This window comes from Coregonus clupeaformis, unplaced genomic scaffold (assembly GCF_020615455.1).
Source record: "Coregonus clupeaformis isolate EN_2021a unplaced genomic scaffold, ASM2061545v1 scaf0528, whole genome shotgun sequence".
Taxonomy (NCBI): domain Eukaryota; kingdom Metazoa; phylum Chordata; class Actinopteri; order Salmoniformes; family Salmonidae; genus Coregonus; species Coregonus clupeaformis.
Genome location: NW_025533983.1, coordinates 78,059 through 150,147, shown reverse-complemented (window position 1 = coordinate 150,147; position 72,089 = coordinate 78,059). Strand labels below are relative to the sequence as shown.

Here is a 72,089-nt window from a genome sequence, read left to right as displayed (position 1 = left end):
GCATTCTTTGTCCTCCAAACACGATGAGTTGAGTTTTTACCAAAAAGTTATATTTTGGTTTCATCTGACCATATGACATTCTCCCAATGATCTTCTGGATCATCCAAATGCACTCTAGCAAACTTCAGACGGGCCTGGACATGTACTGGCTTAAGCAGGGGGAAATGTCTTGCACTGCAGGATTTGAGTCCCTAGCGGCGTAGTGTGTTACTGATTGTAGGCTTTGTTACTTTGGTCCCAGCTCTATGCAGGTCATTCACTACGTCCCCCCGTGTGGTTCTGGGATATTTGCTCACCGTTCTTGTGATCATTTTGACCCCACGGGGTGAGATCTTGCGTGGAGCCCCAGATCGAGGGAGATTATCAGTGGTCTTGTATGTCTTCCATTTCCTAATAATTGCTCCCACAGTTGATTTCTTCAAACCAAGCTGCTTACCTATTGCAGATTCAGTCTTCCCAGCCTGGTGCAGGTCTACAATTTTGTTTCTGGTGCCCTTTGACAGCTCTTTGGTCTTGGCCATAGTGGAGTTTGGAGTGTGACTGTTTGAGGTTGTGGACAGGTGTCTTTTATACTGATAACAAGCTCAAACAGGTGCCATTAATACCGGTAACGAGTGGAGGACAGAGGAGCCTCTTAAAGAAGAAGTTACAGGTCTGTGAGAGCCAGAAATCTTGCTTGTTTGTAGGTGACCAAATACTTATTTTCCACCATAATTTGCAAATAAATTCATAAAAAATCCTACAATGTGATTTTTTGGATTTTCTTTTCTCAATTTGTCTGTCATAGTTGACGTGTACCTATGATGAAAATTACAGGCCTCTCTCATCTTTTTAAGTGGGAGAACTTGCACAATTGGTGGCTGACTAAATACTTTTTTTCCCCACTGTACCTGATGCCATCTGCAGAAAACCTGTATCTTTCATATAGATGGTCATCAGGGAAGGCCAGTGGGTCCAACCGGTCCCTGAAGACCCTTTCTCGCCTGAAGGCTCTCCTCAGCACAAGTGCTTCTTCATCCACCACATCTCGCACGAATGGGCATGCCATTGTCAGAGCAGAAAGGAACACACAATTTTGGGCCTTCATATAGGCTAGTGGCCACACCTGGTGCTGGGGGGTGGGCAAAGAGGGCGATGCCTTATAACGATGACTTGGTTGTACTGATTGCTGGGAAAATAAAAAAAAACTTAGAAAGATGCCACCGTCCTGTGTGCTCACAATAAGAGCTCATATGTCATGGCTCACTTGACTTTACGAGAATATACCTAATTTTTATTTTGAGCTGTGTCATCTTCTTGGAGCTGGGGGAGGAAAGAAAAATAATGATTAATACATTTGTGTTACAGTTAGCATACAGTGTACATTGAAGGCATATCTCACCTCCCTCTCAAGTTTTTTTATTTCAAGGTCCAGTTTCCTAATTGTCCTCTTTTTTATTTCGGACTCCAGTGCAAGATTTTCCATCTTTTTCTTCTTGTACTGAATGTCTATGTCTGCCAGTTCTATTTGGCGCCGGAGGTGGTTGCCATACAACTTTCTGATAGCTTGTGAGCTCTGTGAACACAATACAATTAGCGCAGCTGGAATTTGGCAGGATGTGGTGTCCTTTTATTAATACGCACTATGTTGCCAGGCTGGTTTTCCCACTGTATAGCATCTGGGTCCTGTAAAAGAAATTAGATTTTTTGATTTTGATGAGGACTCCTCACCATTGTAGAGTAAATAGTACTTTCACAGTCTTAACATGATACCTCATGCCTTCTGGAATCCAGAGAGATGGTCTCCTCCTCATCATCGTCTCCATCATGTGCTGTTGCTGCTGCACTGGGGCCTTCACCCTATCACATTTAATCGGATTCATATTGAAGCTAGTAGACAAGACATGCCAGGCCTACAGTATGCCTTTGATGGAGTACTCACTGGATCAGCATCGTCTGGTGCTTGTGCTGGTGGCTCTAACAGGAACACAGTGCTGCCAGACACTGCAAGGCAATAGGTAAACCAAAGTCAGACAGTCCAAATTGATTCAATATGAATGTGGTTGTATCCCATGTAGAGATGGAAGGACATACCTTGAATGAAGCGGGTGGCATCTTGGGAGGAACCTATGCTCGTCTCTTTCCCCCCAGGGATCCCCTCTAAGACGGGCCTGCCTTTATTTAGCTCCAAGGCCATGTCCTCTGCTGGGGTAAGGTCAGCCTTTGGTGACCCACCACCCGTGCCTTGTCTGTGGGTATTCTTTTTTCACTGCTAAAACAGTACAGACAATGTGTGAGCAGGCACCTTCTGGGTACAATATATGCTTGTGCTTTGTTAAATATTAGTCAGGGGACCATACCATTCTGCAGAATGTTCTTGTATTTGATTTTGACCTGCTGCCATGTCCGTTTTGGCCCGTTCATGTTTAATCTACACACACACACACACACACACACACACACACACATTTAATGGAGTCACACTGCAAAAATTACTTGGTATTTTTGTCTTGTTTTCAGTAAAAATATCAAAAAATTTATCATAGCTTTATACAGTGTTATGGAGTTACTTTACACAATTTCACTCATATCTGCAGTGCATTTCAATTAAAAATTTTACCGTTTCATAATTACAGTACAACTGCATTTTTGGAGATGTGAATTAAATATTTGAATTGTAATGTTTCAGCGGAGCGGTGAGTGTGTAATTGTGCACTACTTACGCATTCAGGCGGTCTGCAATACTTTGCCACGCTTTTTCTCTTTGCTTTATCACTGTGGCGGTGTTGCCTTTCTTCTTAATTATATCTTTTACCTCCTCGTATGCCTCCATGAGGATTTGTGCTTCCGACGGGGAAAAGTACGCGGCTCTAGTTGCCATGGTAAATCAGTTAATCTGTGATCTGTGGCGGGGTCTATTTGAGTGAGCCGTGAGCGCGCACCTATCCAGGATTGGTTTCACCTGGCTTAATGAATCCGTGTCTGCTCATCCTGGCTTGGTCTTTGTGCAACCAATTAAGCCTGGACGCACATGTTTTGGCTTCATTGAGCTCAGCTGAGTCATTTATCCCGGATGTCTTAATTCTACTTTTGTGCAACAGGCCCCAGCTAGCAGAGGTGAATTTTATTACAGCACCCCCGTTGCATTCTGGGAGAGTGGATAGAGGCTGAGCAGTGGAGCTGATCTTTTTTAGTAGGACGGCAATTTCTGCCACCCGAGATCTCATGTCCAAATAGGCTAGTCTTCCGATATCGGTAGTAATGGCGATGACACGGTTCGAAAAGTTCCTGGCCTCGCTGCTGCGCGGGGCTGTCGGGATGCTGTTCGCCGTCTTCCAGCTACTCGCGCCGCGGCGGGGAGCCGACAGGTCGGCGACGAGGCTCCCACCAATCACCAACCCACTTCTGAGGGTCCCGGCGATGCGGCTCGCCCGCATGATTCGACGGAGAGAGGCAGGTGAACTTTATTAAAGTGTTGTTTGATAGTTAAATGCGACACGGTAGATCATGACATAACGTTTATTCATATAGATAGGCCCTAGATAAATTAAGAACTGCCAGTTACTTGTTTTATTATGCATCGCAGCTCGGAATGTTTAGGGAAGAGAAAGATGCTGCAAGGTGACTCGGTGGTACTGACGAATGCTGGGATATGTAGGCTAGTAATAACTTTACGACAGTAGTTTACTGACATAGTAGTTTACAGTATTTAGTACCTAATAGTACTTGTATTACTCTGGGCCTACTTGAATAAAGTAGGCTATTGAATTAGTGTTTCATATAAAATACATTGAAGTTGGTTGTATTTTCAAACACATCCTGTCACATCACAGAGGATATACTGTAGTTTGCATCCCAAATGGTCCCCTATTCCATACAGGTCTCTGTTCAAAAGCAGTGCACTACTTACGGAATAGGGTGCCATTTGGGACAGACCCATAGTGTGGCTTTTGATGGTTGAGCCGGGCTCCCTGTTGAGAGGGATTTACTTCTAGAACTTAAACAATAGTGGCAGGGGGCCACGTAGAGCCACCGGAGGGGACTTTACTTTACCTGTACAAAGGTCACTGTTGTCAGAGCAGGCTGCATCCCAAATGGCACCCGATTCCCTATATAGTGCACTACTTTTGACCGGGGCCCATAGGGTTCTGGTTGAAAGTCGTGCACTATAAAGGGCATAGGGTACCATTTTGGGATACAGTCAGAATCATTAGGAACTCTTTCCCCTACTCCCATTCTCTCTCTACTATGTACAGTGCTTTGAGCATCTGGAAAATGTCACTATGCATCCTGTCAATTGCACCCTCTCAGAATAGCTTTACAGTGTTTACAGAGTGTGAGAATAGACATCTTCATCCTAAATATTCACATCTGTGCTTCTTGTTTCTTGTTTGGATTGATAATGGTTGTATCCCAAATGGTATCCTATTCCCTATGTAATGCACTACTTTTGGTCAAAGGTAGTGCACTAACAGGGAATAGGGTGTCATTTGGGACACAGGGCATATCTTGATGAATGCTACTGTAATTGATGTAATTGTTCTCTCAGGTAACCAGTGTGGAGGTAGTACAGGCCTACATAGACCGCATCCAACAGATTAACCCTCTCATCAATGCCATGGTCAAGGACAGGTGAGAGAGACTGTGAGTGAGTGAGTGAGTGAGTGAGTGAGACCTCCCGTCCTCCATCTATCTCTTACCTCCTGTTCTCTTTCCGTCCCTTCTACCACCCCTCTCTACTCTCTGCCTCCATCCCCCTCTCCTCCCTCCACCTATCTCTCTCAGGTTTTCCTTGGCCCTGCAGGAGGCAGCCCAGGTGGATAAGCTGATAGAGGAGGAGACAGGAGGAGAGGATGTTCTGGAGGACAGACTTCCTCTACTGGGGGTCCCTTTCACTGTCAAAGAGGCATTCTCCCTCCAGGGTAGGCTGCTAATGCTACTTCTTCTAATGTTGATTAGAATAGATTAGAGTAACTTTATTCCTATATACCCTGTTACTCTGGTAAATAGGGTCACTGCCCTGACCTGCAGCAGTACTGCTATCAGTTGTATTTCAATATTTGATACAACGTTTGGTGCTAAAGTATGGAGTCTTGCATCCAGGGTAGGCTGCTAATGCTACTTATACTGAGGATAATATGATCAACATGGTCAATACCATGACCTATAGTTGTGCCTGTGCTGCAATCAATGTTATTTCCCCACTGGTTGTCCTTGATGCAAAGTTTGTTGCTAAAGTCTATCTGTCTCTCTGCCATTCACTATTGAACTGAACTACTACAGTTGAAATAGAAGCCTTGTTTGTTCTAATACCTTGTTTACTGTCACCATCCCTCTCCCATCTCCCTCTCTCTCTCTGTCTCTCTCTCTCTCTCTCTCTCTCTCATGCTCTCTCTTTCCTCTCTTCCTCTCTCTGTCTCTCTCTCTCTCTCTCATGCTCTCTCTTTCCCCTCTTCCTCTCTCTGTCTGTCTCTCTATCTCATGCTCTCTCTTTCCCCTCTTCCTCTCTCTGTCTGTCTCTCTATCTCTGTCTCTCTATCTCTCTCTCTCTATCTCCTCTTCCTCTCTCTCTTCCTCTCTCTCTCTCTCTCTCTCTCTCTCTCTCTCTCTCTCTCTCTCTCTCTCTCTCTCTCTCTCTCTCTCTCTCTCTCTCTCTCTCTCTCTCTCTCTCTCTCTCTCTCTCTCTCTCTCTCTCTCTCTCTCTCTCTCTCCAGGTATGCCTAACTCCACAGGGCTGGTGTCACGGCGGGGGGTGATTTCGGCAACGGACGCGCCCCCGGTGGCTCTGCTGAAGAGGGCAGGGGCCATTCCTCTGGGGGTGACTAACTGTAGTGAGCTCTGCATGTGGCTTGAATCCCATAACCGCCTGTATGGAATCACCAACAACCCATACGACCTGGAGAGAATACCAGGGGGAAGCTCCGGTTAGTTACATCACTGTCAATCTAGAACGGAATAGAATGGATGGAATCCAATGCAATGGAGTGGCAATAGAATGTTTGGAATACAATGGAATAGAATGGGAATAGAATGTTTGGAATACGATGGAATAGAATGTTTGGAAAACCATGGAATGAAATAGGAGGAGACAATAGAATGATACCTTTACTGTCAACCTTGAATATATTGTTGTATGTCAGTGTGACTCAAAGTGCTACTGCCATCTTGTATGACCTTTATCTCTCTGTTTGTCTCTCTCAGGAGGGGAGGGCAGTATTTTGGGGGGCGGCGGTTCAGTGATAGGGGTTGGCTCAGATGTTGGGGGCAGTATTCGCATCCCAGCATTCTTCAACGGCATCTTCGGCCACAAGCCCACATCAGGTGAGGCCCTCAAGTCTGACACTTGTTGTGTTCGTGGAGGTTTGTATCTATCCCTCTTTTAGAGAGACACATCCTGTGTGTGTGTGTGTGTGTGTGACACTGACACCAGTCTGCTGTCTCTGTGTTGTATGTAACGAGGGCCAGTTCCTTCTAGTCGTGTGTGTGGGGTTGTGTGTGTGTGTGTGTGTGTGGTTGTGTTTGCTTACAGGTGTGTGTGTGTGTGTGTGTGGTTGTGTTTGATTACAGGTGTGTGTGTGTGGTTGTGTTTGATTACAGGTGTGTGTTTGTGTGTGTGTGTGAGGTTGTGTTTGCTTGCAGGTGTGTGTGTGTGTTGTTGTGTTTGCTTACAGGTGTGTGTGTTTGTGTGTGTGTGGTTGTGTTTGCTTACAGGTGTGTGTGTGTGTGTGTGTGGTTGTGTTTGCTTACAGGTGTGTGTGTGTGTGTGGTTGTGTATGCTTACAGGTGTGTGTGTGTGGTTGTGTTTGCTTACAGGTGTGTGTGTGTGTGTGGTTGTGTTTGCTTACGTGTGTGTGTGTGTGTGTGTGTGTGTGTGTGGTTGTGTTTGTTTACAGGTGTGTGTGTGTGTGTGTGGTTGTGTTTGCTTACAGGTGTGTTTGTGTGGTTGTGTTTGATTACAGGTGTGTGTGTGTGGTTGTGTTTGATTACAGGTGTGTGTTTGTGTGTGTGTGTGAGGTTGTGTTTGCTTGCAGGTGTGTGTGTGTGTGTTGTTGTGTTTGCTTACAGGTGTGTGTGTTTGTGTGTGTGTGGTTGTGTTTGCTTACAGGTGTGTGTGTGGTTGTGTTTGCTTACAGGTGTGTGTGTGTGTGTGGTTGTGTATGCTTACAGGTGTGTGTGTGTGGTTGTGTTTGCTTACAGGTGTGTGTGTGTGTGTGGTTGTGTTTGCTTACGTGTGTGTGTGTGTGTGTGTGTGTGTGTGTGTGTGTGGTTGTGTTTGTTTACAGGTGTGTGTGTGGTTGTGTTTGCTTACAGGTGTGTTTGTGTGGTTGTGTTTGCTTACAGGTGTGTGTGTGTGTGTGGTTGTGTTTGCTTACAGGTGTGTTTGTGTGGTTGTGTTTGCTTACAGGTGTGTGTGTGTGTGTGGTTGTGTTTGCTTACAGGTGTGTTTGTGTGGTTGTGTTTGCTTATAGGTGAGTGTGGTTGTGTTTGCTTACAGGTGTATGTGTGTGGTTGTGTGTTGGTTTTGCTGGCAGGTGTGCGTGTATTTTGGTATCTGGTATGTTATAAGGATCCCCATTAGCTGTTGAGAAAGCAGCAGCTACTCTTCCTGGGGTCAACACAAAACATGAAACATGACATAATACAGAACATTAGCAGACAAGAACAGCTCAAGGACAGAACTACATCAATTTTAAAAAGCCTACAAATCAATACATACACACAAACTATCTAGGTCAAATAGGGGAGAGGCGCTGTGCCGTGAGGTGTGGTTTTATTTGTTTTTTTTTAACCAGGTTTGCTGTTCATTTGAGCGATATGAGACAGAAGGGAGTTCCATGCAGTAATGGCTCTATATACATATATATTATGGTAGTAATAATGTATTACAGTGCCTTCAGAAAGTATTCAGACCGCTTTCCTTTTTCAACATTTTGTTACGTTACAGCCTTATTCTAAAATGGATTAAATAAACGTTTTTCCTCATCAATCTACACACAATACCCCATAATGACAAAGGTTTTTAGAACTTTTTGCAAATCTATTTACATAAGTATTCAGACCCTTTGCTATGAGACTCAAAATTGAGCTCCAGTGCATCCTGTTTCAATTGATTATCCTTGATTGGAGTCCACCTGTGGTAAATTCAATTGATTGGACATTATACATGGGTCAGTTCTCCTCTCTCTCTCTGTAGGTGTAGTATCTAACGTGGGCCAGTTCCCCCCGGCCTCAGGGCAGCAGCCTGGTTTCCTGTGTACAGGCCCCATGTGTCGCTATGCCCAGGACCTGCTGCCCATGCTCAGAGTTATGGGAGGAGCCAACGCTGACAGGTATAGAGGGACAACAACAACAAGCACAGATACACAATAAATACATGTTAATAACACCCAGATATGACCACTTCTTCTCTCTTTCTGTTTGACCCTCGTTCTCTCTCGCTCTCTCCCCCTCTCTCTCTGCAGGTTGTCTCTGTCGTCTGAGGTGGATCTGAAGAGGTTACGTTTTTTCTCTGTTCCTCACGATGGAGGCTCTCCTCTTGTGTCTCCTGTCGATCAGCAGCTAGTCGTGGCACAGAGGAGGGTGAGAGAGGGAGGGAGGAGGGGAGGGGGAGACTGGGGGGATGGGAGGGAGAGAGGAGAGTTCCACTGGTGTCTCCTGTAGACAAACAGCTAGTCGTGGCACAGAGGAGGGTGAGAGAGAGAGAGAGAGAGAGAGCAAGGGAGGGAGGGAGAGAAAGAGAGAGCAAACATTAGATCATTCAGTGTCACCATGTCTTCTACAGGTGGTGGAGCGTCTGGAGGCAGACCTGGGGGTCAACGTTCAGCAGCTGAAGATCCCTCAGCTCAAATACTCCTTCCAGATCTGGAGTGCCATGATGGGAGCCCCAGGGAAGGATGGAAAGGTGTGTGTGTGTGTTTTTGCTTGTCTCTGAGTGTATGATGAGTGCTTGAATGTATAATATTGTCTTAATCGTCTGTATGCCTGTTCCTCCAATAGCAGCCCACGTCGTTTGCAGAGCTGATGTCTGACCATGGGAAGAAAGTGTGGCCTCTATGGGAGATGGTTAAGTGGACTGTGGGACTCTCCAAGCACACCATGGCTGCCATAGGTGTGTGTGTTCATGTAATGTTTATGTGATGGTTTAAGTGTATGTAGTAGCTCCCCTACCTCTGTCCCTCACTCCCTCCTCCCCTACCTCTGTCCCTCACTCCCTCCTCCCCTACCTCTGTCTCTCACTCCCTCCTCCCCTACCTCTGTCCCTCACTCCCTCCTCCCCTACCTCTGTCTCTCACTCCCTCCTCCCCTACCTCTGTCTCTCACTCCCTCCTCCCCTACCTCTGTTCCCTCACTCCCTCCTCCCCTACCTCTGTCTCTCACTCCCTCCTCCCCTACCTCTGTCCCTCACTCCCTCCTCCCCTACCTCTGTCCCTCACTCCCTCCTCCCCTACCTCTGTCCCTCACTCCCTCCTCCCCCTACCTCTGTCCCTCACTCCCTCCTCCCCTACCTCTGTCCCTCACTCCCTCCTTTCCTCTTTTCTCTCTCTCCCTTCTCCCCTCTCCCTTTGTCAACTATATCATGTTGTCTGTAACTGTTGATAATGTAGTATTGTCTTTAATTTAACTCTGTGCTCTTGAATGCGGGGCACATTCCTGTAAATTAAATATCCAGAACCCACCCAGTTGTATACTGTATGTCAGACTGGGAGTGTGATGGTACATACAAATGACAACTCTCTTTCTGCTCTCTCTCTCTCTCTGTCTCTGTCTCTCTGTCTCTGTCTCTGTCTCTCTCTCTCTGTCTCTGTCTCTCTCTCTCTCTGCTCTTCTCTCTCTCTCTCTCTCTCTCTCTCTGTCTCTCTCTCTCTCTCTCTCTCTCTCTCTCTCTCTCTCTCTCTCTGTCTCTGTCTCTGTCTCTGTCTCTGTCTCTGTCTCTCTCTCTGTCTCTGTCTCTGTCTCTGTCTCTGTCTCTCTCTCTCTCTGTCTCTCTCTCTCTCTGTCTCTCTCTCTCTCTACCTCCTCCTCCCTCAGGTCTGGTCCTGGTAGAGATGTTCCAGCGGTCCCAGCCCACCCAGTTCATCCTGCAGCAGAAGGAGTCTCTCCAGAAGGACCTGGAGGAACTGTTGGGGACAGATGGGGTGCTGCTCTACCCCTCTCACCCCCACCTCGCCCCCAAACACCACCACCCCCTCTTCACCCCCTTCAACTTCTCCTACACTGGTCAGTGGTGCTTTAGCTAGCTTGGTCTCATGTCACTACACTGGTCAGTGGTACTTTAGCTAGCTTTGTCTCAATGTACTTTGGTTGAGGGTAGGTAGTTTACAGAGCTAGCCTCGTATGAGCTTTTCCTGGTCAGGAAAATATCTATCCCTAAATGATGACAGGCCTTGCCTGAGAATGTAGCGAGATAGGGCCCAATTTTGAATAAAGTACAGATATACTTTTTTGGTGTCCACATTTAAATCAGCTCTGACACTGTACCCTTCCCTCCATCCCTCACAGGTATCTTTAACATTCTTGGTCTTCCGGTGACCCAGTGTCCGTTGGGGCTGAGCACGGAGGGTTTACCCTTGGGGCTGCAGCTGGTGGTGGGGAAGCAGCAGGACCGTCTCTCCCTGGCCACCGCTGTGTTCCTGGAGAAGACCTTCGGAGGCTGGAGGGACCCAGGGAGCATCGCCACTGTCACCACCCAGCTAGATACCTGCCGCGGGACAGCAACGACCACATCGTGAGATGTTTATTCTGAGATGGATGAAAGTCCTAGAAGACAAAAGAATGTATGCACAGACACAGAAAGGCACACACTCACACACTGTCCCTTTGCACATGCTCTCCTGTCAGTCGTCCAGCCTTTTCATTCATTCTTTAAGAACAGACTATCGCTAGGTTACTGAGTCACCCGTCCACTACAGTATGTCTGTTCTGTCTTCGTCACAAAGTGTCCTATTCTTGTCCAAAGAGCCTTTATGTGTCCAATCGTTGTGTGTTCCTGGGTGTGTCCCAAATGACTCCCTACATAGTGCACTACTTTTGACCAGAGCCCTATGGGCCCTGGTCTAAAGTAGTGTACTATATAGGGAATAGGGTGCCATTTGGGACGCAGTTTCTGACTGTCCGATGGCTATATGTTGCGTCAGGGGGTTTTAGCGTAATGTCCAATAAAGGTTTTCTCTCTATACACTGTATTTGTCCACAACTAAAGAGACGTTGGAACCTTATTGGAGAGAGAATGTATTATGAGAATGTAATTATGTCATGTATTATCGTGTAGTCCATGTTAAAATGACGGGCATTGAAGGGTGATGTGATATACAACATCTCTTATATGATTGGCACTTTTTAAACAAGTTAAAAGCTTAACATGTATCTACTGTATAAAGAAAAGTGCATATTGTGATCATTTGAAATATCTTTGTGATAATGTTTCATATTAAATGTCAATGGTTACTGTCCTACTACAATTATGCCAGAACAAATATTATAATAAAATGCACATTATACTGAGGACAACATTGTATTTTGTGTGTTTTTGACATTTTCTATGTGAAACTGACCATTATATTTCCCTGTAGCAGCAATGTTACAGGCTGGTTTCCCGGACACAGATTAAGCCATTGAGCATGCTTGTAAATCCAAGAGTGGCCTTAATCTGTGTCCGGGAAACCGACCCACAATCTCAGAAATGTAGGCTAATCTTTTCTGCTGTCAATGTGTCTTCTCCAATTTCACCACCAGGGGGTGTATTTGCTCCAATTACATTTTATCAATAGCATAATGGCCAGTTGTCATTAAAAAGCTTGTGTGCTGTTCAGATCTATGAATGAGAGAGAAATGGAGAACCTGAGCTAGTCGATTAAGTCACTGTTTTTGTATTCTATTTGGTTCCTGTGACTGAATCATCACAGATCGGAGTGTTGCGCATCAGAATGAAATCACGCAATGATGTCATCATTCACCACGCACACACCAGTCCCATAATAAGATGCCGTCATCACTCAGGGCCGTGGAATTATGCCGCCTTCAGAACTACTGGGAACTCGGAACTGCGAACTCGGAAATCTCCGACTTCCGACCTAAGTGCGTTCAAAACAACTGGGAACTCTGAAAAAACGAGCTCCGACTGGGATAAATCTTTCTAGACCCAGTTGTTTTTTACGCGGCATTAGAATTATATTTCATTCTGAGCTGTCAGACTTTGATGTGCTCATTACAAACTGACGTGGATGGTCGGGGGAATTTGTCATGGTCAGAAGGATAATGTTTTGCATCCTGGTGGAAGCTATGGTGCTTTTGTTTTGTCCTGTCGCCTAAGGTTTTTATGTGCAAAGATAAGCAAAAATGCAGCCTATACAGAAGCGCATTGTTTTGAATGGATAATGAATGGTGTCCACTGACATCCCAACAGTTAAATATGCAATAAAATATGTTTTATTAAAATGAGCTTGCCAATTCTGCAACTTGCTTTAATGTCAAGAGTAGCCTATGAATTTGCTTAGAAACATATTGATTTCCATAATCTTTAATCTGACCATAGGTTTGCATATCTGCAGTATTGTGTGCTCATCATTGGGGTTTTCAGCGAGGGGCACCATTTCTCCCAGTTCCAACGTGTACAGTAAAAGCATGTCAGTGTCACAGTGTAGCAGAATAATACAATATTGGAAAGAAAAAAAATGTAATTGCAGTGACACTTCCGCTTCACGTTATTTTCTCTCAGGCCCCGCCCCGTGTCTCGTCCAATCAGAGAGCTCGTTTAGAAGCAGTTCTAGAGAACGTTATCATTATGGTCGAGAGATCGACGGCACCGGGGATCAGACCAAGAAACGGATCTAAATCCACGGTAGATTTACCGTCGATAGACCATCTGAAGTTATTGCAACGATCGATTATTCGGTAGTGACTGTTTTGATCGAGAGGCCGACACAATTCCTACATCATCCGATACTGCTTTGCAAAGACAGGTAAACCGTTGAATATCCGGCTTATTCGGCCATTATAGCGATCATCCAGGCAGCAATCCCCCGGTAATGAATTTACGGTTGTATTCTGAGCGAGCTCTTCCATTATTACCGTTACAGAGATCTCAAATCGATACATGTGCAATACGGGGTTCTCAACGTCTGATGGAAAGTGCAATCAAGCTCGTTTTATTTAGCTGATCTGTCTTGCAGCAATTTATCATTTCGCTGTTTGTCAGCTTAATTCATCAGCTGTATTTATCAAGGGGAGGGGAGCGAGTAGCTGAGGGCATGGCTTATCGCCTCACAAGGTGCTTTAGTAGCGGCCGTCTGCTACAGCGAGAGCAACATTGTATCCCATAAACACCCTGTAGGATCGGGAATATTGATAGGCTACAATGTAGCGAGTGTTGATTAATTGTAGCCGATCAGATTCAGAATAGGCTATTGCAATGAGGTGGTGCTGAAACATGCACATTCATTGCCATCGACAAATTAACAAGAGCTGACTATATTTCAAGGTTTTCCCTTTGACCTGGATGATGACAACAGATCAGTTCATAAACTATAGCAAATAGGCTGTTCTTAAACGACTTCCTTCTCTCCCTGACAGTGACAGCTGTGGCCTTTTTGCATGAAGCAATAGGCTCCATCGCCGCTAGGACGAGCCAGCACCGACTGAGAGACATCGTGGTAGGCTGGCTATAGGAGAAGAAACCGGCTGCATGCACCTCCGCCCACCTCCTCCTCCTCCACGGTCGGCAGCGACAACGGTACCGTTCAGTGCCTGCATCATCCGTTAACGAGATGACGAAGTGAACCAAGCCTCCTCACGCACCGAACGCTGGATTCCGCAAGACGACTGAATGAGTAGAGAGAGAAAGGGAGACGAGCTGATGGCGATGCTGATCTAGTGTGGAGAAGGGAAAGGCTATGCATTTTCACGTTTGATTTATCAGGACCTTAACAGCCGACACGTGGTCTCTATCGGGGTTTCAACAACCAATTAATCCCCTAGCACGAGGGAGGACGTTTGTCATTCCGATAAAATGGGAACCACGCGTGGATCCCGGACTGCGGTTTAAACGTGCCCGTGTTTCTCTATGAAAGCACCGCTGTGATGGAGCACGACGAAAGTAGCGACCTGGAAGCTGCTAAGGAGCCCCTGCTCCACCGTATTCACGCGCCCAATCGGATCCGGCCATCGTCTTACCGGGCACTGCGGAGCGCTGTTTCCAGCCTCGCGCGCATCGATGACTTCGTCTGTGAGAAGATCGGGTCTGGGTTCTTTTCAGAGGTCTTCAAGGTGAGTCTTCAATCCAGATTATTATCAAAACCAGTTCTTTCATCACTGTATGATATTCTATTGCAATGTTTAAAATATATATATATATATATATATACAATCCCAAATGTATAGCCTCATTGTATGCAGCATACTACTACTTCTGCCATGAGCCATGAAGTCTGAACCTTGATGGCACAGGGAGTAGTAGTGTTCCCACCCTTTAACCAGGGGCATCACCTCCTCAAGTCCAGCTTGCTAGTTGCTACACAAGGTTCATCATAATATACAGGTATATATGTCACACACCGGAAAATATGTTGGGCTATTGAAGGCAGATATCGTAACATTGTTGTCCTCAGTATAGATGACTGCCAACCTGAGAGACACATGTCATTAGTAAAGCCCTTGATCATGACTCTCAGTTCCATTACATTACACATAAACTAGGCTATTGGATGAAGGCGTCTTCTGTAGGGGGCAGTCTTGTTAACCGCTATTTCCTGGTTGCAAAAATTCTAATAGTTCGCCTAATTTCCGTTTGTGACAAAACAAGCACTCAGTGTAGAGAATCATTGTACCATCTAAACCGTTGTGAAATATATTTTAAATTACCACAAAATTGTATTTTCAGCTGTTTGAAGCTCGTGACAAAACCGAAAGTAAAAGATGCAAAAACGAAACTTAATAACGGGAAGCATAGAAATCCGCACATAGAACAGATCTACAGCTTCTTAGACTTGCGTTCAATGTGAATGAAGAATCTATAACTCACTTTTCTATGTGAATTTGTCGGGTCACCCCAAAAAGTTACATATTGCAGCTTTAACACCCATCGCTTGCTGTACGGTTTAGGAAGCATAAGGACCTCCTTATCAGCGAGCAATAATAATAATAATAATAATAATAATAATAATAATAATAATAATAATAAAAAGGTTAAATTGATACACACCTTTATTGGGTTAGGGTTCTGGCTCCCACACGGCCATATATCCATGTTACAGCGCTTGTTTACCGGAAAACGGACGGAAGACGAGTTCCCTACCTGTACTATTTAACTATACGAACACCTGTGTGTAAATGGAAGACTGACGCCACAAACGGTGTTGTCACTGAAAATATACTGTCGGCTGCAACTGTGTTAAAACAGTGTACATTAAGTGTGTATTTTGCATTTGAAATTATTTTTGATGTGACATGAAAGTAAAGGGATTTATGATTCTAGAACCGTACCGCAATTGAGAATCGATTCACGTTTAGATGGAGTATTTGGCTGCCAGAGCCAATTCTCCTCTAAACAGAACATGTATTAAGGCCCTTGGACTATAAGGAGAAACGGTAGGCTCTTTAGTCCATTATCCGGCTACTAGCAACATCCATAGCTGTAGCTTAGCCTATACAAAATATACAAACTGGATCTAGCCTACTTCTTAGTGACCGCTTCAGTATACACTAACAAAAGGTCTCGACATGACAAAAGAGGTGTGAATCGCTCAGGTAAACACAGAACACACACATGCACACACACACACACACACATACACACACGTACACACACACACGTACACACACAGAGCACACACGTGTACATCACAGCACACACACACACAGAACACATACACGTAGGCTACATCACCATTGATGGAGGACCACTATCTCCATAAATCAGTGAATATGATCTTGGACCTAAGGGTGTGTTTGGTTGTGGGTGTGTACACTATGTGTGTGTTTGTGTGTGTGTGTGAACTAGTCTAAGATTCTTAGTGTGTGTTTATATGCATGGGGATGTGTGTATACTGTATGTCTCCCTCTGTAGTGTCCTATGAGGGGGCTCCAGGGAGGTGTGTGTCTCAGTGTGTCAGAGCGGAGGAGAGGACTGTGTGATTACAGGAGGACAGGTCAATCTCACTGCTCAGACTAAGCTGGTTACCTCTCCGTCTGTGTGTGTTTCTGTGTCTCTGTATGTATGTGTGTTTACAGTGTGTGCATCTTCAAATTAAACTATAACAACTTCACTGTGAACTGAAGGTGTGCTGATGAGCACATCAGTGTGTGTTTGTTTTCAAACCCCAGGGTCAATGGCTGTGGTATAAATGCAAATGCCCATGTCGTTACATCTCCCACCACCACCGCAGACTATTAACATGACAGTCAATGTGTTCACTGGGCCACGATACAGTACATTTACTGATACACAACATCAATGTGTTTGTTGGGCCAAGATACAGTACATTTACTGATACACAACATCAATGTACAACTCTGCTTAGGCTAATACAGTCAAATGACCATGTATTAAAATCATTAGATTCCTGAGCCCCAGTATGGTATTTGCCTATGGTGAAAGCATTTATTGTTTTCTATATTGGCCAGGTCTACATTCCATTGTGCTTAATGATCTTTAGCGCTTCATTTTCTAAGCTCTGATCTCCCCCCTCTCTCTCTAGTTAGGTGGGTCTGATCTCCCCCCTCTCTCTCTCTAGTTAGGTGGGTCTGATCTCCCCCCCTCTCTCTCTCTAGTTAGGTGGGTCTGATCTCCCCCTCTCTCTCTCTCTCTCTCTCTCTCTCTCTAGTTAGGTGGGTCTGATCTCCCCCCTCTCTCTCTAGTTAGGTGGGTCTGATCTCCCCCCTCTCTCTCTCTCTCTAGTTAGGTGGGTCTTATCCCCCCCTCTCTCTCTCTAGTTAGGTGGGTCTGATCTCCCCCTCTCTCTCTCTCTCTCTCTCTCTCTCTCTCTCTCTCTAGTTAGGTGGGTCTGATCTCCCCCCTCTCTCTCTCTCTCTCTCTCTCTCTCTCTCTCTCTCTCTCTAGTTAGGTGGGTCTGATCTCTCCCCTCTCTCTCTCTCTGTAGTTAGGTGGGTCTGATCTCCCCCTCTCTCTCTCTCTGTAGTTAGGTGGGTCTGATCTCCCCCATCTTTCTCTCTCTAGTTAGGTGGGTCTGATCTCCCCCTCTCTCTCTCTCTCTAGTTAGGTGGGTCTGATCTCCCCCCTCTCTCTCTCTCTCTAGTTAGGTGGGTCTGATCTCCCCCTCTCTCTCGCTAGTTAGGTGGGTCTGATCCCCCCTCTCTCTCTCTCTCTAGTTAGGTGGGTCTGATCTCCCCCCTCTCTCTCTCTCTAGTTAGGTGGGTCTGATCTCCCCCCACTCTCTCTCTAGTTAGGTGGGTCTGATCTCCCCCCTCTCTCTCTCTCTAGTTAGGTGGGTCTGATCTCCCCCCACTCTCTCTCTAGTTAGGTGGGTCTGATCTCCCCCCTCTCTCCCGCTAGTTAGGTGGGTCTGATCTCCCCCCTCTCTCTCGCTAGTTAGGTGGATCTCCCCCCCCCCCTCTCTCTCTCTCTAGTTAGGTGGGTCTGATCTCCCCTCTCTCTCTCTCTCTAGTTAGGTGGGTCTGATCTCCCCCCTCTCTCTCTCTCTAGTTAGGTGGGTCTGATCACCCCCCCCTCTCTCTCTCTCTCTAGTTAGGTGGGTCTGATCTCCCCCCTCTCTCTCTCTAGTTAGGTGGGTCTGATCTCCCCCCTCTCTCTCTCTCTATCTCTCTCTCTAGTTAGGTGGGTCTGATCTCCCCCCCTCTCTCTCTCTCTAGTTAGGTGGGTCTGATCTCCCCCCTCTCTCTCTCTCTAGTTAGGTGGGTCTGAACTCCCCCTCTCTCTCTCTCTAGTTAGGTGGGTCTGAACTCCCCCCTCTCTCTCTCTAGTTAGGTGGGTCTGAACTCCCCCTCTCTCTCTCTCTAGTTAGGTGGGTCTCAACTCCCCCCCTCTCTCTCTCTAGTTAGGTGGGTCTGATCTCCCCCCTCTCTCTCTCTATCTCTCTCTCTAGTTAGTTGGGTCTGATCTCCCCCCCTCTCTCTCTCTCTCTAGTTAGGTGGGTCTGATCTCCCCCCTCTCTCTCTCTCTATCTCTCTCTCTAGTTAGGTGGGTCTGATCTCCCCCCTCTCTCTCTCTCTCTCTCTCTAGTTAGGTGGGTCTGATCTCCCCCCTCTCTCTCTCTCTCTCTCTAGTTAGGTGGGTCTGATCTCCCCTCTCTCTCTCTCTCTCTAGTTAGGTGGGTCTGAACTCCCCCTCTCTCTCTCTCTAGTTAGGTGGGTCTGATTCCCCCCCCTCTCTCTCTAGTTAGGTGGGTCTGAACTCCCCCTCTCTCTCTCTCTAGTTAGGTGGGTCTGATCCCCCCCCTCTCTCTCTAGTTAGGTGGGTCTGAACTCCCCTCTCTCTCTCTCTCTCTAGTTAGGCGGGTCTGAACTCCCCCTCTCTCTCTCTAGTTAGGTGGGTCTGATCTCCCCCCTCTCTCTCTCTAGTTAGGTGGGTCTGATCTCCCCCTCTCTCTCTCTCTCTCTCTCTCTCTCTAGTTAGGTGGGTCTGATCTCCCCTCTCTCTCTCTCTAGTTAGGTGGGTCTGATCCCCCCCCTCTCTCTCTAGTTAGGTGGGTCTGATCTCCCCCCTCTCTCTCTAGTTAGGTGGGTCTGCAAATACAGTCCAACCTTTCGTTTGTTTGCACACTTCAGTTTGTTTTGGATAACAGCCTTGATTTCCTTCCTCTGTAGGTTAGTGACATCAGCTATGGGTGGAACTGGGTGTGTTTTATTTTGTACTCGTGTGCGTGTGTGTGTGTGCGTGTGTGTGTGTGTGTGTGTGTGTGTGTGTTTGCACTTCCCAGTATGTAAAGGTTGTACTTTGCTTCCAAATGGTGTTATCATCATACTGTCAGAGTGGGAAGTGTTTATTCAGTTAGTCATAAACCTGAACTTGGAGATTAAACATTTTAAAAGGTTAAATATGTATTATGACCTCATGCATAGTGTGGGGCAACATCCTTATAACAGACATCAACGACAATAGAATTCAAATCTGGCAAGGCTGACACGATTGGCTCTTTCAAATTTACGCCCTCCACTGACGCTTGCGAGAGAGACTAAGGGGACTTCTCTGACCAGCATCCCATTGACAGCCCAACTAGCCAACATCTAAATGTTACCCTTACCTTAATCCCTAACCTTAACCAAACACCTAACCCTATCTTAACCTTCATTTTAACCAATCAACATTGGTTTGCTGGTCATCCACGTCCCTTTAGTTTTTCCTGAGGCATGCTCAAACTGCAATTGGAACGCGCCAGTGGAAACAGTCTTGGTGGATTAGCATTTTGTTGTCGTTGATTTCTTTAAGCAGGAAGTTGTGCACCACACAGTGATTGGAATAGGGTGATATTTGGGAGGAATACTATGTTTAATGCTGTTCACTAGACCTGATTCTCAACTTGCCATATGCATCACATGAGTGACTCTCTTGATCGATGACACAACTCTCATGCCGTCAATAGTTAATATTCACCAATCGTTTGATTGGCTTGTCAACATCCTGTTCTTGCATCATTCACCGTGCATGATTGATTAGCCTCCCGAGTGGCGCAGTGATCTAAGGCACTGCATCGCAGTGCTAGCTGTGCCACTAGAGATCCTGGTTCGAATCCGCGACCGGGAGACCCAAAATAATGTATGCACTCACTAACTGTAAGTCGCTCTGGATATGAGCGTCTGCTAAATGACTAAAATCTAAATTAGAATACAGGTCAATGATACTAAAGCTGACACTGTTTTGCAATGGAAATAGTTTTACAGCCCATGTTTTAGTCCCACGTCATATGGGTTTACATTTTAATAGTTGACGGATGTGTTTTTGCTTGAAAGTGTTTGAGGGTGTTTGTTTGGAGGTTGTGTGTATACTGGTGTGTGTGTGTGTGTGTGTGTGTGTGTTTAAGAGGCTGAGACTATCTTGTCTGTGTCTGTGATGTCACAGTGCTGGCACCCTGGATTTGTGCAGATCAAGAGGGCTGATGGGAAATCCAGAAAGCCTATTAGTGTTATGTTCATCTATTCTAAAATTAATTTCCATTCCCAATCCTATTTTTCCTAACCCTTACCATAACCTTAACCTGTAACCCTAAACCTAACCACTACCCCCTTACCCTAATTCTAACTCTAACCCTAAACCTAACCCCTAAGCTTAAAATAGCCTTTGAATATCCTTTGTCCTCATGGGGATGTGGTCCCCACAAGGATAGAAGAACCAACCCACACACACACAGTCTGACAGGTGCAGATGCACAATGCCACACATAGGTCTACAACCAATCATTGACACATAGGTCTACAACCAATCATTGACCCATAGGTCTACAACCAATCATTGACCCATAAGTCTACAACCAATCATTGACCCATAGGTCTACAACCAATCATTGACCCATAGGTCTACAACCAATCATTGACCCATAGGTCTACAACCAATCATTGACCCATAGGTCTACAACCAATCATTGACCCATAGGTCTACAACCAATCATTGACCCATAGGTCTACAACCAATCATTGACCCATAGGTCTACAACCAATCATTGACCCATAGGTCTACAACCAATCATTGACCCATAGGTCTACAACCAATCATTGACCCATAGGTCTACAACCAATCATTGACCCATAGGTCTACAACCAATCATTGACCCTAACTCAGGTCAAACGCTAGTACGTATATAACACTTACACACTAATGGCAACTAACACGCAACACATCCACCACCTCTTTCTCTTCCCCCATTCTCTCCCTCCCTCTTTTACACACACACACACACACTACCAGATCTACTATGATGTATCTCCTCACCTCTGGTCTGTCTGCCTGTAAAGCTCCTCTCTCCATGTTAAATCATCCTGCTGCTCCATCAGTAAATACTGTAGAGACAGTTCTATGTGCACTTTCAATAAGGAATGAAATAGAATTGACTTCAGGTAGAAGTTTCCATAGCCCTAAGCACAGATCTAGGATCAGCTTGCCCTCCTCAAACCCTATACTAGACCAGTAAGGGGGGAAATTCTAAACTGATCTTAGATCAGTATAGGAAGAGGCAACTTCATCGTACTCCTGGGTTGTGTTCCTATCCCACCTGGACAAGAGAAATACCTATATGTAAGAATGCTGTTCATTGACTACAGCTCAGCTTTCAACACCATAGTACCCTCCAAGCTCATCACTAAGCTCAGGGCCCTGGGTCTGAACACCGTCCTGTGCAACTGGGTCCTGGACGTCCTGACGACGGGTCGACCCCAAGTGGTAAAGGTTGGCAACAACACCTCCGCCACGCTGATCCTCAACACGGGGGCCTCACTGGGGTGTTTGCTCAGCCCCCTCCTGTACTCCCTGTTCACCCATGACTGCGTGGCCATGCAAGTCTTCAACTCAATCATCAAGTTTGCTGACGACACAACAATGGTAGGCCTGATTACCAACAACAATGAGACAGCCTACAGGGAGGAGGTGAGAGCCTTGGCGGAGTGGTGCCAGGAACAGAACCTCTCCCTCAACGTCAACAAAAGGAACGAGCTGATCGTGGACTATAGGAGACAGCATAGAGAGCAGGGCCCCATCCACATTGACGATCCACAGTGGAGACGATCAAAAGCTTCAAGTTCCTCAGCGTGCACATCACTGACAATCTTAAAATTGGTCCCTTCACACAGACCGTGTGGTGTAGTCCCGTGTAGCTCAGTTGGTAGAGCATGGCGTTTGCAACGCCAGGGTTGTGGGTTCGATTCCCACGGGGGGCCAGTATGAAAAATAAATAAAAAATATGCACTCACTAAATGTAAGTCGCTCTGGATAAGAGCGTCTGCTAAATGACTAAAATGTCAAATGTGAAGAAGACACAACAGTGCCCCTTTTACCTCAGGAGGCTGAAGAAATTCGGATTGGCCCCTAAGATCCTCACAAACTTCTATACATGCATTATTGAGAGCATCCTGTCAGGCTGTATCACTGCCTGGTACAGCAATTGCACCGTCCGCAACCGCAGGGCTCTCTAGTAGTGCGGTCAGCCCAATGCATCACCGGGGGCACACTGCCTGCCCTCCAGGACATCTACAGCACCCGGTGTCACAGGATGAACAAGAAAATCATCAAGGACTTCAGCCCTCCGACCCACGGCCTGTTCACCCCGCTACCATCTAGAAGGTGGAGACAGTACAGGTGCATCAAAGATGGGACAGAGAGACTGAGAAACAGCTTCTATCTCCAGGCCATCAGATAGTTAAACAGTCACCACTAGCCTCCGCCCAGTACCCTGCCCTGAACTTTAGTCATTGCTCTAGCTAACACCCAGTACTCTACCCTGCACCTTAGAGACTGCTACCCTATGTACATAGTTATTGAACACTGGTCACTTTAATAATGTTTACATACTGTTTTACCCACTTTATATGTATATACTGTATTCTAGTCATGGCTCATCCTATATAACTACTGCTGTACACACCTTTTTATATTTATATACTGTCCATAATGCCAAGTTCAAGTTAGTCCCTCCCTGTTTCTTTCCACTTTCTTCCATTTAGTTTCTAGTGAATACCACCCAGTCCTCTCTCTCACCTCATCTCTATGGTTGTCTAGTGAATACCACCCAGTCCTCTCTCACCTCATCTCTATGGTTATCTAGTGAATACCACCCAGTCCTCTCTCACCTCATCTCTATGGTTGTCTAGTGAATACCACCCAGTCCTCTCTCTCACCTCATCTCTATGGTTGTCTAGTGAATACAACCCAGTCCTCTCTCTCACCTCATCTCTATGGTTGTCTAGTGAATACCACCCAGTCCTCTCTCACCTCATCTCTATGGTTGTCTAGTGAATACCACCCAGTCCTCTCTCTCACCTCATCTCTATGGTTGTCTAGTGAATACAACCCAGTCCTCTCTCACCTCATCTCTATGGTTGTTTCTAGTGAATATCACCCAGTCCTCTCTCTCACCTCATCTCTATGGTTGTTTCTAGTGAATATCACCCAGTCCTCTCTCACCTCATCTCTATGGTTGTTTCTAGTGAATATCACCCAGTCCTCTCTCTCACCTCATCTCTATGGTTGTTTTCTAGTGAATATCACCCAGTCCTCTCTCTCACCTCATCTCTATGGTTGTTTCTAGTGAATATCACCCAGTCCTCTCTCTCACCTCATCTCTATGGTTGTTTCTAGTGAATATCACCCAGTCCTCTCTCTCACCTCATCTCTATGGTTGTTTCTAGTGAATATCACCCAGTCCTCTCTCTCACCTCATCTCTATGGTTGTTTCTAGGGAATATCACCCAGTCCTCTCTCTCACCTCATCTCTATGGTTGTTTCTAGTGAATATCACCCAGTTCTCTCTCTCACCTCATCTCTATGGTTGTCTGAAGTGGTGTTGCTCTCTGTCTCCCTCTGCAGGTGCAGCACAGGATCACAGGCCAGGTGATGGCCCTGAAGATGAACACTCTGGCCAGCAACAAGGCTAACATGCTCAGGGAGGTGCAGCTCATGAACCGGCTGTGCCACCCCAATATACTGGGGTATGACTAGACAGAAAGACACACACACACACACACACACATTGCATGTACAGTACATGTGTACAATGTACAACACATTCATGTACACACTTGGCTATGTGCGGTGCATATTGCACAACCACCATTTCACCATCACTCAGACCCATCGGTAGTAGCACTGTGTTGTTGTCACAGATGGAATGGGTTAGTTATTAGAATCTTTGTTGTTGTTGTTGTTGTGTCTGTAGTAGTCTACCTTTGCTGTGGGTAGAACTTAAACCAACGCTCAACAGCACCCCCCCAAGGGAAAACACAACTGGCTAGTATTTCTTTTTTTTTTTACTGCTAAATCTGGAAAGAAAGACAAACCGAAAACTAGCTAGTAAACTGCTGCAACCATTATCAGATAGAGGACAGACACACACAAACTCTCTTCAATGTTTAAGACATTGCATTGTTGTTTTTAGCAGTATATATGATGTATTTAGGATGTTTTCAATGCTTTCCCTCTCTCTGCTCAGGTTCCTGGGAGTGTGTGTGCATGAGGGCCAGCTCCATGCTCTAACTGAGGTGAGCTCATCCTGATTCTGTCTCTCTGGGGGGAATCCTTGCGTTTTATCTTCCAGAGACAGTAGTGTCCATAGGTAACAGAATTGGCTACATGCATGGGCCATAGCAAGTAAGAAGAGACGGGTTGCATTCCATTTCAATAAAATTCTGCAAATGCCTGCAAAGAACATAGGCTAAGGCCTCTACAGAATATTAGGTCCTTACAATGCCTATGGAAATGTTTAACGTCTCAGGAACCACATCAATTTAGTGTAGGGTTAATGAAAATGTAATATGTGCAGGCAGGCGTGCACAGAATCTGTGTGTCTGGAATGGACTCAATCTCATGAACTGTGTGAGGTGATTGACGCGTGTGTGTGCTGCTGTCATGGTTACCCACAGTACATCAACGGGGGTAACCTGGAGCAGCTGCTGGACAGTGACAGGTATCTGTCGTGGTCGGTGAGGATGGGCCTGTCTCAGGACATCGCCTGCGGGCTGCAGTACCTCCACAGCAAGGGCATCTTCCACAGAGACCTCACCTCCAAGGTAGGAGATAGTAGCATACAGGGTACCAGACAGACAGACACACAGTAACACATCCCTTCACTTTTTTGCATTAATTGTTAGTTTCATCTCCCACTGACTCTCACATACACTCATATGCCCTCTCTCTCCTCTCTCTCTTTCATAGAACTGTCTGGTGCGCTGTGAGAATGGTGTGTTCACTGCAGTAGTGGGAGACTTTGGTCTGGCAGAGAAGATTCCAGACTACAGGTTAGTGCTGTGAGAAAGTCCCCCACACTACAGGTTAGTGCTATGAGAAAGTCCCCCAGACTGTAGGTTAGTACTGTGAGAAAGTTCCCCAGACTACAGGTTAGTGCTGTGAGAAAGTCCCCCAGACTACAGGTTAGTACTGTGAGAAAGTCCCCCAGACTGTAGGTTAGTACTGTGAGAAAGTCCCCCAGACTACAGGTTAGTGCTGTGAGAAAGTCCCCCAGACTACAGGTTAGTGCTGTGAGAAAGTCCCCCAGACTACAGGTTAGTACTGTGAGAAAGTCCCCCAGACTACAGGTTAGTACTGTGAGAAAGTTCCCCAGACTACAGGTTAGTGCTGTGAGAAAGTCCCCCAGACTGTAGGTTAGTACTGTGAGAAAGTCCCCCAGACTACAGGTTAGTGCTGTGAGAAAGTCCCCCAGACTACAGGTTAGTACTGTGAGAAAGTCCCCCAGACTACAGGTTAGTACTGTGAGAAAGTTCCCCAGACTACAGGTTAGTGCTGTGAGAAAGTCCCCCAGACTGTAGGTTAGTACTGTGAGAAAGTCCCCCAGACTACAGGTTAGTGCTGTGAGAAAGTCCCCCAGACTACAGGTTAGTACTGTGAGAAAGTCCCCCAGACTACAGGTTAGTGCTGTGAGAAAGTCCCCCAGACTACAGGTTTGTGCTGTGAGAAAGTCCCCCAGACTACAGGTTAGTGCTGTGAGAAAGTCCCCCAGACTACAGGTTAGTGCTGTGAGAAAGTCCCCCAGACTACAGGTTAGTGCTGTGAGAAAGTCCCCCAGACTACAGGTTAGTACTGTGAGAAAGTCCCCCAGCCTACAGGAAGACTATATGACTGGCTCACCATATTCCCACCATGACTGCACATATAACCTAGTCTAGATGAATGCAAGTCAAATACATTGTTGTACATTCTATTCTGTTTTCCTCTCCTGCAGTGACGGGGCTGATAAGCAGCCTCTGGCCGTGGTGGGCTCCCCCTACTGGATGGCCCCGGAGGTGCTGAGAGGGGAGGTCTATGATGAAAAGGTACTAACAGTACTCTACTGTTTCCTGGCTGCTATCTCATGATGTTATAAGAGTCATCTGATCCCAGTGCATGATGAGAGGAAGAAAACACAGTAATACAATGTAATAATACTATGTTATAATGCAATCTGGAAGGACAACTGTTACATTTCCCTTCTGTGTTTTTCTGGTTGTGTCTAGTGGGTCTTGTTAATATGTATGTTGCTAGCAAATGACCAGACTCTTTCAAAGTGTATTATTGTGAATATTTCAAGTGAGATGTTATTTATCAGAGGTGATTGGCTGACTCTGACCTCTGACCCCTAGGTGGATGTGTTTGCCTATGGAATCATCCTATGTGAGATCATCGCCCGGATAGAGGCTGATCCAGACTTCCTACCTCGCACTGAGGTACACACACACACACACACAACCCCACAGTGTATAACAGGCACACAGCTAACCAATGTTTTTCCTTCTTAAATTACCCTAAATCAATGCTTTCATACTATCACACAAACTGACAGTGTATGAACAAACCCTTAATCCAACCCTTTCATCACCACTATACAACCCCAGTAAGCCTACTGCAGCCAAATAGCACCATATAACCATGTCTACTGCAGCCAAACAGCACCATTTAACCATGTCTACTGCAGCCAAACAGCACCATATAACCATGTCTACTGCAGCCAAACAGCACCATATAACCATGTCTACTGCAGCCAAACAGCACCATATAAACATGTCTACTGCAGCCAAACAGCACCATATAACCATGTCTACTGCAGCCAAACAGCACCATATAACCATGTCTACTGCAGCCAAACAGCACCATATAACCATGTCTACTGCAGCCAAACAGCACCATATAACCATGTCTACTGCAGCCAAACAGCACCATATAACCATGTCTACTGCAGCCAAACAGCACCATATAACCATGTCTACTGCAGCCAAACAGCACCATATAACCATGTCTACTGCAGCCAAACAGCACCATATAACCATGTCTACTGCAGCCAAACAGCACCATATAACCATGTCTACAGCAGCCAAACAGCACCATATAACCATGTCTACTGCAGCCAAACAGCACCATATAACCATGTCTACTGCAGCCAAACAGCACCATATAACCATGTCTACAGCAGCCAAACAGCACCATATAACCATGTCTACTGCAGCCAAACAGCACCATATAACCATGTCTACTGCAGCCAAACAGCACCATATAACCATGTCTACTGCAGCCAAACAGCACCATATAACCATGTCTACTGCAGCCAAACAGCACCATATAACCATGTCTACTGCAGCCAAACAGCACCATATAACCATGTCTACTGCAGCCAAACAGCACCATATAACCATGTCTACTGCAGCCAAACAGCACCATATAACCATGTCTACTGCAGCCAAACAGCACCATATAACCATGTCTACTGCAGCCAAACAGCACCATATAACCATGTCTACAGCAGCCAAACAGCACCATATAACCATGTCTACTGCAGCCAAACAGCACCATATAACCATGTCTACTGCAGCCAAACAGCACCATATAACCATGTCTACAGCAGCCAAACAGCACCATATAACCATGTCTACAGCAGCCAAACAGCACCATATAACCATGTCTACTGCAGCCAAACAGCACCATATAACCATGTCTACAGCAGCCAAACAGCACCATATAACCATGTTCGGTGAACTATTCTTTTCCACTTTGACCCAGAAGATAAGTGCCATCCCTTCCCTTACTGCAAGTTATCACATGTAAATGCAGTGAAAGACTTGAATATTTAATCACTGCAGTGCAGGGCAGCAGTCCCATTTGCATGTGAGGTTTAAAGAGGAACTGACAGCGTTTTAACTACTTTGCAGATATGAAACAAACAGACAATCATAATATCAGTAAAAAATATCAAATTCCCAGTTTATGCTACAAAACCAACCAGGTTTTAAACGTAGGTTCTATTTTACTCCAAATTCCATGACGTACACTAAGGCATTGTTGGCAGAATAGATGGATGCAGTTCAATGAATTAATATAATTCACCAATACATTGGTAGTCCAAAAAATATTACTATCAGGTTGAAAATCACAGCTGGCCTAGTACATTGTTTGCTGCCTCCACCCATTCAGGAAGCACTGTTTCGGTTTCAAAGGCTGGGAATTTCACTACAATCACAGACAGTGTCACCAGCAAAGCACCCCCACACCATAAAACCTCCTCCTCCATGCTTTACGGTGGGAAATACACATGCAGGGATTTTTTTATTTTATTTAACCTTTATTTAAGATCATCCGTTCACCCACACCCCGTCTCACAAAGACACGGCGGTTGGAACCAAAAATCTCAAATTTGGACTCCAGACCAAAGGACACATTTCCACCAGTTTAATGTCCATTGCTCGTGTTTCTTGGCCCAAGCAAGTCTCTTCTTCTTATTGGTGTCCTTTAGTAGTGGTTTCTTTGGAGCAATTCGACCATGAAGGCCTGATTCACACGGTCTCCTCTGAACAGTTGATGTTGAGATGTCTGTTACTTGAACTCTGTGAAGCATTTATTTGGGCTGCAATTTCTGAGGCTGGTAACTCTAATGAACTTATCCTCTGCAGCAGAGGTATCTATGGGTCTTCCATTCCTGTGGCGGTCCTCATGAGAGCCAGTTTCATCATAGCGCTTGATGGTTTTTGCGACTGCACTTGAAGAAACTTTCAAAGTTCTTGAAATGTTCCGTATTGACTGACCTTCATGTCTTAAAGTAATTATGGACTGTTGTTTCTCTCTTGCTTATTTGAGCTGTTCTTGCCATAATATGGACTTGGTCTTTTACCAAATAGGGCTATCTTCTGTATACCACCCCTACCTTGTCAAAACACAACTGGTTGACTAAAACGCATTAAGAAGGAAAGAAATTCCACAAATTTAACTTTGAAGAAGGCACACCTGTTAATTGAAATGCATTCCAGGTGACTACCTCATGAAGCTGGTTGAGAGAATGCCAAGAGTGTGCAAAGCTGTCATCAAGGCAAATAGTGGCTATTTGAAGAATCTCAAATATAAAATATAGTTTGATTTGTTTGACTTGTTATTAAATGATTCCATATGTGATATTTCATAGTTTTGATGACTTCACTATTATTCTACAATGTAAAGATAAAGAAAAACCCTTGAATGAGTAGGCGTGTCCAAACTTTTGACTGGTAGTGTATGTAATTCTCAAACATTCTAAGAATTTATGAAAACGTGAAAATGACCATATCCAAGTGCTCGCTTGTCAGAAAATGTAAAACAAAAAAACAGTGTCATTCTTCCTGGGGGGTGTATATAAATAGATTTTAATAAGACTTCATGTTACTAAAATGCTGTCAGTTCCCCTTTTGAGTATACCTTTCCCAGTGTATGTCTCCATCTAGTGGATACGATGGAGAACTACAACACGTATGTTTTTTAAACCTAGTCAGACAAACTGATTGACAGCTAGTTGGCTACATAAGAAGATGATGATGATGATGATGATGATCCTCTATGTGTGCAGGACTTTGGACTAGACGTGGATGCCTTTGAGAACCTGGTCGGTGACTGTCCAGCACCATTCCTCAACCTTGCAGTCCTCTGCTGCAATGTAAGATACAGACTGACAGACTGACATAATAATTGCATGCATCCATGACTCTGTGTACATACTTACTATAAATACATAGATTGACAACCTAAAACGACCATACATTCCAAAAAGTAGGCACTGTTTACACTCTTCCTGCTCCCCTCACTCTGTGTCTCCCTCTTTCTCAGATGAATGCAAAGATACGTCCCTCGTTCTCCGAGATAGTGGTGTTGCTGGAGGGGATGGAGAGAGGAGAGGAGGAGAGGAAGACGGTCATCCCTCTGGGTGATTATCTCTCCTCAGAACCCGCTACCGTCCACATCAGCCCCTACCGACGACGGAGTTCCCCCTGTCGCCCCGGCGACCAGCGGTTGTCACGGAGCCAGTCGGACATGCTTCCCCCAACGACGCCCCCTCTAGGCACCCCGGCACGGGTCAACCCTTTCTCTCTGCGGCAGGACCTGAACGGGGGCCGCATCAAGCTTTACGACACCCCCAGCAAGTCTGTCATCTCCCTGACCTTCACCCTCCCCCAGCAGCCTGACCCCTGCGCATCTCCCCCCCTCAGGGTGAACCTCTTCCTCCGTGGGCCCCCCCGACGCTGCCAGTCCCTCCCCTGCACCCCCAAGCAGGGGCACACCCTCGCCCTCCTCCGGGACCCCGACCTGCAGAGCTTGGGGAAAGAGGAGGAAGAGGAGGTAGAGGAGGTGGAGAATGAAAGGAGGAATGAGAAGGGAGGGATGGTGGAGGATGAAAGGAGGAAGGAGAAGGGAGGGATGGTGGAGGATGTGTCAGATGATTCAGGGCTGCCTCTGGAACTGGGCATGGTGTCTCTGGAAGAGGAAGAGGAGGAAGGTTTTTCTCTGGGGGAGCCTATGGACTGCAGCAGGTCTCCTGACACACTAGAGGGTGATGTCCCTACACCAGGGAGTCTTCTCCTACACCCAGCCTCGTCCTGTTCCTCCCTATTTTTGCAGCCTAACGGCTGGGGTCACCCAGTCTCCAACGCCCCCCCCTCCTTCCCTCCTCTCCCCCGTCTGGACAACAACAACGGCTCGGCGACGGTGGTCGTCGGCCGTCCGACTGGCTGGAGGGCTAGCGGCTACCACGCCGCAATCCCGGGCCCCCCTGCTGGCCCCGCCCCTGAGCAAGATGAGGTAATTTCCTGTCCGGGCTGTTGTCTGATTGGTCTGAGCTTTCCGTCCGTGTGCATGAAGGGGGCGCCGACCCCTCGCCGCGTACCGCCCGGGCGACCCTACCGGAACCTCAACGGGGCGGCATCGGTGAAGCATCAGCTGCCACGGCAACCAAGGGACTGCTTTGTTGCGGGTCGAATGGTCTCGTTCCTCCGACCGCGCCTTGCGTTCCTGGGCTGCCCCTACCGGAGGCACAGACTTAGGGAGGGCTCCCCCTAGTGGGCTGGCTGACCAACAACAACAACACCAGTGACATTACTGAGACTTTGACTGGTACTGTTCAGTGATGCTATTACTATTTATTATTACTATTAGGAACTGGGGAGCTGATGATGATGTTGATGATGAAGATGATTACTACTACTACCTGAAGTGGATGAAGAGCTTGCCTTTGTGTGTGAATGAATTATTTTCTTCTAGTGTGTGTGTGTGTGTGTGTGTGTGTGTGTGTGTGTGTGTGTGATTGAGGATGTTGTGGGGACACTGGTGGTTGTATTGGGAGTAACAAGGGAGAAGCATAATGGGAAATCAGAAGTGGTTATTAATCTGAGGTCTTATATATTGGTTGTTGACCTAGAGCCTTTTGATAATTACAGTGTGTCACTGGTTTGTTCACTACTAATGATTTTTCACTGGACTGGGTGGTGCTTGAGATTTGTATTGAATTCAAACAGGTGCTTCTTCTTCCCTCAAACCTCAAAGTTTTATTCCCATAACTCACTAGATCCAGGTTTCCTCTGTGTGTGTGTATGTGTGTGTGTGTTTGTGTTTTAACAGCTCGTGTAACTTTGAAACAGCATGAAAAGCAATTATCCTAGTTGATTTACTTATTGTACTGATTATTCCACCCAAAGTTCTGTGAGTGTGAGAGAGTGAGTGACTCACAAAATAACTAAAGTTCGTCCCCTGATGTCAGTTTTGAAATGTTAATGGTTCTCTGGTCATTTCCCTGTACCTGTGCGTGAGAGATTAGAGAACTGAGTGCAATAATTTAATATAAAGTGAGTTTACTAGTTTCTTTTTTTACACTATTTATAAGAATCACTGCACTCTTGATTTCATAGGCCTGTTGGTTTCTTGACTGTTGACGCTGACTGTCTGTATCTGAAATGGTACCCTAATACCTATGGGCCCTGGTCAAAAGCAGTGCACTATATAGGAAATAGGATGCCATTTTGTCTGTCATGCCCAGAGTTTAAGGTGTGTTTGTCTCCCTCTGCTGGCCTGGAGGACCCAGACAGACCAGGCCACTGTGGCTCACATGGCTGTGTCTCAATACTCTTAAATGGCTTCCTTTCCTCATACCCATTCCTTCTAGGAGAAGCTATACATGACCAGACCAGGGAAAACTCCAAGCCTTAGTTATAGACCTGAATGTTTTCCTACTCAGGTCACTTGGTCAGGAAAAGGTCCCAGCCATATTCATATCGTATCAACTGATATGAGGGGACTTAAAAAGTGTATGACTATATGGCTTTAGCTATTAACCTTTTTAACTAGTTCTAACCAGTTAATCTAGCTAGTGATCTCTAGCAGAGGAGGAGGAAAGATGAACCAGAGTATTGGGACGTAGCCGGTCTCACTGAACTGTGCTGGCCAGAGTCTCTTCAGTACTTCACTGTTTAAACAGCATGATTTACAGTCTGGACAACTGTGTGCATCTATTCAAAGAATTCCATTCTGTTCTGTCCCGTATTGATGATGTCATAATGACAATGGTACGAACACCGACCCATATGTCCATGGAACGACCGAGTCAGGGAGTGTAATGCAAGTCATGAACAATCTTTTTTTTAAGGCTGAGAATCTTGTCGATTTTAAAACATATTTGATTGATAATACCAATAAATGAAAGCTGTCTTTAAATCACGTATGGAGCTAACTACTACACCCTTCTGCTGGCTGGGTTGTTGGTTGGTCTGTTGCTAGGTGAAATAATAATTTATTATGGATGTGACTCTGTTCTTATCTAGAAACAACCCTTCCCCCAAGATACTTGTAGAGATCTCAGATGATTTATAGGTTGACGTGATATAGTGATAGCTCCACCTTGCCCTCTGATAGGCTAGGTGGAATTCCACCATATTGCTTAAACCTGTCCACTCCTCTCAGATCTCCACCAGTGACTATAGGAAGGGGCTAGTTAGGGGTTGTTTCTGGACAGGGCCTCTGCTGTTTCTACTAGAACCCTTCCTCTATATGCAAGGCTCTTCTGATTAGCGTTGTTACTGTAAGTATCATCATTGGGAATTACCAGCTTTAATAAACTGTCTTGATTATTTGTTATTTAAAGAAAATGTCCTAATTTGATTAAAAATGTAAACATTGAATGTAATATATGTCTTGAGTTATCACATACCGACAGTATATGTACAGTATATAGATTACAGTATTGTTGATTACAGAGACAATGGTGGACATTTTGAGGAAAGTGGGGACAACAGACTGGGATAGGGAGTGATTGAATATGTCTGTAAACACTCATTGGTCAGTTTATTAGGTACACCACCCCGTTCATGAAAATGGTTCGCACCTACAGACAGTCATATGGCCGTGGCTTGCTATATAAAGCAGGCAGACAGGCATCAAGGCATTCAGTTACTGTTCGATTGAACGTTAGAATGCGCAAAACGAGTGAGGTGGAAAGAGAATGGCAAGATAACAGGCGGGCCACAAAAAGGTAAATAACAGCGCTGCACAACAGTGGTGTGCACAACGGCATCTCAGAACGCACAACCCGTCGGTCCTTGTCATGGATGGGCTATTGCAGCAGACGACCACACCGGGTTCCACTCCTATCAGCTAAAAACAAGAAGCGGCTCCAGTGGGCATGCGATCACCAACACTGGACAATTGAGTGGAACAACATTGCCTGGTCTGACGAATCCTGGTTCCTGTTGCGTCATGCTGATGGCAGAATCAGGATTTGGCGTAAGCAGCATGAGTCCATGGCCCCATCCTGCCTGGTGTCAATGGTACAGCCTAGTGTAATAGTGTGGATAATGTATTCCTCCCACACGTTATGTCCCTTGATACCAATTGAGCAATGTTTGAACGCCACACCTTGTAGAATCCATGCCCCGAATAATTCAGTCTGTTCTGGAGGCAAAGGGGGGTGTGACCCGGTACTAGATGGGTGTACCTAATAAACATAACGTTTTATAGAATAGAGGTCAAGGGGTCAGTATTTACAGACCAAAAGAATGACAGGATAGAAATATACAATATATTGTTTATTTTACATAGCCTAATTCAATACCTTTTTAATTAGTTCTATCAGTTTGCAAGGGAAGGTAATGTCTCTGATTCTCCAGCTAGCCAATAGCTGAATGGCGTTGAAAATGGAGATGGACGCTATCAAATTGTAGTTTCACTCAATACTAAAATGCCAGAGAAGTGCCACAAATCATGAAAGATGTCCAAAATAATCAGAATAGGGCTGCCTGTGTAAATGTATTTAGATCTTCTTGAATTACAACCTGTTACATTCTCTACTCTGCTCTTTAAGGAACTATATCAACTCAGCAAAAAAAGAAACGTCCTCTCACTGTCAACTGCGTTTATTTTCAGCAAACTCAACATGTGTAAATATTTGTATGAACATAACAAGATTCAACAACTGAGACATAAACTGAACAAGTTCCACAGACATGTGACTAACATAAATGGAATAATGAGTCCCTGAACAAAGGGGGGGTCAAAATCAAAAGTAACAGTCAGTATCTGGTGTGGCCACCAGCTGCATTAAGTACTGCAGTGCATCTCCTCATGGACTGCACCAGATGTGCCAGTTCTTACTGTGAGATGTTACCCCACTCTTCCACCAAGGCACCTGCAAGTTCCCGGACATTTCTGGGGGGAATGGCCCTAGCCCTCACCCTCCGATCCAACTGGTCCCAGACGTGCTCAATGGGATTGAGATCCGGGCTCTTCGTTGGCCATGGCAGAACACAGACATTCCTGTCTTGCAGGAAGTCACACACAGAACGAGCAGTATGGCTGATGGCATTGTCATGCTGGAGGGTCATGTCAGGATGAGCCTGCAGGAAGGGTACCACATGAGGTAGGAGGATGTCTTCCCTGTAACACACAGCGTTGAGATTGCCTGCAATGACCCTCCACCTCCAAATCGATCCCGCTCCAGTGTACAGGCCTCGGTGTAACACTCATTCCTTCGACGATAAACGCGAATCCGACCATCACCCCAGTGAGACAAAAACCGCGACTCGTCAGTGAAGAGCACTTTTTGCCAGTCCTGTCTGGTCCAGCGACGGTGGGTTTGTGCCCATTGGCGATGTTGTTGCCGGTGATGTCTGGTGAGGACCTGCCTTACAACAGGCCTACAAGCCCTCAGTCCAGCCTCTCTCAGCCTATTGCGGACAGTCTGAGCACTGATGGAGGAATTATGCATTCCTGGTGTAACTCGGGCAGTTGTTGTTGCCATCCTGTACCTGTCCCGCAGGTGTGATGTTCGGATGTACTGATCCTGTGCAGGTGTTGTTACACGTGGTCTGCCACTGCAAGGACAATCAGCTGTCCATCCTGTCTCCCTGTAGCGCTGTCTTAGGCGTCTCATAATATCTGCAGTCCTCATGCCTCCTTGCAGCATGCCTAAGGCACATTCACGCAGATGAGCAGGGACCCTGGGCATCTTTCTTTTGGTGTTTTTCAGAGTCAGTAGAAAGGCCTCTTTATTGTCCTAAGTTTTCATAACTGTGACCTTAATTGCCTACCATCTGTAAGCTGTTAGTGTCTTAACGATTAATTGTTTATGGGTCATTGAACAAGCATGGGAAACAGTGTTTAAACCCTTTACAATGAAGATCTTTGAAGTTATTTGGATTTTTATGAATTATCTTTGAAAGACAGGGTCCTGAAAAGGGGACGTTTCTTTTTTTGCTGAGTTTATTTAAATTTTTTTATAGGCACTGTTTATATATATATATATATATATAATCAGTGCCTATAAAAAAATAAAAATAGTCTACACCCCCTTTAACTTTTTTCACATTTTGTTTTGTTACCAAGTGGGATTGAAATGTATTTAATTGTAATTTTTTGTAATTGATCTACACAAAATACTTAATTCATGTCAATGTTAAAAGAAAATTCTACACATTAACAAATTAATAGAAATTCAATAACTGAAATATAGCAATTGCATATGTTTTTACTCTATTAGTTCAGAAGTAAAATGTGGCTGAACAAATCACATAATAAGTTATATGGACTCACTCTGTGTGAAATAATAAGAGTTGACATGATTTTTGAATAACTACCCCTTCCTCTGTCCCCCATACATACAACATCTAAGGTCCCTCAGTCAAATATTGAACAAGGTGCACCTGTGTAATGATCATGCTTTTTAATCAGCTTCTTGATATTCCCAGTGGTGTAAAGTGCTTACGTAACAAAAGTAGTTTTTTGGGGTATCTGTACTTTACTTTACTATTTATATTTTTGCCAACTTTTACTTCACTAAATTCCTAAAGAAAATAATGTACTTTTTACTCCATACATTTTCCCTCACACCCAAAAGTATTTGTTACATTTTGACAGGAAAATGGTCCAATTCACACACTTATCAAGAGAACATCCCTGGTCATCTACTGCCTCTGATCTGGCGGACTCACTAAACACAAATGCTTCTTTGAAAATTATGGCTGAGTGTTGGATTGTGCCCCTGGCTATCCGCCAATAAAGAAAAACAAGAACGTTGTGCCGTCTGGTTTGCTTAATATATGGAATTTGAAATGGTTTATATTTTTACTTTTATTTTTGATACTTAAGTACATACAGTGGGGGAAAAAAGTATTTAGTCAGCCACCAATTGTGCAAGTTGTCCCACTTAAAAAGATGAGAGAGGCCTGTAATTTTCATCATAGGTACACGTCAACTATGACAGACAAAATGAGAAAAAAGAATCCAGAAAATCACATTGTAGGATTTTTAATGAATTTATTTGCAAATTATGGTGGAAAATAAGTATTTGGTCAATAACAAAAGTTTCTCAATACTTTGTTATATACCCTTTGTTGGCAATGACACAGGTCAAACGTTTTCTGTAAGTCTTCACAAGGTTTTCACACACTGTTGCTGGTATTTTGGCCCATTCCTCCATGCAGATCTCCTCTAGAGCAGTGATGTTTTGGGGCTGTCGCTGGGCAACACGGACTTTCAACTCCCTCCAAAGATTTTCTATGGGGTTGAGATCTGGAGACTGGCTAGGCCACTCCAGGACCTTGAAATGCTTCTTACGAAGCCACTCCTTCGTAGCCCGGGCGGTGTGTTTGGGATCATTGTCATGCTGAAAGACCCAGCCACGTTTCATCTTCAATGCCCTTGCTGATGGAAGGAGGTTTTCACTCAAAATCTCACGATACATGGCCCCATTCATTCTTTCCTTTACACGGATCAGTCGTCCTGTTCCCTTTGCAGAAAAACAGCCCCAAAGCATGATGTTTCCACCCCCATGCTTCACAGTAGGTATGGTGTTCTTTGGATGCAACTCAGCATTCTTTGTCCTCCAAACACGACGAGTTGAGTTTTTACCAAAAAGTTCTATTTTGGTTTCATCTGACCATATGACATTCTCCCAATCCTCTTCTGGATCATCCAAATGCACTCTAGCAAACTTCAGACGGGCCTGGACATGTACTGGCTTAAGCAGGGGGACACGTCTGGCACTGCAGGATTTGAGTCCCTGGCGGCGTAGTGTGTTACTGATGGTAGGCTTTGTTACTTTGGTCCCAGCTCTCTGCAGGTCATTCACTAGGTCCCCCCGTGTGGTTCTGGGATTTTTGCTCACCGTTCTTGTGATCATTTTGACCCCACGGGGTAAGATCTTGCGTGGAGCCCCAGATCAAGGGAGATTATCAGTGGTCTTGTATGTCTTCCATTTCCTAATAATTGCTCCCACAGTTGATTTCTTCAAACCAAGCTGCTTACCTATTGCAGATTCAGTCTTCCCAGCCTGGTACAGGTCTACAATTTTGTTTCTGGTGTCCTTTGACAGCTCTTTGGTCTTGGCCATAGTGGAGTTTGGAGTGTGACTGTTTGAGGTTGTGGACAGGTGTCTTTTATACTGATAACAAGTTCAAACAGGTGCCATTAATACAGGTAACGAGTGGAGGACAGAGGAGCCTCTTAAAGAAGTTGTTACAGGTCTATGAGAGCCAGAAATCTTGCTTGTTTGTAGGTGACCAAATACTTATTTTCCACCATAATTTGCAAATAAATTCATTAAAAATTCTACAATGTGATTTTCAGGAGAAAAAAAATCTCAATTTGTCTGTCATAGTTGACGTGTATCTATGATGAAAATTACAGGCCTCTCTCATCTTTTTAAGTGGGAGAACTTGCACAATTGGTGGCTGACTAAATACTTTTTCCCCCCACTGTATCTACAGTACAGAAATCCATAGAAATGCTCACTAACAGGGATGTAAACCCATTTGTGCACAACATTTTAGAGAAATTAGCTTTTTGTGCGTATGGAACATTTCGGGGATCTTTTATTTCAGCTCATGAAACATGGGACCAACACTTTACATGTTGCGTTTATATTTTTGTTCAGTGTACTTCCATATACACTGAGTACACAAAACATGAACATGTTTCCATGACTTTCTATGACATAGATTGACCAGGTGAATCCAGGTGGAAGCTATGATCCCTTATTGATGTCAATTGTTAAATCTACTTCAATCAGTGTAGATAAAGGGGAGGAGACAGGTTAAAGAAGGATTTTAAAGCCTTGAGACAATTGAAACATGGATTGTGTATGTGTGCCATTCAGAGGGTGAATGTGCAAGACAAAATGTTTAAGTGCCTTTGAAAGGGGTATGGTAGTAGGTGCCAGGCAAACTGGCTTGTTTCAAGAACTGCAACGCTAGTGTGTTTTTCATGCTCAACAGTTTCCAGTGTGTATCAAGAATGATCCACCACCCAAAGGACATCCATCCAACTTGACACAACTGTGGGAAGAATTGGAGTCAACATGGGCCAACATCCCCGTGGAACGCTTTCGACACCTTGTAGAGTCCATGCCCCGGCGAATTGAGACTGTTCTGAGGGCAAACGTGGGTGCAACTCAATATTAGGAAGTTGTTCATAATGTTTTGTACACTCAGTGTATTACAGTTCAAAGACCTGAAATACTAACCAGACAATGACAAGGATGTAAATGATGCTTGTGTTGCTAGCGGTGTTGCTAGCTGAGTTGCTAGCTGCATAATACTTGCTTACAAAGACTAAAACAACTTGTCTGAATAAGTATGTACAGTCCTTTGAATACTGTATGATGAATTTATTTGGTTACACTACATACAAATCTACATGAATAAGCCATTACAAATGCTGATAGATGTTTATGCTCATTTATTGTTGATATGATACTTATAACTAGGTTTTAATGGTTTTAATGCATTTACATGTTTAGAAATAATGTTTAGAAATAATGCAATACTCACTTAATATAAATTCATTTCTATGATTACATATGTGTATAGAATACTATATTTGTAATGAAATACTAGAATACATTCTTCCTGTTATTATTAATAGATCATGATGAGACCAAGAAGAGTTTGTTAATAATATATATTTTTAGATATATATTATTTTATTAGTATTATTTCCTTGTTTCAGGTAAACAAATTGCACATATATTTGAATTCCAAAATGAAACAAGTGAACATGAAACATAACAACAAACACCAAAACAAAAACATAAAAATACTTTAGGAATTATACCTTTCAGTTCTCTGCTCTTAATTGTTCATTACTTAAAACATTTAATTTAAATTAACATGAATTGTATTAATTAATTTTATAAAATACATATCATTTTTCTTACATGCCTTTATTAAATTGTCTGTTGCAAAATGTTTGGCTGTAGTGTGTAAAATGTGACAATAATATGAACTATGTAATGTTATAAAATGTTATTCAAATGATGTGGTTAACCCTCTAGAGTCTATGGGTGTCTAAGGTTTGTACCTGCACAATACAGTCATTGAGTACATTGAGACATCAAGTGGTTTGTGATAATGTGGCTCAGATGGTACAGCATAACGCTTGCCATGCTAGGGTTGTGGGTTTGAACAACCTTGATGTTCCTATCACGGTGGCTCCTATTGCTGCACCCACTATTGCTGGAGAAAACCATGTTTTTATTTTAATATTTTTGCATATTTCACATGGCTCTCTTACAAAGCCTGCAGAAAACAACTTGTTTGGTTAAATATGTAGAGTCCGTTGACAAAACGTTGATGAATAATCCATTATAAATGCAAATAGATGTTACTTTAATTCTTTAATATAAATTCTTTCAAATTGTAATGCTTGTAATGCACACAAATGTTTACAAATAATTATATACTAATTTGTTAATAATATGTACACTTTTACAGAGATGTTTTCTTTCTTCATTAAAGTTGTAACAATAACCATAATTTCTATGAAAGTACTGCATTTTGTTTTTTGCTAAATAAAATATATGACGCACTGGCTTCCTGTTATTTTTTTGTTGATTGTGAGCTAGATAATTTACTTACTGTGTGTTCGGATTGCACAAAAAGGCCACTGTGCACTAGAAATTATAATAGGTATAGCGTAAAGTGTTTTAAAATGAAATCAATGTGAATTAAACATATGTTCATATTTGATTTTTAAAAAGGGGGAAAGCGCAAAAAACCCCATTTAAAAAGCATTAAGTAGCCTACGTTTTATTCACCACTGTCAGATTAATCCACAAGGCAAAACTGAAACCGTCAAACCATTAGATATATGAAGACATTTGGAAGTGTGGTTATTATATAGAGTACTTTCATCATTCAGTCCTGTTTGGAGATGGAAGTGTGTTTCAGTGTACATGTGCTTCAGATGTAGTGTGTGTAACATGTCTCTATGATCAGAATTCCTGTAAAACTGCCTACATTGATGCTTGGACTGACTGACCCTGGTATTGTTGTATCAGGTTCCTACCACAGTGACAGTATAATCATCTATAGCCAACTACATGCATTTTACCAGTATAATCTCATATCCTCTGCTGTTAACAACTGTGCTGGTGAAACTCACACAACAGCCACCAATAATAATCACACTGATACTTTATCAGATTGGTATGTTTATATTGATCTTAGATTATTATTATTTTTTAAATACAAATTCACAAAATCCCACCCTCAAAACTACAATTTCACCAAATCCACCAGTATTGCATTGGTCCATTATTGAATGATACAGTATGTCTTGCTTTTTAAATTACATTTTGCATCTTTCTGGTAAAACCCAACACCCATTCTCTAAAACAAGAGAGAATGCTCTTAAGACTCTTCATATTCCAAAAGAAAGTCAACCAGATGTGTATAATTGAAGCATTAATTTTATTTGACCCTCTCATATGAGGGAAATGTTAGTATTTTCCAACCATCCTCTATCCCCTCATTTGTTCATGCCATATAGAATTACTACTGTTGTTGCTGCATCATAAAGTCATTCCTTCCAAGTTCTGGTTGGCTTCACCATTTCCCAAAATGTCTCATCTGTCACTGGCTAACATTGTCCCTCTAGGGAGGGGAAATGTTCACCTTGTAAATGATTACTGTCATCAGTCACCTGTCTATGTGCTTGTCTCCACCCCCCACCAGGAGTCTCCCATCTCCCCTCATTATCCCCTGTGTATTTATACCTGTGTTCTCTGTTTGTCTTGTCAAGTCCTACCAGTGTGTTTCCTGTGCTCTAGTTTCTGTTTCTTAGTCTTCCCATTTCTGATCCTTCTGTCTGTCCTGATCCTGGCCGCCGTCCTGTACATTTTACATTTTAATCAAATTACTCTTATCCAGAGCGACTTACATGAGCAATTAGGCTTAAGTGCTTTGCTTAAGGGCACATCAACAGATTGTTCACCTAGTCGGCTCAGGGATTAGAACCAGCGACCTTTCCGTTACTGGCACAAAGCGCTTACCCACTAAGCTACCTGCCTGAGCCTGATTTGGATTACGACCCTTTGCCTGCCTTGACTTAACTTTTGCCTGCCCCTTTGAACTTTAATAAAATCTGAGACTCATACTATCTGCCTCCTGTGTCTAGATCTGGGTTTTAGCCTGAGCCTTAATAGATTGGTTGTGTCTGAAATGACACCCTATAACCTATAAAGTGCACTACTTCTGACCAGAGCCATATGGGTAGGGCCCTGCTGTTTGGAGAGGCAATGGAGGCACTGCTTTTACTGGTATTTCCAGCAATATCCACCAGTGTTGCTGCAGGTAGGAAATGTTCTGTAATTGACATAAGCTGTCTCCTATCAATCAATCAATGTCTGGTTGTGTGTGTTTGGTGGTGGTGGTGGGGGGAATCACCTGAGCCATGGCTATTTTGTTAATGTTGATCAAGTCGGTCAGGATCTTGTTGCCTGTTTACAGCAATCAGTGGATTATTGGTTAATTGACCAATTTCTAATTCCAAATGTGTGTGAACACAAACTATATTCTACTAATATAATAATAATAATAATAATAATAATAATAATAATAATAAGTGCAGCTTAAGTCACATGATTTCACATATCACCATAGAAGGCCCACAGTTGCTACCTTTGGGAGGTGGCAAAAAAAACTACTACTGAAAGCACAGAGACATGAAGCTGGAATAACTGTTTATACACCATATCCCCTCCTCTTCGGCAGAAATGTTACCTCCCCTTTAGGTCTATCCTTTCTGTTACCCTGCCATCTCTTTGGTTGCATTCCAAACACTTCAAAGACTCTCCCTATCCCCTCAGCCCTCAAATTAAATGGACACTTCTGATGACGTATCATGACGTCTGACGAGTATACACTTGCAAGGGGCGAGGGAGGAAGGAATGATTTTTAAATGGACCGCCCTTGCCTGGAAATTCGTCACTCGTTCATCCCACAATGATTGTGTTTTCAGCCAACGGCTTGTGGGTGCTTTATATATTAACTATATCATTATTAATATACGCCTACTGTATGATAGCTAGCAAATTACTTAGCTAACTAACGTTAGCCTGCCTAGCTGGAACTTCTGAAGAAGGAAAATGTTTTATTTCTAAAATTTCCTAAAGCTAACCAAACACAAACATCATTACTTTTACGAGACGTGTTTGTGCCATCATGTGCATTAGTAGCAACATTTCTGACTTATTTACATTTGTAAATGTTGACTTCTCCATATTGACGTTGAGGTTTTAAGTTTCCGCTGACTTTTCTTAGCGAATTGAATTAGGTGGCGTTTCAGGCCCCAAAGTGAACATAATTGTACACTCGCAAAATCAATCAAAAACTAGGGCTTACGTTGCGAACTTCCCTTGTTTGGCTAATCATTTGGACCGACATCCAAGATGGTGACGGGGATTCCACCAAGGGCATAAGGCGAGGGTAAGTGTACGAGGGTGTGTCTTTTATGAGTTTGAAACGCAGCCTTTGAGTGTGTAGCAGCCTAAGTCACATGATTTCATAGAAAATGGGTCTTTGCATTAGAACTGCCTGCCCTCTAGACACTTTTGTGTTGACTTAAAAAGTGTCCGTAATGCATCAAGTTTATGCAACATGAGGGAATAAATTGATTGTGGTGCATTATTGTGTTGCATAGTGGATAATGAGGCTTTCTTTCAATTATGAGAACCATGGTTCTGTGAAGTCCTAAGAATAACACAATACAGAATTATCACATGGATGAAGTAATTAATTACAGTATGTCCCTTAGGGACATTTGCTTGACAAATGCTTGATGGTTGAAATGTGTCCATTGTGAGTGTTAATAATACATCTAAGTAATACTTTATTTGTGAGTTCCTCCCATCTTTTTCAGGAGTCGGTTACTCCTGATAGAATGTAACTCAATACAACCACCTTTTCCAGTGATCACTAAAACATAATAACAAAAACAGCTAAATATTTGTTCAATAAACCCCCCAAGTATCGTTCTTAATGTAGGCTACAATGACAGCAGAATATTTGTATTTATTAACTTTATTTGAACAGGGACAATGTACGACAAAACATATGTCTCAGAAGTGAGAAGTGATAGGTTGCAACAGATTTAGCTAACATCTAATTTACATCTGCAGTCTTCCTGTCAACATGGCTTGTGGTAAACACAATACTTTCCATCTCTCATATCTCATGACTTGTCTCTACAGTAAGATGACCATATAGATGTCTTACTCCAAGTGTTCAGTGTAGATAGTCCAGTGGGGTTCTATCCAGCAAAATACGGTCTATTGTCCAATGTTCCATTTGTATACCTTATATCTCCTCCTGTCTATACCCTGTACTAGTTAGACGTTAGCACTGAAAGGAAGCAGTTAAGGAGATAGTTCTTATAAAAACAATGGGTTCAAAAACAGGGAGGAATTTTCAGTGGACCTTTATTTTTTAGATGGATGGTTAAATAGTAAATCTCCATTTAACACGCTTCAGAGGCAGCAATGGGAGCTGTGACTGCAACTGTCAATTAATCTTACATTAGCATATAGCTTTCTAGCCTGACAGGCAGAAATACACTTAACTTTCACCTTTACTCAGGGAAATATAAAATTTGCGCTCTCAAATGTGCAGTACCCAGATGTATCTTTATGTTCATGCTGTAAATAGTGATGGCTAAAATACATGTCCAAGAATTTATCCTTTAAATTGTGAGAGGAAATATGAGTTAGGCCTAATGTCTGGTATTCTCTGGCTTGACTGAAGAGCTTGGCTGCCCTGAAGTGTTCCAATTAAAATGTCTTTAGATCCTTGTCCAAGTTGATTGGAAAGACAAGGCCAACTTTAACTCTCTTATTCTATATCAGTTCTCAATGTTAAGATGGTGTTCCAAATGTTTTGTATAGTCGGTGTATATAGAGGAAGCTTTCAGTATGAAATAATAAAGTCAAACGACTTGTAGAATGTACACAGAGGTGGGTAGAGTAGCCAAAAATTGTACTCAAGTAAAAGTACTGTTACTTCAGAATAATATGACTCAAGTAAAAGTACAAAGTAGTCATCCAAATAATTACTTGAGTAAGAGTAAAAAAGTACTTGGTGAAAAAACTACTCAAGTACTGAGTAACTGTTGAGTAACGTCTGATTTATTTTTTAACACAAGACAACAATCAGACAGACAAAAATAGAAAATAATCATCTTTAATGAATTACAAAATAGCTTAAATTAAAATAATTCAGGTAAATTCAAGTATAAAAAAATTAAATAATAATAAATAAAAAATAAATAAGCACAAGTAACACAAATTTCCAAACCTTTATACTTTTTTTACCAGGCAGAACTAGAATGAGGCAGCCCATAAACTCTCATAAACTGTGTGTGTGTCTCCACAGTGACAGAACAACAGAAGGAAACACACAAACGTTTCATACCAGGCATGCTGAACAGAAAACTGCACACCAGAAGGAAGCAGTCAACGTAAAATAATCAATAGGTGTTGATTAGGCCTACTCAGTACCTTTGTATTGCATGGCAAGCAACAGCCCTTTTTCTGTGTGCCTAGAAATGAATACTCTGATCTGTGATTAGGCCACACTGCACATCTCACTGAGCAGAGGAAAAGAGCAGCAGTACACATCAACTGAAAAAGCACCAGTCCATGATAGATGGCCAAATAAAACAATATTGCAGGCCTAGTATCCCAGAACACAAATTAAGCTGAATGCATGTTCTCTAAAAGGCATTAGAGGAGAGTGATGTAGTTGTAGATCGGGCATTATGTTTACTTCCAGTTCCAATATCTAACAAGAAAAGTCAGCAAAAAAAATTCCCACTAACTATATTGCCACCCTGTGGTTTGTCACTGACACACTATAATCCTAAATGACAGTAACATTATACAGAGTTATATAGGTCAATGTCTACTGGCTCACATTTGAATTGATAAACAAGTATATTTACCAGCATTTAAGATGTTCTCCTCTGTGGTCCAGGATGTTCTGAATCTTGGTAGGAGTATTGCTGCTGCAATCAGCTCAGGCTCTTTCATGACGTCTCCAAAACGTTTCTGGATCCCTTGCTGCAGGGCGTGAACAAGAGGTGTACACATTTTGCAAGTTGACTCCAACTTCTTCAGCTTGTCCCGCAACTGGTAAAGTGTTGGCAGCAGGAGGCCCATATGCACAGATGATTCCCCTTGGAGGATATTAAGGGCCATGGCAACAGGCTTCATCACAGCAGCATACTCGACCAAAAACCCATTTTCAGCTGGATTGAACCTATAAAAGATGTAAAAAATAAAACAATTACTTATAGCTATTTCTGGTACAATGTCTTTATTATGCATTGTACATGTTAAATACAAAAAATATATATATATATATTTCATTCAAGTCATCCACAATTGTCACACCACCATGCAAAGGAAACTTAGTTACTTGAGACAAGTGGATTCACCCATTAATCAGCAAGGCTTATTTACTTTTATTATTCTTTAAAAACAAAATATAAATTTTGTCAACTTACATCTTTATCTTTAATGCTGTGCAGACATTGCGAATTGCTTGTTCTCCTTGCTCTCGGTGAATGCGCACAATCCTTTCTACAGCGAGGAACAGGGAGCTCCAGCGTGTCTGATTGGGTCGGAGAAACTGCAGCTTGCATTCACGTTCCACTGTTTCATGATCCATGGTTGACCTGCTGGTTTTATTCCAAAGAGCATGACATTTTGCAAAAGCAGACCGAGACAGCCTCTTGTAGGTTTCGTTTGCAGCTCCTCCTGCAGCAGTGGCATCAACTGTGGATATAAGATTGAGGAGATGGCATGCACACTTTTGGTGCCTTGGAAGTTGGTACTCAAGGCCTGTGTTGTCATCCAGAATTGCAGACATCTTGATACTCCACCTCTGACTCACTCTGATCTTCTGTTGCATCATCAAGGGTGGAGTCACTCTCCTCGTGTACATTGATGGCTTCCTCCTCTTTCTCCTCACCATATAATCGAAAGGAAGTTTGAGCCACTGTCTGTTGTCGTCCTGATCACTTTTTCCCTGATGTGGTACTCAGAATGTATTTCCTCTAATGCAGCAGCAAGGACATCAAACGTGTGCGAGCCTTTGACAGGTCTACAAGCCAATGTGGAGTGCCTCTCCAGTGAGGTGTTGTCTATCCAGTGACAGGTGACACCTAAGTAGCTACGTTAGCAACATAGTTCACAGCACTCAGCTTTTTGATGATTATGCTCTTCTTGTGTTTTGCAGCTTCTTGTATTCTTGTGCATAACGTTTTCCTTGTCATTACTGTATGAGGTTGCAAGGTTTCTATCAAAGTATTGAAGGATGGCGTCTCAACCACAGAAAATGGTTGGTTGGCCTCACATACAAAATTTAGCATCAGCTTGTCAAGCGTTGCTTGTGTTACCCGCCCTGGGGCAGCAAAGGCTGTGATTTTTTGCATTTTTCACAAGAGCATCACTGAAAGAGGAGGACTTACGCTTTCTGTGGTTCTCTAGTAAGTCGGTGTACTTTGCCAGTTTGTTGGGGTGAATCCTCTGTGGACAAAAAAAAAATCTGTGAGGCTACCGGGAGATCAAGACATTAAAAGATACTTATTATCACATCAAATGTGGATATATATATATATATATATATGTAGAAAATTTTTAAAACATATGTAACCTAAAAGACAAACATTCGCCTATCCACAGCAAAAAAAAACGAATTTAGGAAACTTACCGCTACATGTTTCCTCAAGTTAGATGTTGAGTTCTTGAATGCTGAAATGTCCGTTTGTTTTGGTAGACACAGAAGACACCGCATAATGTAGCTGTTCTTTCGCACTTTTACTAAGGTAAACATGCTTTCAATATGAGGCCAGGGGTGCGGGTGTTCCTCCTCGTCTGAGTCTGCATTGCCGACGGCTAATTCTGACATTTTTGTGTTGCTATGACTGTAAAGCCAACCCGTCCCGCCGCTGAGATTGAGTATGGTAAAGTGACGAGACTGCACAACTACCTTTGATTGGTGAAACACAGTCACGTGGTAGAGCCTTAGCGGAAGTCTCTCTCTCTCTGTCAAAATAAAACATTAAAATAAGGCATATGCGGGGGGATAAAGACAATGACGCGTAGAATACCAAAGAGGTAAAAAGAAAAGTAACGACCTCATTGTAGCCTAATGTAGCGGAGTAAGAGTACAGTTTCTTCTTCACAAATCTACTCAAGTAAAAGTAAAAAGTATAGTGATTTAAAACTACTCCTAGAAGTATAATTTTTTCAAAAACTTACTCAAGTAAATGTAACGGAGTAAATGTAACTCGTTACTACCCACCTCTGAATGTACAGCACTGTTAGCTACGGACTCTCATTGAGTACTGCATACATTTACTGCAGCTCCCACTCCAGCTCCCAATGCTGCCCCAACTGCTGCACCAACTGGGCCTACAGCTGCTCCAATAGTCACTCCGATTCCGGCACCTGCGCTCATGTGGTTAAAATTCTCAGCTTTCTTTCTAGCTTCTCTTTCCTGTTTTATCTTCAGCTTCTCTTGTTCTTCTCTTGGACACGCTCCTACAAACGTTGCCTTCAGTTCTTCCATCTCTTTGTGTATCTTCTCTCCATTCTCTCTCAGGATCCTGTTCTTCTCCTCTTCAATCGCTCTCTCAACCTCCTGGAACATCTCAGTTGTGTAATGGCTTCCTCCATTCATCTTCACCATCTTGTTTATCGTCTCAAGCAGCTCAGTGACCTGGGAGGGATTCTGATCCTTGTTTTTTAAGACATGATATCCCCCATTACATTTGGCAATGAAACTTTCCAGTTTGGGATTTTCATGCAGGAAGTCTTCAATTGTTCCATCATCAAGAAGGTCTCCATGTGTGAAGACAACCATGGTGTATTTCGATGCTTCATCACCAAATAATTTCTGAATCATCTTCACAATTTCCTGCTGCTCTTCAGTGAATCCTCCCAGCTTGAGCACAACCAGGAACACATGGGGACCGGGAGCAGAGAAAAGCAGGCACTGTGAGATCTCTTTCTGTGCCTCCTCCTGAGTTAACTTGGTGTCAAACAAGCCTGGTGTGTCGATAACAGCGACGCTTTGACCTCCCACATTTCCTCTTTTCTTTTTACTTGATGATGTCACAGAAATACAGGACAGTTTGGAATCAAAAGCTTTTCTCCCCAGGATGACGTTTCCTGTTGCGCTCTTCCCAGATCCAATCCTCCCAACCAGAACAATCCGGACCTCTTTATTTTGTTCTGTTGGAGAAGAAGGAAATGTTGTTACTGAAGAAAGAAGTTTGATGTCTTTTGTTTGGTCATATGATCAGTCTCACATTACTTATTAAACATTGATGGTCTATATAATATTAACTGTAAGCAAATTAACAATGACATTATCTATAAATGAAGTTTCAATCATTTTAGGAAAATGTATTAATTTAATAAAACATTATTTTGTGAAAACCCATAACAAAATTCACTATTGTATCTCTGTCTTGTAGACTAAATACTCACCAGTCATGTTTTGGTTTTGGAGTGCTGTCAAGTTTTTCCCAGGTACAGTCTTTCCAACTAGAGCAATCACGGTCTCTGTTGGATGAAAAATAAAATGTTGTTACTGTAGAGAGAAGTCTGATCTTACAGAACAGCTACTAAAGCTACATTTTCAGTCTCGCATTGCTTCTTAGACTAATATTTTTTGTCTATAAAATACAAACTCTAAGCAAATAAACAATAATGTTATCTACAGGTAACTGCCCAAATAAAGGAAACGCCATTGACGGAGCTGTAATTTTCCATTCCTTGCCTACCCACAAAGTTTCCACATTTGGCGAATATTGCAGTAATTAGCCAAATTGTCACGGTTTCGGCCGAGACTGCTCCTCCTCCTGGTTCGGGCAGGCTTCGGCGTTCGCCGTCCCCGGAGTACTAGCTGCCACCGTTGAATGTTTCGTGGTGTGATTGCTTTGGTCTGTCTTGTACACCTGTGTCTGTTTGTGTTCTGATTACGTGTCCTATAAGTTCCCTGTTTGGTATTGGTTCGATTGTGTGTTGTTGTCTGCCTGTATTTCGGAGCTGCGTGTTGACGCTCTGTTTGTTTGTTTAGTGTTTACGCATGGTTTACGTATTCACTCGCCTCTGTTTGTTTTCGAGGCCGTGTATTGTATTTTTGCACTTTTGACTAGTAAAGTCTGTTGGACGAAGCCTCTGTGTCCTGCGCCTGACTCCTCCACCACATCGGTTCATCTGACACAAATGCAATAGAATCAATATTGTGTGGGACACATCCAAAGAAGATAGTCTAAAAGATTCAAGTTTGGGAGACAACCAACTTCCATGTAAGTTATCTGACTTTCTCAGAAATCCTAATAACAAACCAGAGCTTTTCAACATGTTGACATAGAAGGTGTGTGCCAATGAATCTGAAGATGGAAAAGAGATCTATGCTACAATTGATGAGTCTGTGGTCTCAAAGGGCTCTCTGACATCAGTGATGGAATGAGACCAGGAAGAGGCACACATAAGAGCATGCCTTCATCTTAAAGATGCTCTTCAAAAGCGTGCAAAGACCACTATAATTCCAACAGTGGATACAGACATCATTGTCCTCCTTGCTGGTCTGATCTTCTATCTTAACAAGGACTATCCAACCGTAGAGCTGTGGGTTGCTTTTGGTATGGCCTTAGACCACTGCGCCACTCGGGAGACACATTTCAGACGCAACATAAACATTCACACGCAAAAAGTTGAATAGATTGGCCATGCTGTCAATCCAACATGATGTGCAGAGAATACCAGACTTTGATGACAAAGTTTGCCCATAAAAAAGGACCCCCACGCCACCTTCCGGTTCAAGTGAGCACAGCACAACAAGGTGAGTCCAAAAATGTATTGTATGCTGCTGCATAAATGATGTAATATGCCAGGGAGATATGTATAATATAGCTAAGAAAGTAATACTAAGTGTATGTTGTGTAGTAAGCTGTTGGTAGCCCATGTCATACCGTAAGAATTTGGTCCCTCTATCCCTCAGAACTTAGCCGATACTGTTCTGATTGGTGGTGCACATTTAGCCTATAGCCTGTTTTAGGGCAATGGCATCATCGAATATTGTAAGAGCTTTCATTGTCTGCTTATATGGTCCCATTATTTATCCTACGTTTCTGACTTGGTGTACATGGAGAATACTGTAAGAACGGCCCATGTTCTGAATTATATTGCCGTTCATTTCAAAGTGCTGAACAAATAGGCATATTGACGTCAGTCTTAATTGAAACTACGGCTTGCCTCTCATCTGCTCATCGTTCCCTTATGCCATAGTTTGTACACCTCCATTGTTATATTGGTTATATAGGTCTATGTCGTTAGTATCTTATTCATCATTTTAGGCAATGTTGAAATGTTACATTACATGTTATTTTTTTTGCTTACTTTGTGTGTTATAATTAGCTCATGTGCTTTTCTCCACGAGGAGGGGATACTATATAATGTTGTTGGGTCTGTAACTATGTTTGCCAGTGACAGTCTCTTCCCATTCAAATATTATAATTTTTTATTATTTGTTTTGTTTGCGCAATGCGTCAGTATATTTTCTATAAAAGTGGATCCTCGTGATTGCGTTTCCCTTCCTTTTTAGTCCACATAGGTCTAATAAAATACTTCAAAAACTAGGCTAACCTCTTCTCTCTCTCTCTCTCTCTCTCTCTCTCTCTCTCTCTCTCTGGAGACATAAAGAAGAGTCAAGTTAACTCAACATCTTGCTGAATTTATCGGAACTAACATATCTGAATCTGTCTCTGTCCATTTTGAAAGTGCTGAATGAATAGGCCTACCTCGTCGCAGCTCGTTTGCCTGCACTTGCTTAAACTTAGAGCTAAGAGTTAATGATATAAGAACAAACATTATGAATTTACTGAACATAAATATAATACTGTTGGTGTATGGTTCAAAAGTCAAAACTCATGTCTGCATTCGTTATTATTGAATGAGAATACGGTTCTTAGCCAGTTACACAAATCCACAATGAGTCAGTAGAAACCATATTTATTTAAGCAAGTCCGCCATATCAGCTATGATTTTTAAAAAGGCAGTAAATGAGGCTGAATGAATTGTTTCGCTGCCAGACCAGGCTCTGCTGATAGCTAGGTGTAGCGGTGGTAAGGATTTACTCCATGGTGCTGAAAGGAAAGCGCCGCTGTCGAGACAGCTTTATGTAGGTCCTAACAGTTTGTGAGCACCGTTTGTCACCGTTAAAGTGCAATTAATGTATTGTTTGGTGTTGTGTAGTGTAGTGACTTTGCTGGCATGCCCCACCAATATGTACATGCTAAAATCGCCACTGCAAAGCTTGCAGAGAACTCCTGATGTGTGGCTGCAAAAGTGAGCCCTGTCTGTTCTCAGAAGTATCGATGCCTGGATGCTGGATTGTCATGCACTCATGGTCGGAGTCTGGCCCGCCCTACCTCCTTAATATCAATTTAAATATTGATAATTTATTTGACTGAGACACGTGGCGACGTAAAGACGCATCAAACTCAGATAAAGCACCTGAGCGAGCAAAACAGCGTCCCTCTGTCTCAGTATGTGTAGCCCATGTATTTGATGCTGTCTGGCCAAAAAGAGCATGGCATGCCATACTCTTTTAGGCCAGACAGCATCAGATACAAGTACATTGGCTATATATAGTAAGACAGAGGGGGCGCTGTTTAGCTGGCTCGAATGCTTACTCAGGTGAGCCAGATTCAGCCGCTTGCGATTTGACAAAAGTTTACAGTTTACAGTCCACTGTTGGGATGGAATTATTTTGGACGAACGTGTGAAGGTAACCTACTTTTTGAAGTGATTTGTTTGACAATCAGATGAAAACATCATGACTGGTTGTGTTCATGCCACATTAAAATGTAATAAATATTTACAGTTAAATGATGTCTTTACTATAAAACCTATTTTAAACACATAGGAGGTCCCGTGGAAAAAAGGTGCCCACCTATGGAAATAAAATGCCTGTCCAACTGATTAGTTCTAATGCCGGCCCTGCATGCACTGCATTATGTCATGTTTGTATCTGCTTTATAAGTAGTTGTTGTTTTTCTTCTCCTAGGCCTTGGACACTGGCCTAGGAGAAGACCACTGTCCATGGTGCTTAAATTGCAACATGCCTATCAAATCTATGATAGGCTTTCGGTGGTGCCAGGGCTTAGCTTTGCTTTAGCTAGTGGATACATGTTTATTGGTAGCCATATTTGGTCGTCATTTTCTCATGTTAAGCCTAACATTTCACACAGCTAAACACTGTATAACAATGCTATTGTTGTTATTGTTAGACTGCTGACAATAATGTAATTACTAATTCAGTAATTAAAGTTGGAAATTCAAACATTGCAGATTATTAAATAAATGTTAAATGCAACAGCATACTAATCAGCTACCAATCGATTACTAAAACATTTGTTCTTTAATTTGATTATTAAACCGTCTGTATATGCCACCTGACATTACACTCTCTTCCAGCTTGTATAGAAAGTTGTGCTTAAAACCAGTCCATTAATGCCAAATAATACAGTCAGCCCACCCTCAAAACACTAGCTTACTAGGGATTGTTTCATTATGCAGTGTACCATGTGTAGCTATATTCCGTATATATTTAGCTACTATATTTATAAAATTTTTATAAAAAATGACACATCAAATAGCCTAACACTGAGGTAAAAAGTAGTCGGCTTGATGATAAATTCAGCCACTATGTATTGTTGAACTCAGCAGGTTGTATCTGGCTAATAACCTACACAAATGGGCTACAATATTCAAGGTCAATTCAATCCAATTCAATACAAGTTGTGCTTCAAATTCAGCAGTTCTGTAACATATTTAATTGAGTCTCTCATTCTCCTTAGTTGCCAGCCTCAACACCTTACGGAAATAGATTAACTGTATATGAAGCTCTGGGGACAAGTCGTCTGGATACTGCCAAATAAATTGGCAGATGGAAACGGATTATCATCTTTAGCAGACAACAGTTCTTGAGGGCTGTCATACTTGAGTAAAAGTAAAGATACCTTAATAGAAAATGACTCAAGTAAAAGTGAAAGTCACCCAGTAAAATACTACTTGAGTAAAAGTCTAAAAGTATTTGGTTTTAAATAAACTTAAGTATCAAAAGTCAAAGTAAAAATCATTTAAAATTATTGTTTTGTATTTATTTACGGATAGCCAGGGGCACACTCCATTAGTCAGACATCATTTACAAACGAAGCATCTGTGTTTAGTGAGTCCGGCAGATCAGAGGCGGTAGGGATGACCATGGATATTCTCTTGATAAGTGTTTGAATCACAAGAGCAGCTGCGACACCGCCAAAAGATAGCTATGCGGGTGTCGGCTATCGCCTTGATCTGATTGAATCAAGGGCTAAACTTGTTTTACTCTGTTTGTAAACAACGTCAATGTAAACAAACACCGTATAGACTCAAAACATGGTTAAGGGTGGCTTGCACCAACATGGTTTAAATTCATTTTAGATTAGACAAACTCTAGACATTGTAAATCAATCTAAGTTTATAATTAATCAGAGATGTTGAACCACTTCATTTTAAACCTGGATGAGTTAATCTAAGGTTGAATAACTAAACTATGATTAGTGACGTGTCATAATGATTCACCATTAGTTTTATTTATTTATCTATTTACTTATTTAACTAGGCAAGTCAGTTAAGAACAAATTCTTATTTACAATGACGGCCTACCCCGGCCAACGCTGGGCCAACTGTGCACCGCCCTATGGAACTTCCAATCACTGCCGGATTGTGATACAGCCTGGATACAATACTTCCACTGCGCAATGCTATAACAATCTGTCCAAATTATATTTCTATGGAAACAAACCAGCACCAGTCAATTCTAGCTTGCTAGTTTTCACTTCAGGCTAAATTATGAAATTCATGAAATTTTATTTTGTGAAATTAGTTAGCTGGCTAGTTGACATTAAATGAGGCCACATGAGCAAAACACATTATCACACGAACTTTAACCTCCTCCAGTAGCAGTTTAGATTTAATCCCTGATCTAAATTTAAATTTGATTTAAAAACGCTTAGATTTAATCCCTAAACTAAATTTAAATTTGATTGAAAAACAATGGAGCAACCATATTAAATGTGATCTTAGTTTAAAGTAAAAATTAACCTTAGTTTAGAAGAATGATTACAATTAGGAGTAATTTAAAACTAGGTTTAAAGTTTGGTGAAACAAGATTAATAGATAAACCTTGATTTAACCCAGTTTAAGAGTTAATCCATGTTGGTGCAACCCACCCTAAATCTATACATTTGATATCAGTCCATCTATAGCTCTGTCTATGAATTTGAGAGTGCTTAAATTTCTCCAGCCCCAGTCCTTGGCTTTTTAGCATAACGGGTGGGGAGGACGCTTTGTTATTGTTTCAATGAAGGATGCTAGCTATAAAAAGGGTAAGAGAGCTTTTATAGTGCAGGCTGCAAAATTATAGAATTAATTGCCAGAAATCATGCGAAGTGCAGAATGTGTAATACATAAATCCATATTAGTCCCGTTTTAGGAATGTGCATAACGCCTACACCATAACGCCTACACCATAACGCCTACACCATAACGCCTACACCATAACGCCTACACCATAACGCCTACATCATAATGTTTACATCATAATGCCTACATCTTAACGCCTACATCATAATGACTACATCATAATGCATTTATTTACAAATGACATGTATTCATTAGTTACTCTCGTTACAATAAACATATTATAGAAGGCTTTGTATCAAATAAATTGCATATGCAGTATTTCCAAAAGTTTCACAGATAATAAACTTTGTCATTTTTGAATGTCAATTTGGAAAGAACACCCATTTGTTATATAAAAACATGCAACAAGAATGTGGTTCAGGCTTGTGTCTTGTAATAGTAACTTCATAGATGTCCTTACCTTTGCCTGCCTGTTGAGCTGGGTAGCTAGAGTCGTATGTCAACAATTGGAGATGCGGCCGACGTTTTATAGCCATGTGGGGCGTAAGAAAGTTTTTGCTTTCTAGTCAGGTGATTTCTTGTATATCCTGGGTTCAGTTCCTGCGGTGACTACGTTGCTGATGCAGCCCTGGCAACAAAAAAAACAGATCTCTCTAGCTTAAACAGATGGATTTTAATGGGGATTTTTTTATTGTTATGTTAATTAGATTTCAGCGGGGCCGCGGAAATTGTAGGCTATGGGTTAATATAATTACTCTAAATGTTTAGAGTCTATGGTTTGGACTTCACATTGCAGTATAGTGTATTTTTATAAAGCTGCCAGTTACTATGGGTTGGGTTTGCACAGAAATACACTCGATTGGAAAATTATGAAAGTGTAACAGAGTGCAAAAGTTTAATAAAGTGTTTAATCCATGTTTTATATATACTGTATATTATTTGATCAAGAAAATACACAAATATTTTTAAAGCATCAACACAATGTTCAGGAAAATTAGCAGCTATTGTTTACTGTTCATTTTACAATCCCTGACGGATTCAACAATGAAAAAGTGGTCAAGTGGTATTTTTAGTGTCATTTTAATTTACAGTGCCATGAAATAACTATGAAATGAATATGAACTATTTATACTTATTCATTCATCATTCATCACGCTCCCGAGGAGGGAACGGTATCTGTGTTGGTAGTATTATGCCTACTGTAAAGGAGATGGACAGTCATGCTGTAGTATATGTGTTATGTAGCCTGACCTTACTTATTATGTGACTGAAAATGCTTTAAATATCAAATGTCATGTTACAAGGCATTTTAGTTTGGTATGCAGTTCCTTACATCCAACCATAATTTCACAGGAATTTTGTTTGTGTAAAAAAATAAATTGTATTTTACATAAGTTTTTTGAATGCATTAAATGAATTATGAACTGCCTGTTCTTTGTGGCAGTTATACTGTCTTCATACAACAACCCTCAATAATGGTGCAGTACATGAAATTGTTATTGTACTTTTTTATACCATTTACAGTTGACTGAACCTTCAAACAAGAAGGAAAGACATTAGTTCAACCAGTTTGCCATCCATTCAAACATGCACCATGTAAAATCAGTCTTCAGAGGGAACCACCTTGTGAAATAAGCAAGTGTAAAACATTTTTTTAAACATTTGTTCATGTTTGATAAACGAAAGGGGGAAAACACAAAAGCAATATTTTAAAAGCATGAAGTATCATACGTTTTATTCACCACTGTCATATTGATCCACAAGGCAACACTGAAACGTTCAAGCCATTGGTTATACGAAGACATACAGTATATGGAACCAGGGGTGGTTAGCTATAGTGTATATTCATGATTCAGTCCTGTTTGGAGATGGAAGTGTGTTTCAGTGTGCATGTGCTTCAGATGTAGTGTATATCACAAACAATGTAAAAATACTTTTGAGTTTCTCTCTATGATTACAACTCCTGTAAAACTGCCTACATTGATGCTTGACTGACTGACACTGGTATTGTTGTATCAGGTTCCTACCACAGTGACAGTATAATTAAGTGATAATGCCTGAGAAGCAGGTGTTTGGAGGATATATTGGCATGGGTGTTGTAACGCATGAAGTCGAGGACATTATCACTTTTATACAATGGGTTACCAACATATTCAAATAATGATTTACATATTTTCAATAACAACGTTATTTTGATTAACTTATTTATAGTATTTCATCCTTCCACAAGATATAGTCCCGACACAAATCTAGGGTTGCTACCCAAACCGGCTAGTCGCTCGTTCCATTGGTTCGTTTGCCAGAGACGCGACCCAGTCGTTCAGTCTTTTTATTCTGTATCTATAGACGCAACCCAGTCGTTCAGTCTTTTTGTTCTGTATCTATAGACGGACCCAGTCGTTCAGTCTTTTTGTTCTGTATCAATAGACGCGACCCAGTCGTTCAGTCTTTTTGTTCTGTATCTATAGACGTGACCCAGTCGTTCGTTCTAAATGTTTCATTGCCATACTGGCTGACAACGTTCGTATCCCTTCCTTGCTAGCTACCCAACTACGGCTAACGTACAGTCACGTCAAACTGTGCAGCCAGAATAACAACAGTTGCTGCATTTGTTTAAACGGTTTTCTTGTGACATTTATTTGGATACATACATAACAATGAGCTAATGAGGCACGATTTCGCCTGGCATAGAAAATGTCCTCTCTCGTCAGGACACTGTTGTTCAGAGGAGCTAGCCAACAACACAGCTAACACAATAACTTCAAACTGAACCTGGAAAGACTGCAAACTAGCTGCACTTCGTTTCGTTTGACCTTTTTTAATTTAAATTTTCTTTGTACATATCCATAAAAATGATGCCAGCTGATTCATGATTTCGACTGGCTGAGAAACGCTGCCTGCCTCTCTCTCTCCTCCCGACCACTACACGTTCATTACTATGGGACAGTTGGAGATCGAATTTGAATATTGAAACAATGTTGCAAATGTCGGAGAGACAGACAGCAAGGTTTATACAAATCTTGCGCTGTTGAAAACTAAATGTTAGTCTAAAAGAAATGTGGGATAATGTCTAGATGCTTTTTATAGTGGAGTTCAAATTCATAACTTCCCTGCCTGGGCTGATGAGACAGTGGATTGCGCAGTCAGATGGAACAGAGTCAAGAGTCATTTTAACATCATAGATTTAGCTGGTGCTAATGTGTGGAATAGACACCGGCTGGAATGCGCTTTTAACCAATCAGCATTCAGGATTAGACCCACCCATTGTATAATCATCTATAACCAACTGTGATGGGTGATTTGAAGGAGTCAGGCGCAGGAGGGTAAATCACAGAATACAGAGTTTATTCCGGAATACAGAGTTACGCAGAAATGCGTCAAACAGTCCAGTGCGCAAAACAGGCCACTGGAACCAAACAGGCACACGGGGAAAATATACCCCGGCAATACAAAATACATGGAGCTCAACCGAGCTACACTCTCCTCACAATAAACAATCACCCACAAGGACAAGGGGCAGAGGGAACACTTATACACATACTAATGAGGGGATATGAACCAGGTGTGTGTAATAGACAAGACAAAACAAATGGAATGATGAGATGAGGAGCGGCAGTGGCTAGAAGGCAGGTGACGACGAACGCAGAAGCCTGCCCGAACCAGGAGAGGAGGCAGCTTCGGAGGAAGTCGTGACAGTACCCACCCCCCTTGACGCGCAGCTCCAGCAGCGCGCCGACACCGGCCTCGGGGATGGCCAGGAGGACGCGGAGCAGGGCGAGCCGTTGGTCCACCTGAGGCAGGGGACGAGGACCACGCAGGACTTCGCCCTGGAGTTTCGTACTCTAGCAGCTGGGTTCGGGTGGAACGAGTGGGCCCTCATCGACCACTTAGGGTGCCATCTACGGGAGGGCGTCCGAAGGGAGCTAGGCTGCCGGGACACCATGTTGTCCTTCACTCAATGGGTAGACATGGCCATCCTGTTGGACAACCTGCTGGTGGCCAGAGGACGTCCTGGAGGGGGCCTGCCCGTTCCAACCAAGTTCAACTCGGATCACGAGCTGATGGAGCTGGGTGGAGCGGCGATCCGGGAGAGTGGAGGACGACAGCGCCAGTGTCACTCTGGTGACACGAGAGGATATTTCACTGCACGATGTCGTCAGCGTTCTTTTGGGTCTGGAAGCGGCAGGCAGGGGACTCTTGCGTCACCCCAGGTTTCGAACACCCACACTCGTTCAGAGCCCTCTGCTGCGCACTGTACCCTACCCATCCACTTTCCTGATTACATTGTACATCCCCAGTGTAAGGCGCTGGTCGATTCAGGCGCAGCTGGGAACTTTATGGACAGCTCATTTACACACAATCTAGGCATTACATTGGTTCCCCCATCCATTCCACTCCCCATCAGAGCACTTGACAATCGACCATTAGGGTCCGGGTTCGTTAGGGAAGTTACAGCACCAGTCACTATGGTTACCCACGAGACTCATCCGAAGCAAGTCACTTTTTTTTATTATTAAGTCTTCTGCTTTCCCTGTTGTGTTAGGTATTCGCTGGTTAGCACTCCACAACCCCACCTTTTCATGGCCGCAGAGGGTTCTCACGGGGTGGTCACGAGACTGTCAGGGTAGGTGTCTCTGTGTTTCCGTTGGTGCAACCATGGTGGAAAGTCCAGACAGTACCTCCACCGTGCGCATTCCCCCCCCGAATACCTCGATTTGGTGCACGCGTTTTCCAAAATGCAGGCGACCAAATTACCACCTCATCGGGCAGCAGATTGCACGATAAACCTCCGGGTAGACACTGTGCCTCCCAGGAGTCATGTGTATCCCCTGTCACAGGCTTAAATGGAGGCTATGGAGACATACGTCACCGAGTCCCTGCGCCAGTGGTTTATACATCCCTCCACTTTGCCCGCCTCCTCGAGTTTCTTTTTTGTTAAGAAGAAAGACGGCGGTCTGCGCCCTTGCATTAATTAACGATCACTGAACAAGGAGACGATACGATTTAGTTATCCTCTCCCCCTCACTCCATTTGTGATCAAGTCAATGCATGGGGCGTGCTTCTTCACAAAATTAGATCTCCGGAGTGCGTACAACCTGGTGCGTGTCTGAGAGGGGGACGAGTGGAAGACAGCATTCAGCACAACCACGGGGCATTATGAATACCTGGTGATGCCGTACGGTTTGATGAATGCTCCATCTGTCTTCCAGTCCTTTGTGAACAAGGTGTTTCGGGACATGCTTGGTCACGGTGTAGTGGTCTACATCGATGACATTCTGGTGTATTCCGCTACGCGCGCCGAGCATGTGTCCCTGGTTTGGAAAGTGCTGGCCCGAATGTTGGAACATGACCTTCATGCCAAGGCAGAAAAGTGTCTGTTTTTCCAACAGTACGTCTCCTTCCTTGGATATCAAATTACCACCTCAGGTGTGGAGATGGAGGGAGACTGCATTTCAGTCGTGCGTAATTGGCAGACTCCAACCACGGTTAAGGAGGTGCAGCTCTTTATTGGCTTTGCCAACTACTATCGGAGGGTTATCCGGGGCTTTGGCAAGGTCGCAGCTCCCATCACATCTCTGTTGAAGGGTGGGCCGTCCCGGCTCCGCTGGTCTGCTGAGGCTGAAAGGGCCTTCAGTAACCTGAGGGGTCTGTTCACCTCAGCCCCGGTACTGGCCCACCCCGATCCATCCCTACCGTTCGTAGTGGAGGTGGATGCGTCCGAGGTAGTGATAGGTGCGGTCCTTTCTCAACGCTCGGGCACGCCACCCAAGCTCCGCCCCTGTGCCTTCTTCTCCAAGAAGCTCAGCCCGGCGGAGCAGAACTACGACGTTGGTGATCGGGAGCTGTTGGCTGTTGTCAGAGCCCTGACCGTGTGGAGGCACTGGCTCAAAGGGGCGACACACCCTTTCCTCGTCTGGACGGACCACCGTAACCTGGAGTACATCTGGGCAGCGAGGAGGCTGAACCCTCGCCAGGCCAGGTGGGTCCTATTCTTCACCCGGTTTGATTTTACACTATCATACATCCCGTGTACGAAGAATGTGAAAGCAGACGCACTGTCACGGCTGTACGACACAGAAGAGAGGCCCAGAGACAACACCCCCATACTCCCGGTCTCCTGCATTGTGGCGCTGGTAGTATGGGCGATGGATGCGGATATAGAGCAGGCGTTACACACAGAGCCATCTCCACCTCAGTGTCCAGCTGGGCTGCAGTACGTGCCTGCTCTTGTCCGTGACCGTCTGATCTACTGGGCACATACGTACCCCTCCTCTGGTCACCCAGGTATCGGACGTACAGTGCGCTGCCTGACCGGAAAGTACTGGTGGCCTACCTTGGCTAAGGACGTGAGGGTGTATGTCTCCTCCTGCTCTGTGTGCGCCCAGAGTAAGGCACCTAGGCACCTCCCAGCGGGTAAGTTACAGCCTTTACCAGTTCCACAATGGCCATGGTCTCACCTGAGTATTGATTTCCTTACTGATCTTCCCCTCTCTCTAGGTAACACCACCATCCTGGTCGTTGTGGACCGCTTTTCCAAGGCCTGCCGCCTCCTTCCTCTGCCCGGTCTCCCCACGGCCCTGCAGACTGCGGAGGCCCTGTTTACACATGTCTTCCGGCACTACGGGGTACCAGAGGACATAGTGTCTAACCGGGGTCCCCAGTTCACATCCAAGGTCTGGAAGGCGTTCATGGAACGTCTGGGGGTCTCGGTCAGCCTGACCTCTGGTTTTCACCCCGAGTCTAATTGGCAGGTGGAACGGGTGGTTGATTCTGTGATGGGTGATTTGAAGGAGTCAGGCGCAGGAGGGTAAGTCACAGAATACAGAGTTTATTCTGGAATACAGAGTTACGCAGAAATGTGTCAAACAGTCCAGTGCGCAAAACAGGCGCACAGGAACCAAACAGGCACATGGGGAAAATATACCCCGGCAATACAAAATACATGGAGCTCAACCGAGCTACACTCTCCTCACAATAAACAGTCACCCATAAGGACAAGGGGGCAGAGGGAACACTTATACACATACTAATGAGGGGATATGAACCAGGTGTGTGTAATAGACACGACAAAACAAATGGAATGATGAGATAAGGAGCGGCAGGGGCTAGAAGGCCGGTGACGCCGAACGCCGAAGCCTGCCCGAACCAGGAGAGGAGGCAGCTTCGGAGGAAGCCGTGACACCAACTACATGCATATTACCAGTATGATCTCATATGCTCTGCTTTTAACAACAGTGCTGGTGAAAACCACACAACAGCCACCAATAATAATCACACTGATTCTTTATCAGTTTTTCTATGTTCATATTGATTTAAGATTACATATATATTTTAAACAAATTGACAAAATCCCCCCTCAAAACTAAAATTTGACCAGATCCACCAGTATTGGTCCATTATTGAATGATACAGTATGTCTTGCTTTTTAAATTACATTTTGCATCTTTCTGGTAAAACCCAACACCCATTCTCTAAAACAAGAGTAATGCTCTTAAAACTCTTCATATTCAAAAAGAAAGTCAACCAGATGTGTATAATTGAAGCATTCATTTTATTTGACCCTCTCATATGAGGGAAATGTTAGTATTTTCCAACCATCCTCTATCCCCTCATTATTAGGTTTATGATGACATACATGGTTCCTCCTGCTGCTGATGTAAGAAGCAAGCCCTTCCCAGCTATGCTATCCTTCACCATTTCCCAAAGTGTCTCACCTGTCTTACTGGCTAGCACTGCTGATTCCTCCAGAGGAGGACATGTTTTCATCTTGTAAATGACTACTACCGTCATCAGCACTGCTAAAAAGATAACTGTTTCTTTCCATGACCAGCTATTCTTGTTTTTCATTCAGGTTTCTATTTTCTCTAAAAGCTCTCTGACCTGGTTGTTGTTGCTTTTCTTAACCACCCTGATCTACAGTTGTTTTTGTCAGTTTCTCCCCATAAGTGAAGAGCACCATTGTGTCTCTGTCTATGTTGGCAGGTAAAGACTTCTTTAGTTCCTCTGTAACTCTCTTCTCTTGCTCTGTGAATCGGCCCAGCTGAATAACCAATAGGAAGTTGTATGGACCCGGTGCACACAGAGACAAAGCCCTCTACATCTCCTCTCTCACTTCCTCTTCAGAGAGGTCACTGTTGAATAGACCTGGAGTGTCCACCACTGTCACTCTCCTCCCACACAGCTCTCTCTCTCTCTGCTCTCACTCTTCAGGGTCAGCGACTTAGGACTGCATTCTTCCCCACTCCTCTCAGACCGCCCAACACCAGTCTCAGATCATTGCTGATTTTAGCTTCTGAAAGCAAGAATAAGTAGATGAGAGAAGAGTTGTTATAGATGTGAGCAGTATGCAATAAGTAATAAGATGGGAAAGATGAAGAAGAAACAAACAATGATTATATTTGCTGTAGTGAATGGGTCATTCTGCCAATTAGTGTCACGTACGTCTACGAGAGAGGACCAATGCGCAGCGTTGAAGGTGAACATAATATATATTTATTAAACTGATCACACGATCAAAATAACTGACGAAAACGTGATGTCTCTGGTTACATACACAAACCAAAATGAGAACAAGAAACCACAACACAAAGTGAAAAGACCGACAGTTAAATATGGCTCCCAATCAGAGACAACCAGCTGACACTCGTTGCCTCTGATTGGGAGTCACTCAGGCCAACCTATACAAAACATAGACTTACACACCCTGGCTCAACATAACATAGTCCCCAGAGCCAGGGCGTGACAATTAGGTGCCTTTTGGGCACTTTAACTTGGTTCAAAAAACATTTGAAGTCACCTAATTTTAACATTCTGTCTTAAAGAGCCCTTCATAAAATAACATGTAAAAAAATTACTATAGTTCCTGTTAAGTGCCAAATAAAGTAACAGGGTTGACGAGTTCATCTTAAATCAGCCATGAATCCTCTTGTGACAGGGGGAATGGAAGCTTGTCGTGTGGAACAGGGAGGGGTAATTGCATTTCTAAACTGTTGATGGGCAACATGGTTGACGTGTTTTGCTCGGCCAGCTCAGTTTTCCATCACAACACATTGCCAAAAACAGTAGAATCAGCTCACCTGATTTTACAATATGATTTGAGTATTAGATGTTCAATGTTTCTTTTGGATAAAAAAATATTTGAAAAGGAATAGTTTCACCATATTTAAACGAGAGTTCAGTTCACATAGCAGGGTTCACCTTAAAATAAAAAACAGTTTTTTTTTTTTACCTTAAAAGAATCACATTAAATAAATAATAATCTTCAGAAATGACTTTGTCAAAGCAACAAAATACACTACATGACTAAAAGTATGTGAACACCTGCTCGTCGAACATCTCATTCCAAAATCATGGGCATTAATATGGAGTTGGTCCCCCTTTGCTGCTATAACAGCCTCCACTCTTCTGGGAAGGCTTTCCACTAGATGTTGGAACATTGCTGCAGAGAATTGATTCCATTCAGCCACAAGCGCATTAGTGAGGTCGGGCAATGATGTTGGGCGATTAGGCCTGGCTTGTAGTCAGCGTTCCAATTCATCCCAACAATGTTCAATGGGGTTGAGGTCAGGGCTCTGTGCAGGCCAGTCAAGTTCTTCTACACCCATCTCGACAAGCTATTTCTGTATGGACCTCGCTTTGTGCATGCTGAAACAGGAAAGGGCCTTCCCCAAACTGTTGCCATAAAGTTGAGAAATGTATGCTGATGCAAACTTTCACACTCCTTTTAGATTAGAAATATCAGTATACCTTACTGTCATGTCAACCATCGATCCAAATGTAAAAAATCCATGTGTCCGCCCTAGTCTTTATATACCTTCGCACACGTACTCCATGATATGGGGTAATCCAATGATCAACACTGCAGATGTTTATAGCAAGTGGTCATCATTCATGACGTATGCTCATAGGCCTTCTACTGTACTGTGGTAGAAAGTGTTGACAGCAGAAACATGCTACGGTCATTTCAATAAATCAATAGTTCAATAGAGGTGCCCTACATTTGGCCGGCTGTCATATTCCAGTAAATTAGTTGATTATTCTATTTACGGTGATTTTTATCCAATAAGTAGGTACGGTTATATACATCAATTTAGCTCATGACTGTGCATGCATCCATTGCATGATCAATGTTGCAACGGTGAAGCGCAAGCCATTGATCACAGGCCTATCACATGTGGATGCAGGAAGAGATCCATTTTTATTTCTAATATCAGATACCTATACGAATGTATAGGCAGGTCCATCTTAATTCTGGTATGAGGCAATGGGCTATCGGTTTCATAAAAAATCATTTCCCCAGTTATTTCTGTGGTCTCTTCTATAGTAATATATACTGTTGCCTGATGGGCTCTCCGAGCACCCTCAGTGGGGTCGATCACAATCGGATGCATCCGGTTTTCATGGAAAAGAAGAGAGCCTGTGATGCGACTTCTGCTTTTTTTTTTAAGAGAGCCTCGCCGTTAACAAGGAGGCACTTCTCTTACACTGAGCTGGGGTAAACCGGGCTTCACGTCACCGGGCAAAAGTGGTGAGGGAGGAGCACCTAGCTCAAATCGAGCCATAATATCGACATAACAGCATGATGAATCATTCAGGAACATAAAACATGTATTTTCTATCCAATTGTCAGTCGTTTTCCTTGGGAAGGCTGGTAAAGCGATATATGTCATTTTATAATCTGGGTCGTTCGAGCCCTGAATGCTGAAAAGGCTAACAGCTGTGATATATCAGACTATATACCATGGGTATGACAAAACATTTATTTATACTGCTCTAATTACATTGGTAACCAGTTTATAACAGCAATAAGGCACCTCGGGGGTTTGTGGTATATGGCCAATATACCATGGCTAAGGGCTGTATCCAGGCACTCCGCGTTACGTCGTGCATAAGAACAGCCCTTAGCCGTGGTATATTGGCAATATACCCACTCAGACCTCAGTGCTTAAATAAAACACTTGTGAAGACACTGAATCCTAACTTATTACTACGCGTGCTTGACATTTGTCAATTTTGTTTTCAGCCGACTTCGCTGTCAGCTTTGACCGTGGCACCCAGCTCACCCTCGGGAGGCAGCCCTGTTTTACTAAAACCCGGTTCACCCATTAACCGAATCCCCTCATTGCGACACTCCATCTTAACTCCTCCTCCACATTTACTGAATTGGTTGAACAGTACAGAATAGAACACCTACAGTTTTTTCTTCTCCTCAAGACCAGAAAGTGAGGCATCCCACTCAGATGTTTCTGTTACGCCTGCTACATTAGGTTATTCCCAGACTGACAGCATGCCATTGTTTCAGAACGCTCAATGTCCAGAATGTTCAAAAGTACTTTGTAATCTGTTGGTTTGAAATTCATATTGTAAATTTTTTAGAGATCAAATGAAAAACAATATTATGGGGCCTGGTGAACGGTTTTCTTCTCCATGACCCCTTGTTTCATATACACCCTTTAAATTGGACATGTCATATTGCATGTAGGTCTACATACACTGAGTTTCCCAAACATTAGGAACACCTGCTGGCCCATGTTGATTCTAATGCGTCCCACAGCTGTGTCAAGTTAGCTGGATATCCTTTGGGTGGTGGATCATTCTTGATACACACGGGAAACTGTTGAGGGTGAAAAACACAGCAGCGTTGCAGTTCTTGACACAAACCGGTGTGCCTGGCACCTACTACCATACCCCTTTCAAAGGCCCTTCAATATTTTGTCTTGTCCATTCCCCCTCTGAAAGGAACACATACACAATCAGGGTTTCCAGGTCAAGCCTACATTTCTAGCCCAATGATTACACAAACCCGCCCACAAGGCCTGAAAACTAGCCAGAAATGTAGTTTTCGCAGAGAGAAGCTGCCACGTTTAGCTCATAAACCCTTTTCCATAACGTTATCGAGCGAATGAAGAAGAAATCTCAACTTAACTTCTAACAATTAAGAAACAACATGGGGTTTTCCATCAAAATAATAACTATTGCGAGCAAATGTGACTAATAAAGGAATTTGAAAACGTCACAAGAGAAAATATAATTTACCCTTATTAAACTTCAAAAAATTAATGTTAAGCTATTTTCTGGCAATTGTGCCGTTATTATGTGTCAGATGTTAAGACTACAAACCGTTATAAATGGCCTATTTGCGAGATTGACTTGTCATTTCAATAGCCATTGGCTGGGTTTATGATTGTAATTCAACTTTGCCTTGGTTTGGTTAGCTAGATGCAGGTAGCCTATAGGCCCTTTTAGCCTACAGTAGCCTAGGCAAGATGTAAGATGAACGATTTAGCTGCTTGCTTAGCGATAGAATTGTGACCATGATCACAGTTGATAACTTCCAATTTTCATGAACAAAATATGGCCATTAATAATTGCATAATAACACAAGGCTACAACAACAATAAACTGAAGTTCTAGGCTATTTATTAAATCTGTTTGCCAGCTCCAGGTAGGCTACACAACTGGCACAAATTGATTTGCAATGACTTTAGTGATATCGTAATTTCAACATATTTATTGTATAAAATGGTAGGCTACAGTAGCCTACATAGGAATAGCAATTAATAGGCTAATTGATGGCCAACAGATGCAAATGTCTCATTCTCCAAATTTAATGTCAGTTTCATTGAGGACTTTTCCCCGTAACAGAAGCACACGAGGGAGTTCCATAACTTCCATTTCAAATTTCCACTAGTGCAGTGGTCGAGACCCAAGAACTGAGCATGCGTAAAAACCTTCGCTTGATATGGTTTTCCAAGTGCTGAGTGTTGATGTGATGAGACTTGGGCGCTGCGTCTTCGATTGACTGTGCATATATTTGTTCGTTTGTTTGTTAGTTAGCTATACAAGCAAGTTACAACTGCACACCTCTGTGAACAAGCCATCTCGACCGATCGTTTACAGCTAATTATGCTAGTTAGCTGGGCTGTGAGAGAAACATCTGCAGGAGCTCAGCCATCCACACAGACACACGTGCAATTATTGACTGGGAACATTTTCACGATGTGAAACACTTTACAACATGACCTCACAATCACAACACAATCAGAACAATTGGGAATTATTTCACGCTGGGAAGATTTTTTACACGACACTGTGCACCTTCCCATTTACACCAGTGATCAGTATACAATGACGAGATGCTCATGTCTCCGCCCTAACAATAGGAGTCGTTGTCCCAAAGGAGGGAATGCATATAGAAACACCCATAGAAACACATTGGGCTGATTCTGGACAGATTCTGGCGAGAGTGAAACCTCTCGCTTCACCTCTTTCTCCCAAGCCCCTCCCCCTACCACTCACAACAACAAAGATGAGAGATCACTTCTTCCTCACTGACAAACGGTTTCAACTCTCTATTTGCATTTGAGGTTTGGTACAACATAATCGGTCATATGGACACCGAAACACATGGAGACATTATTTTAATGTAATAGAGGATAAGTTAACCTTTCGAACCATACCCTGGATATGTTTCAACTCCTCAAATTTGGAGCAGAGCAGACACTACTAAAACAGATGTACCAATGAACATTAATTCTGGAAAATGAATTCTTAGTTTGTCGTGCGCGCATTACAGTACCACGTTTCGCTAGCAGCATTTTAGTCAAATAAAGATTGTTAAACTAGCTGTTTAGTCTGTGTTTAATAATGTGCAATTAGCATAAAACATTTAATAAGGAATTGGCAACTCGTTCTCATTCTTAGAAATAAAGTAGGCCACTTGGCATATATTCAGCCTAGGTTGTCACACCCTGATCTGTTTCACCTGTCTATGTGCTTGTCTCCACCCCCCTCCAGGTGTCGCCCATCTTCCCCATTTATCCCCTGTGTATTTATACCTGTGTTCTCTGTTTGTCTGTTGCCAGTCTTGTCAGGTCTTACCAGCGTTCCTTCCCACCTTCCTGTTTCTCTAGTTCTGTTTACTAGTTTTTCTCGGTTCTGAACATTCTGCCTGCCCTGACCCCGAGCCTGCCTGCTGTCTTGTACCTATCTGACTCTGACCTGATTATGAACCTCTGCCTGCCCTGACCCCGAGCCTGCCTGCCATCCTGTACCTGCCTGACTCTGATCTGATCACAAACCTCTGCCTGCCCTCGACCTGCCCTTTGCCTGCCCTCGTGTTCCTAATAAATCATCTGAGAACTGTACTATCTGCCTCCCGTGTCTGCATATGGGTCATATCCTGAGTCGGGATACAGGTATAATTTCACAAGCTCTGAATTCATTCGATTATTGCTGACTGTTTTAAATGCAGTGTATTTGACCTTTAATTGTACAACCAAAGCTTATTTAGAGAAAACATTTAACAAATTGAGATATATTGTGAATCGCCCAAAAGTTTAAAATAATCTAGATATGAGTTTTAGGCCATATCCCCGAGCTCTACCCTCACTGCGGAAACTTAGCCTCATGAAATCGTGATTTTACATCTCCCGTCCCTGCCACCACCCCTCCCATCACCCTTCCTGTCCCTCCCATCAGCCTTCCTGTGTCTCCTATCACCCCTCCTGTCCCTGCCATAGGTATACATTCCTGAGACGTGATAAATACGGGCCCTGACTTGAGTCTGCTAACGCAGCACATTCTTTAGACTTGACATACAGGACGTCTGCATATTCTACAACAACAACAGGGAAAGTGAAATATGAAAAGAGGAACGTATGGTGAAAGAAAAGGAGAAGTGGAGGAGCTGTCGGGATAATAAAGGAACCACCTAACACTCCACTGTGGTACCATATGACTTATTATAAGTCCTATACCATTTCTTGTAAACAGATGATCTTTCTTGACCTACAATAGGCCATAAAAGGCCTTACAATAAGCTAGCTATTGACCCTACAAAAGGCTAGCTAGCCACTCTAAATTAAGCTAGAGACCATACAAGCTAGCTAAATTTGGCCCTTTCCTAAATAAGCCATGGATGGAGATAGGGATTTGGACTTGTGGTATTACTTAATTCTCCGTACTGGCCAATGATTATAATGGCGATTCTGATCAAACCATTAATTCATAAATTGTTGTGCCCTTGGCCTGAGAGGATGGAAGTTCAATATGTAGCTAGATGTAGAAGGCTAATGTTAACGAGCTGACGTTGCCCATAAATGGAAGTTAGGCTAGCCAGCAAGAATTTTAGCCAGGTAGCCTAGGACAATAAAAAATAAAAGCCTGTACTGTATGACAGAGTGATAGACCGTTTCGTCAACATGAAAGAGAGGACGATGGCATTGGCTTTTCTCTACAAGTAGGGTGAGTCAACATGTGTTTCTCCTTGCACGCACGCACACAGAAATCAGAACCATAGACAGCCACATCATATTTAGCTTACGTTGATTGGACTAAATCATTTTTGGTATCTTTTAGTTTTCACTGTATTAGACTAAGCAGCGGGATTTGATGATGTTGAAATTGTGCTGGAATAGTGGAGCCAGCTCCTGTTTTCTTTGAAACTTGCGGTAACTGTCTGTAGTTCTAAATCAATAGTTGTTTAGTGGTCCTAAAATGTTAAACATTCACTTGCTCTACATGCAATATGCTTCACTGGACAGCAGTGGCGGCTCCTGAAAAAATTCTCAGGGGGGGCAATTTTTCTGATGATTTAGGTGACCTACACACATTTTAAAAAAGATATGTCCAGCAACAACATGAAGACAGGGGCAGCATATAAGTCAATACCAGAAGCATTTATTGACTGATCTCAAAAGTGTTGGCTTACCAGGGTTGGTGGAGCCCTCAGTTTCATCTTTGCCTCGCAAAGCTAACTCAAACACTCCGCAAAACTTCACACACTGGATTAGCCGGCTGAGGATGTGGCGGTTCTTGCTAATGTCGTAGTAAATATATTTGTTATAGTGAATATGGAATATGATATGTTGAGTAAAATGTTGTGCTAAGATCTATTTAGGTCAGGAGCTGGTTATAAGTTCTGTTCCTATCCAATAACAATGGACAAAAGGGTCCTATCTTGTCAGCCTTGTCAGTTTCAGTTCTCCAGTAAACTTGTGATTATCAACACTAACCTCATCGTTGTGGCGGCGGACAGCTAGCCTGTATCCCTCATCCAGTTGAGTGGGAATGTTCACTCTCCCCAAAGCAGACAATCTCAAACAGCTATCCATGTGGGTCTTTGACAGCTCATGTTTCTTAATCTTTCCTGAAAGATGGTGCATGTCCGTTACACACCAGTCGCTGTCCAAGCGGTGCTGTCTGCCGTGCCGCCTTCAGGGTGAAAGAGTAAGCAGGGGGGTAGCAGAAGACTGCATTAGCTACATCGCAGCCTGCTAGCCAGGTTTTTCGTTCGTACCAATTTTTTGGAAAATCCTCGGGTGTAGGACTTCCCCCCTTTAGTAGAAACCTGTTAAATTATTAAATTTGGTCTGGGAGGTCCTAATTGTTTCGTTGCCAATTTATCTTCATTTGTTCGCCGACAAAAAGGAACTTCTTTCAAAGACACAATCGAGTTGCAATGAAGCCTAGCCATTTTGATAGAAGTAGTGAATTGATTGACGCTGCTACCCGCTCTTTTCTTAGTTACGTTCATGGTTATATGTTACGTATGACGAAAGCGTGTAAGTGCAAGACCTCAGAAACCCATAGAGATTGTATTGAAAGCTCTGATATTTGAAAAAAATTGATTTTACATGGGAGTCTATGACAGACTTCTGGGCGATTTTCAACCTGACTGAAATCGCCCCAAAAGGGGGGGGGGGGCATTTGAAGCACGACTTTAGCCTGATTGGACATTTAGTGGCACTGTGGCAGATCAGACGTCTAGATTACAACACTGATAACTACTGTTGCTGTGATATAATTGATTAGAAAAAAAATCCCTTCCTTTTCCCGTTTGGCAGTGCGTTGCCCATATCGCCCTATTGAACACACCGCCCCTGCTGGACAGAGGTTGTTATCCGGTTTTGTGATGAA

The 72,089-nt window shown here is 43.3% G+C and overlaps 3 protein-coding genes across 3 annotated transcripts; 2 read left to right on the top strand and 1 right to left on the bottom strand.

Annotated features, from left to right (window-relative positions):
• The first annotated feature begins 3,108 nt into the window (after positions 1–3,108).
• Positions 3,109–11,481, top strand: LOC121563234 (fatty-acid amide hydrolase 2-A-like). The gene is made up of 11 exons (XM_041875208.2): positions 3,109–3,432; positions 4,529–4,611; positions 4,765–4,901; positions 5,694–5,903; positions 6,181–6,300; positions 8,174–8,309; positions 8,442–8,559; positions 8,762–8,881; positions 8,977–9,088; positions 10,009–10,197; positions 10,480–11,481. Exons 1-11 carry the CDS (start codon positions 3,241–3,243, stop codon positions 10,707–10,709), a joined length of 1,647 nt encoding a protein of 548 aa, XP_041731142.2. The 5' UTR covers positions 3,109–3,240; the 3' UTR covers positions 10,710–11,481.
• A 1,271-nt stretch (positions 11,482–12,752) lies between these two features.
• LOC121563233 (dual specificity testis-specific protein kinase 2) lies at positions 12,753–30,931 on the top strand. Its single transcript, XM_045215827.1, has 10 exons — positions 12,753–12,938; positions 13,549–14,241; positions 23,462–23,583; positions 24,084–24,132; positions 24,514–24,660; positions 24,806–24,888; positions 25,830–25,920; positions 26,227–26,310; positions 29,448–29,534; positions 29,705–30,931. The coding sequence occupies exons 2-10, from the start codon at positions 14,056–14,058 to the stop codon at positions 30,929–30,931; spliced, it is 2,076 nt and encodes a 691-aa protein (XP_045071762.1). The 5' UTR covers positions 12,753–12,938; positions 13,549–14,055.
• A 12,764-nt stretch (positions 30,932–43,695) lies between these two features.
• On the bottom strand, positions 43,696–55,718 carry LOC123484994 (GTPase IMAP family member 9-like). The gene is made up of 4 exons (XM_045215825.1): positions 55,630–55,718; positions 49,185–49,259; positions 48,003–48,926; positions 43,696–44,632 (listed from the first exon to the last, which is right to left on the bottom strand). The coding sequence occupies exons 1-3, from the start codon at positions 55,703–55,705 to the stop codon at positions 48,028–48,030; spliced, it is 1,050 nt and encodes a 349-aa protein (XP_045071760.1). The 5' UTR covers positions 55,706–55,718; the 3' UTR covers positions 43,696–44,632; positions 48,003–48,027.
• Positions 55,719–72,089: the final 16,371 nt, after the last annotated feature.

Excerpts from the sequence above, each read along its gene's own strand:
- LOC121563234 (XM_041875208.2), top strand. The coding sequence starts at position 3,241 with ATGGCGATGACACGGTTCGAAAAGTTCCTGGCCTCGCTGCTGCGCGGG. Across the intron at positions 5,904-6,180 it reads AATACCAGGGGGAAGCTCCG|GAGGGGAGGGCAGTATTTTG; the intron begins GTTAGTTACATC and ends TGTCTCTCTCAG. Across the intron at positions 9,089-10,008 it reads GCACACCATGGCTGCCATAG|GTCTGGTCCTGGTAGAGATG; the intron begins GTGTGTGTGTTC and ends CTCCTCCCTCAG.
- LOC123484994 (XM_045215825.1), bottom strand. The coding sequence starts at position 55,705 with ATGGCTATAAAACGTCGGCCGCATCTCCAATTGTTGACATACGACTCT. Across the intron at positions 49,260-55,629 it reads AGCTCAACAGGCAGGCAAAG|AGACCGTGATTGCTCTAGTT; the intron begins GTAAGGACATCT and ends TTCATCCAACAG. Across the intron at positions 48,927-49,184 it reads CCAAAACCAAAACATGACTG|AACAAAATAAAGAGGTCCGG; the intron begins GTGAGTATTTAG and ends CTTCTCCAACAG.
- LOC121563233 (XM_045215827.1), top strand. The coding sequence starts at position 14,056 with ATGGAGCACGACGAAAGTAGCGACCTGGAAGCTGCTAAGGAGCCCCTG. Across the intron at positions 24,133-24,513 it reads AGCTCCATGCTCTAACTGAG|TACATCAACGGGGGTAACCT; the intron begins GTGAGCTCATCC and ends GGTTACCCACAG. Across the intron at positions 25,921-26,226 it reads GGGAGGTCTATGATGAAAAG|GTGGATGTGTTTGCCTATGG; the intron begins GTACTAACAGTA and ends TCTGACCCCTAG.